The sequence below is a fragment of the Ciconia boyciana genome, chromosome 3 (assembly GCF_034638445.1).
Source record: "Ciconia boyciana chromosome 3, ASM3463844v1, whole genome shotgun sequence".
NCBI classification, from domain to species: Eukaryota; Metazoa; Chordata; class Aves; order Ciconiiformes; family Ciconiidae; genus Ciconia; species Ciconia boyciana.
This window is the reverse complement of record NC_132936.1, coordinates 66,022,639-66,089,327: the sequence shown is the minus strand read 5'-3', so window position 1 is coordinate 66,089,327 and position 66,689 is coordinate 66,022,639. Positions and strand designations below refer to the sequence as shown.

General features: G+C 43.7%; 2 protein-coding genes across 3 annotated transcripts; both read left to right on the top strand.

Annotated features, from left to right (window-relative positions):
- The first annotated feature begins 6,287 nt into the window (after positions 1-6,287).
- On the top strand, positions 6,288-17,473 carry LOC140649164 (p53 apoptosis effector related to PMP-22-like). The gene is made up of 3 exons (XM_072855944.1): positions 6,288-6,647; positions 14,195-14,338; positions 14,991-17,473. The coding sequence occupies exons 1-3, from the start codon at positions 6,437-6,439 to the stop codon at positions 15,224-15,226; spliced, it is 591 nt and encodes a 196-aa protein (XP_072712045.1). The 5' UTR covers positions 6,288-6,436; the 3' UTR covers positions 15,227-17,473.
- Positions 17,474-25,344: 7,871 nt separating this feature from the next.
- Positions 25,345-40,310, top strand: LOC140650051 (p53 apoptosis effector related to PMP-22-like). Of its 2 annotated transcripts, none has more exons than XM_072857926.1 (3): positions 25,345-25,639; positions 39,501-39,644; positions 39,906-40,310. In XM_072857926.1, the coding sequence occupies exons 1-3, from the start codon at positions 25,429-25,431 to the stop codon at positions 40,118-40,120; spliced, it is 570 nt and encodes a 189-aa protein (XP_072714027.1). In that variant the 5' UTR covers positions 25,345-25,428; the 3' UTR covers positions 40,121-40,310. The 2 variants fall into 2 exon arrangements, with proteins under 2 accessions (XP_072714027.1, XP_072714028.1); XM_072857927.1 differs by lacking the exon at positions 25,345-25,639 and adding an exon at positions 34,679-34,796.
- Positions 40,311-66,689: the final 26,379 nt, after the last annotated feature.

Below are 66,689 nucleotides of genomic sequence, written 5' to 3'. Positions count from 1 at the left end.
TGTGGAGCTGTGCAATGAAATGTACCCTGTCTGCTTCTGGATGTGCACATGGAGATTCAATTTATCCCAAAAGCTCCCAGTGCTGCTGCTGGGAACCAAGACATCATTTTACAAGAGCTGCCTGTGCTGAGGCTGGAAAGAACAAAAAATGTGATGGTCTTCTACAGTGCTGTGTGGGCAGGTTTGAGCTGTGCTTGGCTTTACAGAGGGGAAGGAGGAACTGAGACAGGAAATACAGATTAATGCAAGGAAATGCTAATATTGATGGAAAGGAAAGCTGCTGTAAATCTATCCAGCCAAACATCTTTTCCCCAAGATATTTGAATGAAAAACTCTTTCTAGATTTGACCGTTTCCTCAAAAATATTGAGTAAAATGTGCATATATACAAAAATCTCAGTGCTACGAGTGGACAGCAGGAAAGCAGCTCCTGGCTCCCTAAGTGAACTCCAGCCCACGAATGGAAGGCAGTGCCCAGCTCCCACTGGAAGGCATAAAGGCATTATGCTCTACCCTGTGCACGTCTGTGGTGTGGGTGCAGGGACAGGAGCTAACCCCGCAGACTGGGTAACTCCCCATCATCACCGGGGAAGACAACTAGACACGGCGCTTCGCTTCGGCCTCAGTCTACAGCAGCTGAGCGAGAGGAATTCCACTTCGGCTTCCCGGCCTGCAGTCTGGGGGGGGAGTTAAGCACCTCGACGGCCGGCGGCTAGAGGAGCAGGGCTCAGGACGGCCGGCGGCTAGAGGAGCAGGGCTCAGGACGGCCGGCTTCGTGCCCACGGAAGGGCCCCGCCGCGCCCGGCCCCGCCCGCGGCTTCGCGGCGTGCCCCGCCCCCTGCTGGTCGGCGCCTGCCGCCCCCGCACCCCGAAACCCGCAGCGCGGACCCCCAGGCTACTGCCGGGCTACTGCCATGTGAGCGGCGACTGTGGAAGGGAGTACAGCTGCATCACGGGCTCTTTTAAAAATCGTGTGGGAGCAATCTCCGGCCTCACTTAAGCCGAGTTTCAAGTCTGACGCCCCTGCTCAGAACGGCGTGAAAACCTAGCAGTATCCCTGCAGATCAGAGTTACAGTAATTGCGTTTCCAGGTTTGTATCTGACGTGGGACAAAGAGGGTATTTCCCAAAAGACGTCTTCTCTCAACTTATTTGATGGGAATACACAATTCAGAATAAATGCAAGCATGCTGCTCTGCAAGAATTAGTAAGTCTTCTATTCTGAGTAAATAGAACTTTATGTTAAAAGAAGACAAAGCCAAAAACCAGTGAAAACCTCCAGACCCTCGTGCATAAGTACACACTACACCTTGGGTCTTCTTGGAGGGGGGGTTCAAAAGGAAATATTAGCGACTCGAGGAAATAATGTTCCCATGCTGCACCAAGCTCCCATTCCTGCAGGAATAGTTTCAATGTTAGCAAGGCACTAGCTAACTAGTTAGCTAGTTTGTTAGCACTTTGTTACCACTCTTTAACATCATGCACAAAGACGGTCAGTTTGCAGCCTTGGAAAAGGACTTAGGGACAAAAGCAAAATTAATACGGAGGTCAAGGATGACGCAGTTCTTTATTTGATGCTTTCCGTTTTTACATTTTAAAGATGCAAATGAGAGGATGAGGTAAAAGAGGCAAAGTTGCAGCAACAAGTCTGTAGACCTTAATTGTCTGAAGACCCTGGATATTGCATGGGCATGAGCTAAGTGAGCCTGAGGCCTCTGGAGAGCTCTGGGGTAAAATCCCAGCCACCAGGGATTCTGCCATTTCCTTTAACAGAGACGGGATTTCATCCCATGCAACTCCAGGACAATACAGAGGCCTCTGCACAACCTAAGTGTAGAAAACTGGAGTTAGTGAGCTGACATGCACCTTTACGACTATCTGTATGGCAATCATAGGCACCGCGTGCACAGGAGGGGGAGGGCTTTTTACCATCCTTTTATTTCTAAGATTTTAGGTCATCTCAGGCCGATGGAGTCACATAAGGTGTCTCTCGCTGGAATGAGAAAGGGTTAGTCACACCTCTGCGGGCCGTGCTGATGTCCTAGTATTTTCACAAGGCTTTTGAAGCAGGCTCAACAGCACATCAATTGCACAGAGCCAGCTTATTTCAGCTGTGCCAGCCTCAGATGAATCTCTAATGTAAGCTGAGTTCAACCAAGGGCTACTGTCAAGAGCTGGTCAGAAAAATTGCTTTCTTTTAAATTCAGATAATGGCAGCTTTTCAGCACATGTGAGGAAATTGAAGCTTGATCTGGAAATACTGCTGGAGTGGTTGCAGGTTATACCAACTACCTCCCATCCCTATCCTGTTTTATGGGTTGAATGACTACCTTGTTTTGGTGATGCTAATTAGGTATTATGGCTGTGATGCCTGAAGAGAGATTAAGTAGAATTAGGACACTTGGACATGGAGGAAAGTGAGCATAAGACGCTGCTGAAGGACGACACCCATGAATTATAAAATAATTGGATTTACAACAGGTATTCAGTCTGCAGACATCGCTTTTTTCCCTAATGGTTTTATCTGAGAGGTAAACAGGCTAGAAAAAATATATTCAGATTAAATGGAAAAAGGAAAGGAACCCCAGCCCTGAGGGGACCCCCTGCCCTGCCCCATGGCCGCCCGCTGCAGAGCGGAGGGGTGCCCTTGGCACTGTGCTGCCCACCATGTCCCCCACAACATGCACTCTTGGGAACCAGCCTGTGGATTCCCACTGGCCCATTTCAAAGCCGTGCCCGTCTGGGCTGGAGCTGATCCCTGACCTTCACTCAGCGCCGCTTGGTTTTCTGTGATAGCTGGGTGAATGATTGCCAGCAGTGGTAAATGATTTACTCCACGTAAGGCACCATCTACTAGAGGGGCATATCCCAGAAGGGCAGAGAAAAAATATCGCTACACAGCCCCAAAGATTATGAAATTATCTAATTGTTTACATAATAAATAATTAAATGTAAGGATAGTGGTGGCTGAAGATGCTTATGATTCCTTTATTCCACAGTAAAAGAAAAATTTGGGAGAAGGGTCTAGATTTTCATAACAACGACAGAACGTGTAGCTGTGTTCATAGCTGAAGATAACATACTTTTGACAGGGCAGCTTAGTCCAGAATGCCCAGATAGATTCAGGCATTTTTGGTTGTTTAGTAAAGCAACCTCCAGTTTATTTTGTTACGTGTTAGGGCATCTTTTCCTCATGATCATAGGACTACATGTTTTTCATGCGTGTATCATTGCAGCCCCACAGAGCTGACTCCTACCATCTGGTCTCTGTGAAGATGCGGGCTACACAGCCTGGAGGTGAGAAAAACTACATATGCTGCTGGAGCTGCCTATTTTGCTGCAGGAGGCACTGGTTTATTAGTTTGCTAGATTTCCTCACTACTAAATCCAAGCAACACCGGGACTGAAGGCAGATAACTTCATTGACTGTGTTGTAGGCCCTCGGTCACACAGAATGAAATCCTTGCTATACTATCTTTTAACTTCAGCTAGATTTCCCAGTTGTTTAAAGACAGATGCTTAAAAACAAAGGAGAAGATGGCGTTTCTCTCTTCATGGGGTCACTGGGAGCAGCAGGGTAGCCAACGGGAGCTGCTAATGCCAGAGGTGGGCTTGGAGGGGTTCGGTGTGATGTGGCACAGCGAGGCCAGGCTGCCCTCGGTGCTTCTCATCGTGCCCGCCAGCCACTGCAGGGTCCGGGCGCTGAGGCACTCCAGGTGCAAGCACAGCCTTGGGAAACCAATTAATGCAACTAATGAAAATGGCAGCCAGCTCTACGGTCCCATCCGAACTGGGGGAACTCTCTAACTTTTGACCTGTGATGAAGTGAGCACTTTCCCGAGTGGTGCATTCCTACTCTATTTCTTGCAAAATGGATGAAATTTAACCTCCCTTGTCTTCCAACAGCTCTCCCTTTTTGTGCTGAAGAAAATACCTTCTGTGCTTGCTTCTGAGGTGACTTGAGTGCCAATGGTGAGACTGCTGGAAAATCACCTCTTGACACCACCCACATGAAGTTCTGCTATAGTGACAAAGAGAGATGATCATGGTGCCCAATTCTGCCCTTACTTCTCCTTTACGCAAAAATTGTTTGCTGAAGAATGCTTGCAAGTAGTTCAGGCAAAATTTATTTACAGCTCTATTTTATAATGAATTTTGGAATGAAACCTGAACCTGGCATGACCATCAGGAATGAAGGAGGAAGATTATTTTGGTTGTAGTGTGGTACTGAAGATTTGGTTGGATTTGAAAAGGACAAAGTTATGGTAATCAAGGCTTCAAGAATAACACAAAGGTAGATATGATTTGAATTGATATTGCAAGGAAACACTGGCAAGAACTGAAGGGTGGAAGAAGAGTTATGAACAAAAAGTATTCATGTGTAAAAGTATATATAGGTGTGTAGGTATGTATATGTATATGTATATATATATATATATATGTACATATTATTAACCAGTAAATTGATACCTTGTTACAATACAACTTACTATGCGGGAATATGCAGGCCATTAATTTTTCAAAATAGGTGATTTAAAGCTAGATTAGATCTTAAAACCAGCCCTTCATTATTTTGCCAGTCAATATGCACTTGCCAGTAAAAGCCCTTGAGACAGTTAAGTGGCAAGTAGTCCCTCGACACTATTCAAAAATGGAAATTCTTAAAAACATCAACTTAAAACTACCCTTTTTTCAGTTTTTATGAAATGTTACAATAATGCATAGCCATAGCTTTTCATTTGCACTCTTTGAAAAGCCACACGCTATGCAGTAAATATGCAAATAATCTTTTAAAGCTACTTTTCAACAGAAATTGTATATTTTTATTATTATTAGAATTAATACTTCTCATAGTCCTATTTTTCACTCACATTGTATTAACAAGTACATACAGGTACATACTTTCTAGATACATATAGAATCTTTCTAGATTTTTCTGGTGGGAAGTTTGAGGAGGATGTTGAGAGGGCTGGTGAAACTCTACATGGTTTGAGGTAACCTGCCTGAGATATTTGCAACTTGCCTATGGTGATACCATCTTATTGTTCTGGTTTTAGCCTCACAATCCATTCCCTGGCACTTTTCGGCAACTGATAGTCAAATGACATTCACCATCCCTCCTCAGAGGACACCTCCAGTCATTATCTTTTGAAGAATTGGCATTGGGCACAGTGTCAGCATGTTTGATACAGCTGTGACAGAATCCCATTTGATGCAGTCCAATAAGAACTCGTGTGCTGCTATCCTCCATGAAACCCATGTAATGCCCCCTACCCGCTATTCTTTTTCAGCCCTTCAGACCTCAAAGATTCGTCCTCCTACTGACCTCTTTGCTGAGGCCTTGAAGCTGCTTCAAGTCTTGACCAAATGTGTGAGTTATGTGCCCAAAACGCATGCAGCCCTCGTCCTGTGATAGGCACGTGTCTGCTCATATGATGAGAGTTTGCAATGGTGCTGGGATGACGTGATGGGATGTGTGTAGATCTTATTGTGGAGAAGTGTTTCTCCCATGACCAAAATTTTGGGTGTTCATGTGATGGGGAAGCCTTCGTTTTGGTCATCTTGGGGGTGCATTTCCAGACATGGGATGGGGAAAGATCAGGGCATATGGGTCCTGAGTACCACTCCTGGACTGTGTCCAGCACAGCCTGGTTGAAAGCCAGAGCACAATTGCCATCAAGCACTTGTTGGATGGCCACTAGGAAACATACATTTATTTAATGCTGAGCCTGATGTCAGACAAGTGATGGCTTCCTTGTTGATAATGTCACATTCCCATCCTCAAATACCTTTCTTTCTTCTTCTCATTTGCATTAACATTGTCCAAAAACTGGGCAAGAAGTTGACCATTTCAACGGCCAAGCAACTTATTACAAGCTTTTGGTACCTGAAGTGGCTGACATCAGGAGTATTACCAATGCTGGGTAACGCTGGCCCGTCTCCCTAGCGAACAGAGAGGAGAAAGATGAGCTTCCACACCCGGGAGGCGGGCAGGGCTTGCGACACCTAGCCAGAACCCGGAGCTTTTGCTGTGGTTACGTTTCGCGGTGGCGGGGCCACGACGGGGACGCAGGTCCGGGCGCGGGAGGGCGGCAGCCAGCAAGGGGTTAAGCGCCAGGCTGAGGCCGGGGAGGACGAGCGAAGGGACGGGGGTTCGCGGGGCCGGCGGGGCGCCGGGGCAGAGCCAGGAGCGGGGCCCGGCCCGCCCAGCCCCGCGCTCCCTCCTCTCTTCTCCTCTCCCTCCTCTCCGCCGGCCCCACCGGTTGCGGCCGCCGCCAGGCTTAGTCAGAGGAATGTGGGTGGGACTCCCTCCTCCCCCGGCGCCTTAAAATCCCGCTCGGACCGACACGCACGCAGCCTTCCGTCCCGGCGGAGCGTCCCCGCCAGACCCCACCCGCGACGCTCGGGCTCGCTGCGTGCCCCCGCCGGCCGGGCAGGATGGTGGTGTGCGGCCTCGCCTGCTGGAGGTGCAGGTGGCTCCTGCCCCTGCTGCTGGGCCTGGCCATCATCATGGGCATCATCGCCCTGGCGGGCCGGGGCTGGCTGGAGTCGGAGTCCGAGCCCTACGTGCAGCAAGCGTCGCTGTGGGAGAACTGCAGGAGGGGCCAGCAGGACCTCAACTGGAACTGCGAATCCCTCATGGACTACGGTAAGCGGGGACCCCCCTGCCCTCCCTCCCCTCCGAGGGACCCTGGCCCCTGCCACCAGCTGCACCCGGGGGCAGTGGCTGGAAGGCGGTGGGCGCGGAGGGTGCCGATGCCACCATCGGTCTCCCCACCTCTGTTGCGGAGCAGCTGCTTTCTGGGATGGGGTTTCCCTTGCAGAACCAGTAATAATGCTGTTTCAGGGCTTAAACCAGCAAGGAAATACAGGTCCGGCCTGCTTCAGAGCAATCTTTTCTATCGGTACAACACTGAGAAGCCAGAGTGGTGGTGTTTTGTTTTTTTTTTTTTCAGAAAGTTATTTTACAACCAAAGTAGGAGAGCCAACTGGCCACAAGTCCCTTCGGCCCTCCAGTTTGCTTTCTGTCAGTGATCTGCAGGCTGTGGTCCCGGCAGCCTTGCCTGGCACTGGCCAGCTTCCCCCTCCCTGTGCCAGTGGCCTCACTGGTCAGATGGTGAGCGTGGAAACCTTCACACAGGGTGTCCTGTGCAGAGCCACACCTGGATGACAGCAAAACTGCCTTCCCCCTGCCCTCTGGAAGGAGAGAGCACCTTAATTTAACTCTGCCTGGCCAAGGGCACTTGGATATTCAGATGCCTCCTGACCTGCAGCTTTAAATGGCCTGATGTGAGTTTGCAGATAGAAAAAAATGCCCTTTCCTGAATATACCTCTCTATTGCACTAGGGCCTAAATCAGGGGATAATTGTGCCTCTGTTTTAACTTGCTGAGCTGCTTTTATATCTGGCATCGTCGGCATAATATTCTTACCGCACACTCCCAGTTTCTGGGGTTTTGGGGGACTTTTTGGTTTTTGCTAGAACACGTAGGTCTGATTACATCTGCTTTTCCCTCGAACAAAACACTTCTGGACAAATAAGCAGACCCGCCTTAAGATCCTGGACGAGGGTACTTTGGGGACTGGGAAGCTGGAAGGGCGTGTTTCAGCCGGGACTGCTGCCCCGCGCAGATCCCTCGCAGCCCAAGCGCAGTGGACTGACTTCCAGAAACTTTCCATTGCAACACTTGTGTGTAAGCTAAATCTTGAATATATTGCAAGAGCAGTGGCTTCATTTCTCAGCCCGGTGATGACTGCAGGTCTTACTGTAGGTGGAAGAAACCTGGCTAGTGTGACAAAAATATCTGCCTCCCCCATTAGGCAGAGAAGAAAAGCTAGTGCAGAGCTGCTGAAGTTTGCATTGCACAGGGAAGAAGTGCTAATACAGTAGAGCTGCTGAAATTTGCTTTCTCCTGTAGTGACGCTGCTTCTCACGCCCCTGAGTATTGATGGGTGTGTGCTTTGCGTCAGCTTGGAGCGTTGTGGGACAAAAGCAACTTTCTGCTGTTTTTTGTAGTTAATAAGCTGTCAAAGAGGCATAGTATCCTTGACTTCACTTATTTAAGCCTTGGCTTGTTTGACCCAAAATTTATTTAAATCCTTGGCTTATTTAGACCAACTTGACTTTGCCTCTTCTCTAATTTTCATGACATCAATGCCACTGTCTACTCAAATACTATTTACATCTAGAGGCAGGATGTAACCTATGAGTTCAGGTTTGATTTATTTTGTTTCCTTTTTTCTATGCTAATGCAATTAGGCTCAAAATAGGTGAGGGCATTTACAAAGGAAAAAGTGCCTCGCGGGCATTTACAGCACTGCTGCAGGAAAATAAAAGTTAATTAATTGAGGTGCATAACTTGTGTTTTGCATACAATAACTACTATGCTCTAACCATCCTGTGCCTCTCCTGATGAAGCGAAAACTTCAGAGTGGATCCCCATTAACAGAAAGCTCCATTAGACAGTTTCTTAATTGAGCTGTGGCATGCGTACTGAGAAGAGGAAGAGAAAAAGCAGGCGAGTCACTTGTTTTAAATGAGGGGGGAAAAAGGGCAGGAACAGACAAACAAAGATTTGCAAATAGGAACGTCTCCTAAACTGCACTGCTTCTTAAGGCACATTTGCAAATGCCACATGAGAGGGAAGGAGTGGAATGGGAAAAAGAAGAGTAGGATGTCATTTGGTAGGGAGGTGGGGAAGGATTTTCTTTAGAGCTCTCTACTGGTTTGCGTCTAGGAAGTACCTGGCTGGCAGCATCTGTGTATTATCAAAATGTTGCAACGCAGAGCTGCTGTACTGCACTATAATATGACTCAAGATGACTTAGTCCGGACCATTGCAGGATTAAACTGTTGACGGTGTGTTTAAAACATATCAGTAAGCCATCAGATTTGACAAGGATTGTTTGCAATGTGGTTACTTGGAGAAGGTGGTTGTCTTTATAGTGGTGAGGCTGTAAGTTTGGGACCCATATTTGTGGGTGGCTGTGTCCTCCCGGTTCTGAACGGCTGCTCCTAGTGACTTTGCTTTGAATTATCACTGTAAAAGATGGGTGTGTATGTGTGCGGTAAAGGTGATCCCATGGAGGTTAACTCTTTCTTATATTCCTAACAGCCAGTTGGTATTCATTAAGTACCCAACAGCCGACGTAGACAAAGGGAAGCATTCATCCGGATCCTTAGTAAGTGTCAAAAAAAAAAAAGTTGGAACCTAGAAGTAGGAGCCCAGTCTTTGTGAATCATGTTTCGCCGTGGCTGTGCCACTGTACCTGTGTCCCTAGAAGCAAGGACTTTGACACCACAGATTATTGGTGAAGCTGAGAGCATGTGTCAACTTCACTGACGGGCCAGGTAAATAAAGGAGGAATGTTACAGGTACACTTATGTTTTCAGTACGCCTCTTTTTCAGGCATGCTTCTGTCTGATTTACAATGCCAGGATGTATTCAAGACAAACTGACTTAGTTTATAGTGTCAGCCAAGTGCAGGCATTCGGAAAATGCTAATGGAAGAGGTGTGCTTCCATTGCTCAACACTCTGGAAACATTTACTGAAACTCCCCAGTAAAAGATCCCAGCGAGCAGGCGAGGCTGGCATCCCTGCCAGTGGGCTTTGCTGGCCCGCAGGCAGGCACACTTCCACTGCTAGCAACCCGCAGGCATTAAAAGTTGGAAGTATATAGGATTGTGCCTCTCCTGAGCTCCCAGCAAAGCCAAGTGTCTGAAGCCAAGTTTGTACTAGTGGGCTTTTATTTAATAGTTTGGTAGTATAGCAATCATGTTTCCTGCACTCCTAAAACCAAAACAGAGCTGTGATTCCCAGTATTAATTCCCAACCAGCTCTCCTGGCAAACCTTTGATTCTGGGCTGTCCTGTGCTCGTGGTGGGTATGCACATAGCTTTCCTTCACCAGTTGTGCTGCCATGGAATTTTGCATGTTATGTGAGCAAGAACATATTACTGACAGTGCTCTCTTGCTCGCAGTCTGCTACTCCTTTTTTTTTTTTTTCAACAAAAGCATATTTTTTGGGCATTCTATGTTATGAGCTCTCAAGGCCAAACAGGAATAGCTACTGTGATTTCTATACAGAAAAATATTATCACTACAGTGTAAAAATATTATTGCTACAATGTAAAAATGTGTTTCATCTGTGCACATCACGGTAAAAACTTCTACCCTAAGATTCCAGTTATTCACAAGCTAACAAACTAGCTTCTGCCTTTGTAAAGAAGTGAACAAAGATGAGAAAGGCTTGTTACTTCAAATCCTGTAGCAGTTCATCTTCCTGCTAGACTATTTTCCCAGTCCTTTTATTAATTTCTAAAGGGAAATCTATATTTAAATGTCCCATGCTGTAGAGCTTCCATCTCTTCCCTGTTAAGGCTGAGGCACAACCAAATAAAATTAGGAAATACAGCTAACACTAAGGCTCTGTTGCTTCTTTTTTTTTAATTTCATCATATTACTGATACTCATCATTAAATAATTCCAACCCCTCCTAGTTATTTGCATGATAACATTTGCAGCCTAGTTACTTTCCACAGTCATCATTAATCAAGGTATATAATAAAACTCTTCATCCTTCCTGATAATTATAGACCTTCAGCCCCTGAACAGTTTTTTTAATATTCTTTCAACACCACCTAATTGATAAATACTTTTCTGCTGATTAGATGCAAAGAACTCAACTATTCTTTGAGGCAAAGCTGACCTGGGGAATGCTAATACCTCCAACTGTTCTGCTCTTCTATTCTTCTGCTCTCCTATTTATGCAGCCACAAATTACTGTGGCGTTATTGTTTGATTTCATAAACAGATATTGTATTTATGCCTATTTTGAGTAAGAAATAGTCTCTCTGCCAAATGAAGGGACCTGAGAATTTTCTATTTTTATGGAAAACTTAAATTCTGGCTAAACGTCTCATGATTACAAGGTACTTCTGAGCACAAACCAGCTAGAAACTGGGGATGATCTGTCTTTCTCTAAGCATGAGCAGGTCTCTCCAGCTCTTAAGGCAGCAAACAGTGGGAGTGTAAACCCACACCTCTCCCCTCCCGGCAGCCGGAGCCGTAGGCGGAGGATCTTGCAGACGGAGACAGGAGAGCTGGGTGCCTGCAGGAGCTCAGACAGCTCTCAGGAGTCTCTGGGAGGAGAAGGAGCTGGGAAAGCCTGACTTGATAGGTATGGGGATGAGGGGGATCCCGCTTGGAGAAACACCAATTTCAGTCAGAGCCCCGCAGCAGCCCCTCCACTGAAAGCTCTGCCTGTTGGTGGGGGTAGCAACAGTTTGTGTGGGAAAGGAGTGTGCCAGGGCTGCACCCTGTCCTTGGTAAGGGTGCAGCCTCCCACCCCAACCTCTTCCATCAGTCACTTATTAAAAGACTTCCAGTTAATTTTTTGAGATTTCGCTTACATTGTATATGTATACCAGTCCAGAGCTTTTCGCTGCTCTTCCCGTGACTTCCGCTGGTTCTCATGTGGCAGACTGGCCATTCAATGGCTGCTGTCTAGGCCAGCCCAGAGTAGACCCATCCAGCACCGGCCAGCACCTATGATTTAGTCTTATCAGCATCAACCCACTGATAACTGCCACTGGAGAAGATAATCCAGCAGGAGAAGGAGAGGAAGGTACAGGGTCACCAGCACCGAGCTCTGTCACATGTGAACACAAAACCCACTTAATTTCATAATGGTGGTGTCTACTGCTGCCCTGTTTCTGAAGACCTGAAACAAAGCTGGGCTTGATATTAATCTTCCTGACAAGACATCTCCTACAGCTACATCTGTTGTCACTTTCATATCACCAGAGATGAGAAAATAAATCACTGTGAGCGGGGCTGACCTGTATCCAAAAGCTTATTACACTTGTAAAGTAAGCACAGAGGATATGGAAATAGCAGAGAGCACTGGGGGCTTTCTGGCTCGTATCTCCTCCAATCATGTTTGTGTTGCACCAAACCTCAAGGTGTCTAACCTGCAGGTGTATTTGAGTTTGCAACCTAAATTGTATCAGACAGATGCCAGACTTGGCTTCCTACACTGTGCCAGCATATGTAATGCATCTGAAAGGGAATGTACTTTGATAACTAAGTGTTCCTTCTTGATGTTGTGCTTTTTTTTCTTAATAGGGCATTGTGCTTTTTTTTCTTAATAGGGCAAATATGGATAAATAGCATTCCTAGGTCACTTAGCCTGAATCACTTTTCCAGGGCTGGCTGTGTGTAATGGTTAAATATCCCTTTATATTAGTTATCCCTAAATAAATCCTATTGTGGAGATAATATCCAGAATCTGCATTAGGTAAGTCAGAGAATATTTTGTATGAAAAGATTTTATTGGACCACTGATGCAGCTTTAAACTCCAGATGCTCATCAGGTGTCCTCCCTCCCTCCCTCCTCACCCTGCAGCACTCCCTTAGTGAAGGGGTATGAAACACGCACGGCTGGCGGAAGGAGAACTAGTTTGAAAGGTTTTTGCTGTCTTGAGTAGCTCCAAGAAGGGAGAGGGGAAAGAAAACCCTTTTCCTTACCCTTTCTATGCCAGCATGACTGTCTTCAGGTGGCAGCAGTGGTGGTTGGGGGTTTGGGGCCGAGATCTGACTGATGGATGGCTGCTGTATTTCACTTTTGCTATTGGAATAGGGGGGAAAGAAACCAGTTCAGACTGATCTAAGGAAAATAGCTGTAAAACAATGCTTTGCTTTCAGAGAGTAAATTGATGTACATAGTAGAGGTGTCTGAGATAGTCTTACTGCATTCTCTGTCTCAAATTACTAGTTTTTCCCCATTTATGCAACTAGTAGAGTATGAGTTAAGGTGGAGGATTTTAACTCTTTAGGAAAAGGTTTTCTGTCTCGCCATCTTTTTCCTCTTAGTTTTTGCACAGAAAGAACAGAGGCTATGATGAAAGCAGGGTGTCTCCAGAGTCGCTTCAGCTGTGTTGGAACAGACAGCTCTGGCGAAAGATATTTTAAAAAATTTTTTTTTTAAATGTTCTGACCTAGATCTCGCCACTCTTTATTCCTATGTTGGAGGAGGCTCGGGATCTGGCCCTACCTCTATCTGAATGTGTGAAAGTAGAAACCCACGTTATGCAGACGTGGAAAGTGAGCTGTGATGACAGCTGACTGGAAAACAAAGCACTAGCTGGTATGGTTTAGCTCATGAGGGCAGGTGTCCTGCCTCCAGGGCAGGAACACCTTTGCTTGTTGGTGTTTGCATTGGGCTCACCTGAACTTCTGCTTGGTTTCTAAAGAGGACAGGGTCTGGCCGTAAGGAGGGCCTTTTCACAAGGCCGTGTTACTGCAAAAGAGGAATTGCTGGCTTTTTTCTGGGAGGTTTTCTTACCTGTGTTGCCCCGACCCTGGCCTGTGGTGGGTGAGTTCTGGGCGCTGGTGCTGCTCTGCTGGGATAAGGCCACTTGCTTTGTGCCTGAGGCTCTCCAGCCTGCAGTTGCTTGATCCTAAGAATCTGCCCTACCCCGTCCCATCAAATGTCAAAGTAATGATTCAAAGAGGACTCTTCCACTTCACCTCATTCTGCTGTTTCTCCTCCACCTGCTGCATTTTAGCTCTTCCTAATTTTTTCCAGCTGTGAATAGTTATTTATCTTTAAGAGCTTTCTCTTTGTCATCTCTCACTTCAGCTATTCCAAATCTATTTCTTTTTGGTCATGCTAATTTTGGTCCACATGCATTATTCTTGTCATAACAAACAGGCAAGAAGCTATATGCTGACAGCACTATTATTTCCCAGCAGTTATCTTCTGTGGTGGTGCCCTCTTGTCTGCTCTCATGCTTCCCCATGCATGGAAGTGGTTTTGTAAACTTGCGTGTCGAACAGGAACGGTAACGATAAAGTACCTTCTCAGTGGTTGTGTGTCCTATCTGCTCAGGTGTCTGTGGGTCTCTTGCAGATACAGAGTTTGGAGGTGTTATCTCCATTACCATGCTGCACTGTATCCCTCTTTTCAGCAGGACAAGTTAGCGGGAAGGGAGTTCTGTGCTGCTCCACCAACGATGGTGCCTCTCTGCTCTGCAGCTGTGTGCTTTGGAGGCATCCAGTATTGCTTTGACATAGAGCATGCTTCTTACAGTAAAGGATTTCAACAAAAAATGATTAAAGGAAACCAAAGACCTGCAGTGACCTACAGTTCAGTGTACTGCTGTGTGTAACCTCTTTCTGTTTTCTCTTCAAGGATGGGGGAGAGCAGCAGCTGCCACGTACCTCGTTGGCTTTGTGATCCTGGTCATCTGTTTCGCCCTTGCAGTCATTGCGTTCTCGATTGAGATACTCCGCTTCAACTTTGTGCGAGGAATTGGAGGCTTGCTCTTTGTTGTTGGTAAGGCTGGGAACAAAGTCAAGGTTATTTTAGATGTAAAACAGGCATCAGCAGAAAAACATGCTAGATGGAGCCTCTCTTATGAAATAAGCTGTCTTTGTCTGGTTTATGACTCATTTGCATGGGGAACAAGGGAAGGTTGATTTATACTCTGAGAGGATAATGGTTAGGGAAGCTCCAGTGGCCTGTGTCAGTTAGCACTTTCCCAAAAGCAGTGTACAGGGGCAACCAACACCTTTGACCCTGCCACTGTCTTTGACCCTGTCACTTGCTAAGACTTGCTAAGCTGAGAGCCCGGGTGCTTCCCACCTTCCCGAGGGGAGGAGGAGCGATGGGGCTACAAGCGGGAGGTAACTGGCTCTGCGGGGATCACAGTGCCTGGCTGTAGGACAGGTCTGGTCGCGGCATGCAGGTGAGTGCCTTAAGCAACCTGGCAATGTCAGCTGTAGCTGCTGCAGCCAGATAGGCGTGGGGATCTGCCTTGGCCAAGAGTCACGTACCTCTGCAAGAATGCAGATTTGATTGTAGGACTGAAGCTAATCCTTACATATCTTAAAAGGATATGCAGTTAGCTCCAGGTACCTTTTTTTAGTGGGAAGTGTAATATCATTCATTGTCATTTACTCCTGCTTTTCTTTCTTTCTCTCTCTAGCTGCATTCCAGATCATAGGCTTGGTCATCTACCCAGTGAAATTCACAGAAGAAATTCCTCTGACAGGAGATAACATGTTCAGCTGGGCCTATGGCTTTGGTTGGGCCAGCACTGTTGTTGTAATAGGTTGTGCTTTCTTCTTCTGCTGCCTCCCCAACTGGGAAGATGAAGTCCTGGGAAACATCAAGCCTACCTATTACTACTCCTCCCCAGAGAGAGCACCATACTTAAATTGAAAGATTAAATCCAAGTACAATCAACTGTCAAAACAACAGAGGAGCACCTCTGACGTAAATTTGGTGTGATTATAGGAGACTGAAAAAACCCACCTTAGTTCTCCAGAGTATTTCTTACTAGCCCTGGCTATAAATTGGTAAAAACATTGGCATCTTTAAGCAAACAGCTTTTACCTAAAGTATTATTTACCTATTCTTGTGTCGATTCTGTTTGGGTGGTTTACTTGCTCCTTCCCCTCCCAACTAATTGAGTCATCCTTATTTTATTCAAACATTTGCTTATGAATAAAGATGTAGTGTTTCAAGTGTAGAAAGGAAGAGGAGAGATTTTAAACAACCCATTAGAGGGACCTGCAAGTTATTTTGTTTTCACCTCTGACAAAATTGCCTTAAATGGAACTAGAAAAAAACAACCTTCCAAAGAATACTTTTTCTTCCACCAAAGTCAGTCCCAAGGAAGGAACTTCCCTGAGACTATCGCAGTCACCTGCTGCCTAAGAATCTCTTCTCATTCCTGTTACTGGACTATTGTTGACTATTAGCTATTTGAATTAAGGGGAAAATAAAATTAAAATTTATTTTCCACCGATTGGTGCTGTTGGACAGAGACCTCCTCTAAAGCATGGAGCTGGTGTGTATAACAGTGGCTAATATAACACTTACTGGTGTTTTTGTGGCCACTGCAGGACTTGTGATGGAGCCACAGATAATTTAATATACATTGTCACAGAGAGAACCAATAAACCTTCAAATGTTAAACTACATACACTTTTACATGGTATTTGAGGGATGCTGATTCAGAAAATAACGTTTGAGTAGAAACATGTACTGTTCTTTATGTCTACCTTTTTAAAACTGCAGTGTTTTAATTATCAGTTGTGCTTTGGATGGAAATCTTAGCATAAGGTGTTGAAAACCTCCAAAAGTTTTTAAAGTAAAGTACACTGTAGGTACTCCAGAGTTTAGTAAACTTGGGGATGCTTTGAGACTCACTAGGGATAACAGGTAAAAATAGAAAAGCAGTTCTGTGAGCAACTTACGTATGCAAACTTCATACAGACACCCGTCTCAGGGAGTAATCTGGCTGGCTCCTAGCTTGTGTTTCTGGAGCCAGCGATTCCAAATAAGTATTCCAGTGAGGCAGAACCATGTCTCTGTTGGTCGTGGGCCTGCAGCAGCTTACAGCAGATTTAATTATGGTCTATAATCTTTGTCAGAGCTTTCTTCAGATGGGGAGGAAGGAAGATGCTCATTTGCGGAGCTTCTCTTCCACCTATGGGGGAAGTAGCTCTAGCAGAGACAGATTTCTGAGTAGGGTACAGTAGGGTGGAAAGCAAACGCTGCACATTGCTCTGTCACAAGCAGCTGGGGACTTCTTGCTATTGTGAACCCAGTACTTGGGAGAGGGTAAGTGTGTGGGTATATGTGCTCATGCACATGTACAAAATAGAACTTATAAAGCATTAACCAGCATACTGTAAAGCTGAAGTCCTTCAGAACTAAGCTTTTTCAATGCCCAATATATCTTGTATTATATGTTGTATAGGTTTCTGTTTTGTAACACCTTTTTTAATTTGGTAATTCTGTGTATTGCATGTGATCCTGTTTTGGAAAGGCCAGGTGACTTCTGAAGGTCCCTTCCAGGCCTGCATTTTATAATTTTCAGAGTGTAAACATCTGCAGACTTCAGAACTGTGTTACAAGCTCAGTCGTGGTGTATACAATCAACTGTATTTATGATTCTTGCTGAACAAGAGAATCCTGTGACAAATGTGTCTTTTTTTTTTCTTTGTTTTTTTTCTTTTTTCTGTACAGTACTGGCTGGTGGGGAATACTGTGTAGACTTAACCTGTATCATGAGTAATGATAGTACCTACTTTTTAGTACAGCAGAGAATCCCAAATCTGGAAAATCCTTGCACAGCTAAAGCTGAGAAGGAGAAAAGACGTAAGAAAATGGACAACCTTCCTAATGAGAGGGAGAATGGTTTGGTAACAGGGTTTAGCATAACTTAAGTCTTTTGTATGTTTTTTCATAAACATTGTCATAACTTGTCAAAAAAGCACAAATGTAAAAAAACCTTGGCTCTGGATATACTGGGAGGGGTGGAAGCATAACCAGCATGTTACACAATTAAGCTGTTTGGGAGAAAGCTGTTGCAAATAGTCATTAATTACTGTCAAGTGATATTAATGTATGTGGCACTCCTTTCAAATGTGGTGGCGTAATTAAAACTGTTTTAACTGATGGTTGTAGAAACTTGGTGGTGTTTGTGGTTCACAGATTCATTTCATAAACTCAAGCAAATAGCCACTCTTTACTTCTCTTAAGGAGAATATCAGTATCCATGAAGTGTCGGGTTAATAAAATGAAGTTAGTTAAAGACCTTATACGTCCAGGAGGCAACAACTTCATTTTCCAGTCAAATAAGCTTGAGTACACACTGCAAAACATGTGCTTTCATTGGAAGTGCCAGGCATAGAAGACTCTGCTAAGCCAAAACGTCTTAAATGCGTCACAACTTGAGGGGAAACCCTAAACATTTTAAGCACATTATGGTCTACAGGAGGTCTCAGATGTGGGAAGCCTGTTCTTTTTTTTATCAAAACAGTGCCAAATTGCTTTCATATACTGATCAAGAACTTTAAACAGGGAGAAAGACAGGGAGTACCCACCTGCTATTTTCAGTGTAAGACTGCACTTCTCCCGTCATTAGAAACCTTCCCCTTTCTAACCTCCGATTATGCATGGCCCATATGTAGCCCTGTGCTAGTGGCATTCTGTATCCTGAACAACTCTTTCTCCCTCTGTATTTTTACAGAGAGCAAATCTCCTGCTGGCCACCGTGGTCTTAAGCCAGCCTGCGGCTTCTGGTTTCTGGAAAGATAGGTTCACCATTCTCCTGATTTTTTTAGTTGTCCTTTTCCTTAAATGTCTTAGTTTTGAAACTGAATTCTGGCAGCTTGTGTGGGTTTCTTGTAGTTTTTGGGTCGTCGTCCGTGTCCCCCCCACCTTTAATTACTCTTAATTTTAAATATACAATTAGGGAAATATTTTTGTTCCTTTTAGATTTTCCTAAATGCTTTGAAGACAATTGGAGGGTTTGTATAATGTCCATTTTTTTGACATGAAGAACATCTGTACTCTTGTTTACCTACCAGTCTGTATTCAGCTGCAGCCTAATTCTGTGCTCGCTAAAATGCCCTGAACAACTCCAGCGAGGTTGAGGCTGCAGGGTAGCTCATTCTAACTCAACCCTGGAGAGGGGAGAGCAGTTCGGGAGAATCATCTCAGGGGGAGTTAAGAGCAATCAAAAACGTGTATGACTGGGTGCTAGGGAAGGCTAATTGGCCCGAATGGGATGATTAATGCTTAGATCTTATGGATATGGGAAACAGCTGCCACACCCCACTGGGATTTCGTATTTTTAGTTGACGTAACAAGTGACTCAATTTTTAGACAATTCCTTTACAAGGTAGAATTCTTAAGAAGTATTCACCTCACCTTTACGTCCTCCATCTAAGGACCTTTGGACCTAGAATACATACATAAATCAAGACAGCGTAGTAACAGATCATTCAAGATAATTTTTTTGGGGGGGAAGGGTTGTTATGGTGATAAGCACTATAAAAACAAAACCACCCATGTACTAAAAGGAAAGGTTACACACACAGAAAAAGAGTTGCTGAGATCATTGAGCACTTTTGAATTAACGACGAACCGAGCACATACATCAGTGGAAACCAAAATGCTTTGGGAGATTCACAACAGCCGAGAGCTGAGGTACTGGTCCCACAACGCAGAGCAGTGGAGGTTACTGGCAACATGGAACAGCACCCTGAAAAAACAGGGTTTTCAGTGCTAGTAGGTGAAGCTGCACAGATTTTAAAATGAACTTGGGAGATGATACTGACAACCAGAATAAAGTGTAATCAAATGCAGAGGATATGGTTACCAAAAACAGGGATGCTGAGTTTCTGAATGCGATTCCTGTAGCAGGTGTCTGTACAGGAGCAGTGAAATCCATGTGCAGTGAGTTCACAGCACCTGGGATATGTCAGTATTACTGCACGGGTGCAGCAGTTCATATGGGTAGATCCCATTGACCAAGAATGTGTAGATTTTGCTGTGCATGTACAGCGTATTTATAAGATAGGTCCGATGCATCCCTGGCACAGGTCTGCCCTGGTACAGTAAGCAGCCTTTTGTCTGAGGTTTCCTGGCATCCAAAGGTGTGGGCCAAGCTGCTCCAGCTATGGAGCTTGACATTCAGAAATTCCAGGCAAAATGCCAATGCCCTCAAATTTTGCCTCTATAAAATTATATTTAAATTACTTGGGAGTTGTCAGAATAATCCAAAGGGTATTTTTTATTGTGATTTTTGAATACTTAAATTTAATAAGGCTTTATTTATAATAAAGACTGTAGTGGAAAACATGCAGGCATATCTAGAGCTTTGTAAGTATTATAACTATAAATAATATAAATAAATACTAAGGTATGATAAGTAATATGCATTGTATAATATAAATAATAAATATACATGTTTCCATGAATGATATTCCTCATGGGTTCGTCTTTGCAGGATTGGATAATATTTGCTAGAAGAATTGGTATGACTGTTGCTTTTTATTTATTTATGGGATTGTGGGCAACACGTACTATTTTCCACAGAGATCTTTACGAATACAGAATATTTTATAGGTATTAAAAATTGCTAAGCGTCAAGGGGACACATTGGAAATCAGGGTTCACTGAGTTTGAGAGGGCCCAGAAAGATTTGGAGTGAGCACTCACATGAAACTGTGAGCCTAAAAGCCAGCTAACTCCTGTCCTCCAGTGTGCTGCCCTGTGAAATGATCACGGATTAAAGTACGTTGGTTGACTGTCACGGTCTTGAATACACACGGAGGCATATAATTGGGGCAGCTTTCTGTGTTAGCTCTTTCTGTGTTAGCAATCCCAGAGGACAAGAAATAAGCAGAACTTATCGTGAAAAATGAATTTAGATGAATTGTGATACTTGAAAATTAATTTCTGTTCTAATTTGCAATAGAAAGACAAAACAACTTGCAAAAGAAAACTTGGGAAAATCATAATTGGCATTTTGCATCAAGGCAACAGGAAAAGTTGAAAACATTGATAGGAGACCACCATTTTAATTTCAGCCAACTTCCCAAATCAATTCCATATCAAACATTTAAAACCAAAGAGGTCATTTCCATATAACATTACGGTTTCAGCAAAACCCTACTTTTGGCTGGAGAATCTCAAAGTGAAAATTCATGGCTGAAAGTCTTAAAGATATGCTTGGTATGCATGTTTTCTTATCTGTAAATCTCAAAGTGCTTAAGGAAGTAGCTGGTGCTGTTCCCAACTGACCCATAAGGCACAGTAAATGAAAGCCATTTCTTTGACAGAGAAATGTAAGTAGCAAAGGTGTGGCACCTGGGAATTACCTACTAAGGCTGATTTTATTCCTCTCCTAAGGCAGCTGAGCTATATGTTTTACAAGGAGTTACTGTTATGATCCACTACGATGGAAGAACTGTAGTTAGCCTAGCTATGCCACAGAGAAAGTTGTGGGGCCCAAAGCAAGTAGTTTAAGTAAAATTATCCCATATGTAGAACAGAAGATTATCCCATATGCCACTCTAACTGCTTACGCACAATTTCATAAAAACCCTGTATGCTTCATGTGTGTCCACCAGAGAGCTTGCGCTCCTGACAGCCGCCTGCGGAAGTTACAGACCCCCACAATGGTTACAAATGGCCAGAAGCCATCTCAGCTGGCGGCTGCGTGGTGGGTTTACAGGACACCCTTGATTTCAGCTGTTTGCCTGGGGGGGGTAGGCTGAACTCATCACACTTCTGCAGAGCATCGGTAAGAAATAACTGGGGATTAAACCTTGTTCCAGTACAGATCCCACCCTGAAGAAACCATGTCCTTTAGTGAAAACTAGCTGCAAATGAAATCCGCGTTCAGGCACACAGAGACTTCTATGTTTTCCTGATTTTGTGTTTTCCTGATACAGGAAGCCAGTGAGTGCTGCGCGTGGGGCAGGCGTTGGAGGTCCGACTGCAAGCCAGTTCTGGACGGCTCTTGCTAAAAGTCTTAACAAGACCCCATGGAAATTTTCCTGCATGCTCAGCGGCCAGCAAATAGAGGAGGTCTCAAACCTGTGCAGAGCTTTCCCGTGCTGCGCAAGGCAGCTAGAGGAAGGCTTTCCCAGATGTATGGCAGCAGGACCGAGCACCAACCACTCCCAGGTCACCACTAGCGTCACGGATGAGCTTCAGTGTCCAGCCACTGCAGGAAAGTCCCTCAGAAAGTCCCGGTGTGTGGGAAACTACAAGATCTCAACTGGATTCATTTTTTTAGGAGGGTGTTCTTATTTTGCAATGAAGTAAAGTCAGGTCCTGTTCAAAATGCATTTCCAGTATCCTTCTAATTAACGTAAAGGAATTGCAGCTTGGATTACCCTGTGAACACTTCTGGTGTCTAAAGCTATTTTTCTACATGTGCTTATTATGGATGAAATATTAGTCACATTGAGAACATTATTGCCTTGATGCCCAGGTGATGTAGGGTACAGAGAGTGACCAGAAGGTACAATTTAGCCCAAGCAGGATTTGGCTGAGCTGCATCACTGTATAGGCTGTGGTTATAATAATAACTGCAGTGCAATATTCCAGTTGCAAGGCAAGGTGCAGCCCTCTCTGAAGGGAAAAGGTAGATTGGCATTATCAGAAAAAGAAGACCTATGGTTGTAAATTTATCAATAAAGATAATAATAATAGTCATAAGATTTATGATAGCTCATGCAGAAAATGTTTCTCAATTGCTCAGGGTGACTTGCTAGATGTAAGATAGCACACAAGAGAATGGACCATAAAATACTCTTAGCAAAGCTTTTAAAACCAATCTCTGGGGGTTTCTTGTTTATAAGCAATATGATCATCAGAGAATGAAAATGAGCTTGCTGCAAAAGTCATGAACATGCACGACAGCCGGTCAGCCTATGTCAGTCCAGTCATGTATATAGCTCACCTGACCAGTTCAGCAGACTAAAGGTGGATGAAAGTGTGCTGCCAGTCATTTGTTAGCTTATTCCACTAAGAAAACCATTTGTGTCTTGGATGAAAAGGGCGTGTTTTTATTTTTAGCTCTAATGCCGTAGAATTGTTTGTTTTATCAATATCCTACTGCTTACATGATTACTTCAAGTAGCAAGGAAGATTCATTAAGGAATGTTCTCAGATGCAGAAACTGTACTACAGTCTACAGGTTTAACATTGATCATATATCTTCATTTTCGACAGATGATTCTGGTGTTAACCAGGAGGGACTATCAACAGATAGTGGAAAGGAGAAAGCATTTGCTTTCATGTAAACACCCAGCTCATATGCTGCAAAATACAAAGCACATTGTGGGTAAGTCATCACTTCAAATCACAGACTCCTTAACAAAAGTTTTCAATCATTTTTCCCTGTTTGCCATAGGAGTATCAGAATTACACGGGGTACTTCATTTTGTCGCCTTTGAATACATCTACCTCTCTGCTGCTCCAGATGTCACAAATTACCCTTGTATTGAACGTGAAGATTGCTTGTAGTTTTAAGTTACTTCAGGATGACAAAGATGGGCAAGACACAGAAACACCCACGGTGACTGAACACTACTCATCTTTCTTTCACAGCGTGATAAATATGTTCTGTAGTATCATCTCACAAATGCTAACATTTGTGACAATATGCATTCGTCCAAGGGTGAGTTATGACAAAAACTGATGACAAATCCTTCAGTCATAAATGCCTACCTGAAACATGGCTGAGCAGTCAAAAAGCAGAGAAGAGGATTTTATTCTTCAACAAACACTGGCTCTCAAATACCTGACAGTGCCTGCCTTGGTACTGGATTTCAGCTACAAAATTGCTTTAACTTGATTTGGCTATTTTCTCTGAGAATAGAAAAAAACACTGGGTTTTTAGAAAACTGTAACTGTTTGTGAAGGTTTAAAACTTGGCAAGAGACTGGATATAGACAGCTGAGCAAGGGCTACAGTCTACTGTCACATGCATGACTGTTCTCGAAGTAATCTTTTTAAAAAACATTTAATATCCAAATTCAAATCCGTGTTCTCTCAATCTTTTGGAGTTTATTGTGCCCATCTCTACCTCAGCTGTGACAACAGAAAGAACATGTGTAAACAGACCTGGACAGCTTGCAGGTATCAGCATATTGCACTAAGGGTGAGCTTCAAACAGTATTTGTTTTAATTTAAATATTTTTAAAAGTCATGCATAAAAATGATATATCGTAGTGTTATAGAACCGATAAATGGCATTTTAAACATTATATTTAGGTTAAGGATAACTGAATATGGTGATAACACAAATGTGGACTACAAGGGAAGATACATAATATTCTAAGGAAATGGTGGTTCCCTAAAGTGTTCTTTACAAAAAATACCGATCCATTTTTCTTAAGACTATTCCTCATTTCCAACCCAAAACAGCAGTTGAGGTGTCTTCATAGTTGGCTTTTGCTTTCAGCAACATTCAAATTCAAAGGCCAAATCTGTAGAAATGTCTCCTGCTCTCACAGAGGCTCATTGAACGTCCCTGATGGACCTCTCGCAACCGCAGGGATATCGGGCCGTGTCCATACTACAGGGAGCTGCAGGCAGGATGCTTCAGCTAGCCAGAATTGCACCGGCTAAAGAATGAGAGGCCAAGAAGCCACACCGCTGCTAATCTACCACCAGGCTAAAAAGCTATCTCTGATTAGAGATAAGGTGTCACATTAACCCGTTCAAATTTCTGTCGTGACAGAGCTACTACCTCTTCAGGGTGCTGCAGCTCATTGCTGTGGATGCTCCAGTTTGGGTCTATGCAAACACAGTGCCTCTTCAGGCACTCCCCTGTGCAGTGTAATTTCTTTTATTTAGGCCATTAGTGATTTATGAATATTAATTCAGCAAAATGCTGTGGTGTTTGCAGCTCAGTATGGATGTCACGCTTCACCATAAAAGCTGCAGTATAGTACACAATCTCTGCGAGTAAATTAGGTCCGTACTTGGATACTGACCCGCCTGACAAAATCCACCATGGGAGCAAAGGATACTTTGCATCCTCTGTGCTTAACCATGTTTCACAGAAACCGGCTTTGATCTGCAAGGGGTGCAGCTGCTTCCAGATGTAAACACGTCTGGGCCCTACCAAAATACTAGGTTGTGACACGTGTTAGTTCAAAGGGAGAGTGCTACGAGCATGGCTATATCGCTTCCGAGCTGACAGAAAACTCTGCCGCGCACTCGGCTGGGTGGCCTCCCGGGCCACGGCGAGGTGATGGCTGGTCCCTGCCTTGCTCTCACAGCCCATCGCAGGCAGGCGCTGACCGGCCCCGGGCAGTGCACGCACAGCCAGGGCCACACGCAGGGCGTGTTCGTAAGGCACGGTCAAATCAAAGCTCAGCTTTTGTTCTCCCATGAAGGCTATACCCAGACCATACTATATTTTTAATGGTAAACCTTGTTGTTTATTTTCCCCTGCAGCTATGTCTCCAAAGAGGGAGGGAGGGCAGTCACACACTCTTTGTTGTCTTAGCTTTATAGCAGCTAGAGGAATTTTTTTTTTAATTGTAAAAAATAAGGCATAATTTTATTTTTAAATGGAGTCCAAGAAAAGCAGCTTTCAACCTCCAGGTGGCAAGTTTCAGAAGCAACCACCCTGTAATGCAAACAGTTCCCTGGCTTGTCTCCTGTGTTCGCCTGCCATAATGCAAATCCCTTAGGTGACAGAAAGGTGTAAACACAGCTGTGAGATGCTCCTGCTGGTGGGGAGTGGAAAGCGTTAAACGCCGAGGGTAAACAGCACCCGATTTGTTACCTATTCAGCAGGGCAGAGAGGATCCCACAGATAAACCCAGCCTCGAAGCTTCTCCCCAGCTCAACTGGTTATTGCTCAGCGGCAGCTCTTACTCATCTGAATCTAGGTGGAGCTCCCTCCCTCCATGCCTCCCTCCCTCCCTGACGTGTGTCTCCTGATTAAAAAGCTTTTCTCAAACATCTGCACACGCGCTTGCAGGTACCGGCCCTCACTTTCCAGGAGCTTTGCAGAAGCACCCTTTGCTTCGCGTTGCTGAGTCCGTGGCAGAGACGGCCACCCTCGTCCCGCCAGCCTCCCCCTGTCCTGGAAGATGGTGAAGTACGGCCTCGACTACACGCGGTGCAGATGGATCCTACCCCTGCTCCTGGGCATCGGCGTCATCTTCGGTATCATTGCGCTGGCAGGCAGGGGCTGGCTGGAGTCGCAGACCTTGCCCTACGTGCACCAAGCGTCGTTATGGGAGAGCTGCAGGAGGCCTGAGCAGGGTGGGGAATGGACCTGCAAGTCCCTCATGGGTTACGGTAAGCGCCTGCAAGGGTGGTGGGGAGCAGTCCCTGAAGCAGTGGGTCACGTCTCCGAGCTCATCTTCCCTCGGCTCTCCTAACCGTATCACCTAATATCTGGCATTTATGTACGAAATTATGGGCAATAGGGACTGTCACTGAAATACATCAAGGCTTTTGACTAACAGGATGAAGAAGAAAAATGCTCTCACCCTTGTGCAGAAAGAAACCTGGTTGCTTTAGATGGTGGGCTGCACAGTACAAAAAACCCACACATGGTAATGATGTACCAGTGCAGAAAATATTACAGCATTTAAGGTTTTCTTCCTCTCTTAGAAGAAGGTAGTAACCTCTTCTCACCAGTCACTGCTTTCCAAAACTTAACAGCTACTGCTGACCAAATGCCCAAACGGCAAGTTGCGTGGGTAAGCCTGGCGTTAGTGTGATAAGCCAGTCCTGAATGCCAGCAAGAAATGGGGAGGTAAAAAAGTAAGATGGTAGGAAGATATTCCCAGAGAGTGTCAGGCTGCAGAATGCTGCCCTGAAACTGCTCTGGTAGGTAGGTCACGTGAAAGAGCCTCCTTGTGATTATGAAAGAAAGCTTTAAAAGATGAAAGGATTTCTTGTTTGTACTGAGTTTTGGTTAAGTATGCTATTAAATATGTTGACCTAGGTGCAACCTTCAGCTTGAAAAGATGTAAACCATGGAGTCTGGGAGAATAGGCCAAGAGAAGGATCACTCTAGATGTGCCCTGTTTCTTTTTTTTTTCTTTCTTTTTTTTCCCCCTATATATCTGCTATTGGCCGTGGTATGAAACAAGTTATTGTGAGTGATGGGCTGTTAGCCTGAACCAGGAGGAAAGTTCAAGCAATGTTACAATTTATGCTAATCCAAATTAAAAGGAAGAGCATTTTTTCTAAGGGTCAGAATCTCAGATGCTCTTGCTGAAAATGAGTGTAAAAACACTTGCAGAAGCCATCTCAGGGATCATTTATTACAGCTTTTCAAAATTGTTCCCGAAAGTTTATCATCTACAGTCGAACTCTACCTTCTATGCACAAAATTCAGCTGTAACGAGTTAATTGTAGCAGGCCTCTGTGAGTGTAGGGCTCTGAGACAAGACTGGCTCCGTTCAGCATCAGCCCGGTCCTGCCCTCGGAGCTCCTGCGCCAGCTGTGTGGCTGGGCATAGATGAAGCCAGTTTGCTGCTTCTGGTACCTGGCGCTGGGGAGCAGGAGAGAGACCATGATGGTTAGCAAAGGGGTCCTCGGTCCTGAGCTTCCATGAAAAGTGAGCCCTCCTCCTGGTCTCCAGGTTAGTCACTGTCTGTGTCATCAATGTCAGCTTTAACTGGATAGAAGATATTAAGAAGTTTCACCTTGCTTCTCTTGATAATACCAGAGAAGTTTCACCTTGCTTCCAGGTCCTACATGGCTGTTTGGCATTTCACTTCCCTCCTTATCCTGCCTCACTCTTACATGCTTACATTCTGCAGCGGTATGCACAGTTTCCCACTGGACAGTATCTACAGACAAACCAGGGAGGTCATCCTCTATGTTGACTATCCTGCAATGTCTGGGGTTACCATGAATCACATCCACAATAAGTCCGGCACTTCTAACACAGAAATGTTGGACTTAGTACACACATGCAAAATATTCTCCAGTGCATACCTTGGAGAGTCAGCTGGTGCTTCTGAAAGCATTAGAAACGCTGTTCATGTGCTGCATGACTGCGTTCTGCTCTCAATGGGCATGCATCTGTCATTTGGCCTCTTCAAACTTACTAAATACCCAGAAAACCTAAGCAAATCCTCAAAATCCTCCTGGACAAAATTTCCTGGTGGAAAAGGAAGATATGTCTGCCACAATGGAGTCATTTAACCAATGGGAGAATATGTAAAGCCTGTATGTAAAAAATGTGTGCATAGGCCAAGTGACAGTGGATTACACTGCCAGGCTTCTGCCTCTGCAAGATTATGCCATTACAATGTAGATCTCAGCCACTGCAGGGGTGGGTTACCCCTGACTCGTAAGAGGGCTGTAGATCTGACCATTAGGGATGCAAACTCACGTCACTGTCCTGATCCTTTCCAGCCCCTTCCTTCAGACACCTTCTCTGCTGAGGTGGGATGTGTTCAGATCCAACCCTGCCCTCTGGTTTTCCTATCATTCTGTCCTTCCTTGGTTGGTGTGGGGTTGGGATTTTTCTTCTGGGGCTCCTGCCTTTCCCCATGCTGGGTGTGGGTCCCTGATGCTGGTCTTGGATTCCACCCAAAAGACCAGGCCATGAGATGGCATCTCACTTGTGAGCATCCAGGTCCTGTGTTGAGCCTGATTCTACCTGCTTCAGTTCTGAAACATAGGGTTTTAATAATTCTGGGATTACATTTATCCACACTGCTCCAGAAAGCTCATAGAAAACAAGTATTCAGCATCATGTTCTGTGGGACGTTTAACTTTGTATTGTGCCAAGCTAAACACAGTGCTGGATAAACAAAGTGTAATTACACGCCTTCCCGAGCACAGAGACAAAAGACATGATGTAAACAGAAAGGACAGAAGTGTTTTACGTCTTTCCTGAGATGAACTCTCTCTTTTCCCCCTCTATTCCACAGGTCCCATCTCCTTTTCTCTGGGCTTTACTCTCAGCTTCCCTGCCTAATCAGACACAGGCTGGGTAGGTTCTGAAATTCGGTCTTCCTGTGGGCGTGGTTTCACTGACATATGTGATATGCATGTGTACCCCAGCAGCTGCCAGCAAATATTCTCAACATGACTTGGACAATGTTGGATCTTAATCCAACAGCGTTAACAGTAGTGGGTCTTAATCCACTACAGACATCTTCATCCTATCATAATTAAATATAATTGTAACATTATTGCAAGTTGTTCAATATAATGTGCAAATTCAAATCAAGTTCTCCACCTGCAATGTTTGTAATTCCCCTTAAATCTCTGTTGTTTGGCTTAACATACGTATATACACAGGCAGAAGACAAAAAGCCAACATTGTTGAGGTCAGTCAGTTTGGAAGGGAAGAAGGCTGAATGTTTCATTGGATGCACCAGTGGAGTTTGGTGTCCCTGAATAGTTGCTTAAGCTGACAGAATTCAAAACCTCACAGGGAAGACAAGATGCCTGTATCTTTTTTTTTTTTTTTTTTTGGAAAGCCAGGAGAGTAACTCCACCAGTGCAGTTATCTTCTGTGAAAGCAGCTACACACTCTAGGTCTTTTGCAAAGTTTATGAACTCTGTGGAAAGTGAGAATATGAAGAGTTTATACAGTCTGTTATCTTCTTCAAGAGTTCAGATTTTCTGCTTTAACCATATGACACTCATCTAGACTTTATCAGAAGTCTTTTTCTTTTCAAGCATATTTAGCTCAAATAAATAGAGCTTTCTAGGAAAAAATATCTCGTGCTTTAGGACACTTACTAGAAACAAATGGAGTTTAGGATGAGGGACTGAGAAATGCAAACTGTAGCTCTGCAATGTTCTGGCACTTGGAACAAATAAAGCTCTCAAGCTTATAACATGCTTGAACCTTTACAAAGACAGAGACAAAGACTTTTCGGATAGATAATGAGTGCAATGTGGAATGTATCTGTCTGGGACATGGCTGAGCTTGCAAAGAAAATGCAGAGGTTAAATCCCTTCATGAAACCTGGCACAGCACTCCTTTGTTTTTCTTGATTTTTGGCTGTATAACCTCTCTTGAACAAGGTGTGACTCACAGACCTGAGACACTTTTTCAGTGTGTAATTTGTTCCACTGCAGGCTTTGGAGATGTTTAAACATGTGGGGGTTTGGTTGGGAGAAAATAACTGATTTTATTTTATTAGTCCCAACGTGATGCACAATAGGATGAAAACGCTTAGCTACGCTTGTCCCACCTTATGTTCCACCTGGTCCTGCAGCTCTTCCATGTACAGATGCTGCCATCAAAATAACTGCAAGCTTAAGGCTCTAAATTTAGGTTGAAGTGGTTGGCTCATTTGCATGGTGCAAATAGAGATCTTGGGGAAAAAAATCAGGAAAAGGCATTTCCACATCACAATTGGAATCCAGTTCTTCAGTTATTTTCATATCATATATTCAGTTACAGCCTTTTCCTAAGATGTGTGGAGGGTTCAGTGGCTGTGGAGATTAGTGGAGGGATGAATGATTTTGCCATCTGGAAAGTACACCTTCCTCCATCTCGTCTTCCCGGCAAATAATGGGTAACTATGTTCTAGCTCATTCCAGTTTTATATTGGTCTATGAATATTAATGCAGTACTACAAGATAGGATGGCTAGTAACATATGATTATAATGGACAAAAAATTACTTCAAATATGGCAGCAGATGAGTATATCTACAGGATAAGTGAAAGAAGGGAATGTTGCAAAAGGTAATATCCTCTTGAGGAAAGAAACATTCTGCTTTGGTCTCATAGGAACCCCATTGAGGAGTAGATTTTCTTCCCTGTTTTGCCTGTATCAGGCTCTTGGGTCTGGCAAATCTTTTGCTATGATGAAGCACCATTTATTATTCCGGAGGAATAACAAAATGGAAATAATTTGCTAAAAACCCCCAGCTAATGATACAACAGCGAGGTACACAGTGTGGTCGGGAGCAGTCTCTGAGCAGCAAAGGACCTCTCTTGGTATTACACCTACCACTGGCCTTGCACTGGTAGCCCCACAGCTCTCCCTCTGGAAGACTAACTTCTCCAGCAGACCAGTGACTCATCGCACCCGGGGCACAGAACAGACCAGACACCAAGTCTCCCTGTTGCTATGCTGCCTACGTAAAACTGTTTTGCCTTCCCCCATGTTCCCATCAGATCTGACAGCCAGCACCTAATCCCAGGTGTGGGGAAGCCCTCACTTGCCTCAAGCTGAAGCAAGTGCCCTGAGCAGAGTGACATGGGAATATTTCCAGAGGGACGGGCTGGGAGACAGCCCCTCTCAGCAGGGCCTGGGAGGAGAAGCAGGCTGTCCCGGTGGCTCTTTGGCATCTGAGGGTGTCTGCGTGTAGGAATAGAAATGAAGCAAACAAGTAACTGTGCTTTTGGAGCAGGGACCAGCTCAAGTCATGGGGCCTTTATTGCAGATTTTCCCCGAAGTCAAGGTTCTGCACCTAAAGGCTTTCAGAATTTGGTAAAATTCAAGTAGAATTGGAAAAGTGTCCTTGCAGCTGCGAAACAAAGGCTGGGGAGGTTTCTGACCAGTCCAAGGAATCCCATGGGAGAGCCCAGGATGGAGCCCAGCTCTATGCTCTGTGCATTGCCTGGATTACAGGGCAAACCTTGACTCCTTTGACACAGGGTGAACTGAAAACGAAAGCTTCTTGCTCTTGCTGCTGCATCGTAGCATGAAACAGTTATATTTATATACGGTGATTGCCTGTAGCTTTAATGACAGTGTATAGAGAAGCACATCATTTCCTAAGTCATCAGTCACCTAAAAGTGTAACGTTACCTCGGACTAACCAGTGAGAAATGAGATTACAAGATTAGTTCCTTAATAATACAGAATATTCAATCATTATTCAAAACTTAGAATGCTAGAAAATACGCGCTCAATTAAATGTGCATAGTAATGAAAATATCACAACAACAGTATATTTAATGAACTCTGATGCAAGAAAGAAAGAACAAATTTGATTTTTCCCCAGCTTGACGGAGACAATTCATTGTTACTAAAGAGGTATAAGAGAAGGGAATCAAGCCCAGAGCATTTCATTACCATGGCAATTTTCATTCCTCATCTGCAATCGCTAACGTGCTTTCCCTTGTAATTTTAGGGTTTGTCCTTTTATACGTTTAGTGGCAGATTCATTTAATCAGACTCTTTCCTAAATAATAGTTACGCTCTTCAGCAATTAGCTCTACAGAGAGCAATTGCAGATGGCATCCCACTGTTTATTATCCAACCTTCCTTTAATAATTATAGTTAAATTGGGTGGAAAAATAGCAATCGTGTGGAGGGTTCTCATCTCCCCATCAGGAGACATGAACTGCTGGTGTTGAGGACTTTGTGAAGATCCTCAACACTTTGCGTCTTCAGGACCTTAAGTCCTTGAGAGGATACCATTCACTCACACACAAGAGGCCTCTCTGCTGAAAATGTGTGCAAACTTGTGGCTAAACTCTCATTTCTCTTCACCTCACCTCTTCCTCTAGCTTATTGAGGTAATCTGATACAGCAGGGCCATAATAACCTCCCCATAGTCTGAACGGTGATAAGGACTGCAAGATGGAATTGAAATTCCACTGTAGGCTTAAACAGTCAGGTTACTTAAGCAGGAAAGGAGTTATGCAGGAAAAGAAACAAAACTCTCAAAACACTGTTTTTTCACATTTCCATATCACTTCTCCCTGACAGCTTGCATTGTTCTGAGCAACCTTGAACACATTGAGTCAGTGAGTATTGTAATGCCACGTTTCTTCCTTGTCAAGCACCATTACAAAATCTCTCATTAGTCAAAAGTTCCCAGGAACTCACGGTAGTTTGTGGAGTGACGATGGTAACCTATGTCCCAGAGGTTTCTGGCTTCCTTCTGCTGGTACTAAATAACACTTCAGATCACACACAGTCCTGCTGAAGTACTAATCTGCAACTGAATACATCTAATGTCACCTCTTATGTTGAATACGCACACTGTGCCCAAATCAGGCCCCAAATGTAGGAAGTCTCTGTGCAGTCCATTAACGACCCCATCAGCAATAAGCAGCAAGTGATGAAGACTTTCAGGATGCATTGTAAAAGCTATTTCATTCACAAGCAGAGTAAATAGATCTTATGCTGTATTTTATGAGCACAAAGTACCATTTCTGCTTATATGTTTTTCTTTTGCAAATGGTAAAATTTTTCTTCTGACAGAAAATTAGATCCAGATTTACAGCTGCTCTCTAACAGAGGGAAACTCCCTAGTGCAAAAGGTGACTTTCAAAAGGTTTCAAAGCGCAAAAGGTTTCAGAACAAAGTTTGCTCACAGCATGAAAACTGCAGATCAAGAGTGAGAACAATACTTGGTGTATATGGAAGTGAGATGTAAATTCAGTGTTCTTCAACCTCAAAGGGCCCTGGGAATATAAAACTTAAAAAGGGCTTTTTGGAAAGGCTCCACTCTGCTCTTTCAATTAAAAGTCCTAGTTCATAGCCTGTGCCATCAAGGAAATTGATTCTGTTTAATTCACATTAAATATTTTAACCCACCTTTAACTCAGGGGTAGTTAGGGAGCAGGTACATCTTGCTATTCTGATTAACTGAGCTTATGCATATCTACTGATTAATCGACACCTTACCTGTTTTATTTACCTGACCCTCCCAACCCCCATATACACATCCAAGTGTAAGTAATCCTGCTTTAATTTAAAATAAATAGGAAAAAATAGGAGGAAAAAATGTTATAGCATTAAAGTGTATAAGACTGAGCATTAATCCCCAGATGTTCTCAATGTATGCAACTGCTTCTGAAGATAATGTGAGACAGGGGTACTCCCTGACTCTCTCATGAGCAAACCTTTAATTTTGAGGCACTGTGTGCACATTATTTTTAATAGCTAACTTACTCCCTTGGTGCTCCCTTTGATGATGGCTCTACGCCCTCTGCCACTTCTGCCTCCCTAGCACTAAGTAAGCATCAGGGAACAGCCCTCATTAATACAAGATTTGCAGAAGCCAGTTTCTAAGTCAAGCTTGTACATGCCGGGGCTTATGAGATTAAATTGAACCACTCCTTCAAGATCTAACTGCTCCTCCCCTCAAATTCAAGTCGGAATAGCTTCTAAGTTGAATTGCTTACCTCAGTAAGAGAAGAAGTTTGCAGAAGTACATAAAGCTTTGGATGCAGGCTTTGCCTGTATATGTTTGTGAGTGAAGCCAGTGGTGGGGAATTAATAGATTTTTGCTTTAAAGGAGTTAAAGTCCACCAAGCCAAACTGAGCTATCACTTTAGCACTAAGCTATGGTCAAGGCACTGCTTTCTGCTAATATATACTGTGTTGTACTGATAAATCGACTATGCATAAAGGTTCTTTTCCTTACTGTTGTCATTTAAAATCATTATTATGGGGTAATTGTCCTAAAGTCCTAATCCTCTCTCATTTATATGGGACCTGCTACTCATCACCAAGACGTTATCTTACTGTGAACCTAAATAGGTCATTCTCTGCTTCCATGGTCGTCTCTTAAGTAGTGGCAAGCTAAAAGCTGGTTCCTGCTCACATCAAAACAGCTTGCATATTATGAGATAATACTCTGTTATTAATGAGAAATCCATATTAACTGCCAATGAATTCTAAAGAAGTAATGCTAGGCGAAAAATAACGGAGTTACCAAAAGGATGCCAAACAGAAGGACCAAAAATTTTGTATTCCACTCCAAATGATATAAACTCACACAAAAACGCCCATAGACAAACAGCCAGTATTGACCTCCCATGGGAAAGATATTCAGAGAATGCAGTTGTTTTAAGAATGATCCACATGCAATGAAGACAGAAGATCAGAGAATGATACACATCCAATCATGCCTTTGATATTTTTTCCTTGTTTTATTCTGTTCATAAATTATCCATGACTAACGTGATTTTCTTCATTTGTATAGCCTTCCTTTGAAATTATTTTCAGTCGATAGCTTTCAGTCTGCACTTACAGTTTATTCATAAGAAGCTGCTTTTAGTAGTTCCTGATTTATCTTGGCTGTATACAAACACATGCACACTGGTATTTCAATGCCAGCTCATGTGATCAGCAAACACTTGCAGAGATTTCAGCGTTCACTTGTTTTCAAAAAGAGCACAGAAATTTTCCATAGTTGGCATGTTACAGAGTCGTGATTTCCAGAAGACAGGATTTTGCACTGTCCAGCATTGCACAGATAACATGGGGAATCGAGAGTCCTGGCTGACAGTGGCTTGTGTATACACCAACAGCTCGTAACCTTTTGGCTGATAAATTGAGATGTGGGTTAATGAGTCTGATGGGCCACCTTAAGATTCAAGCTAAGGAGAACACATGTTCTGCTGCAGACATGCTCACTTTCACATGGAAACTTTCTTGAGGAGAACAGACCAAAATGAAATGGATAAAACCTGGCCAAAGCAGTTCCTTTTCAAAGTGAAGCATGTGCTCTGCAGCGTTCACCACACCCTGATGAAGAACGTCAGGTTGAGAAACCTAAGTGAGTTCAGCGTTGTTTCCAAAATAATGCTCTTTCCCTTTAATCAGAGAGATGTAAAACAGGTTGAGCTCTGCAAACTCAGCCTAGAAACATTCTCATTACATACAACACAGAGATGAATCACCACCACAGCAGATTTTAGTTCTTGTAAGAATTGCTTTGCAAGACTGGAGCTAGAACTGCACGGTTTGTGTTTCTTTCGCTTGGTGGTATGAAGGATAACAGAGCAAAATATTAGGCTATTACAGTTTCTTCCCCCCTGCCACGTTTCTTTTGAATCAAAACTATCCTTCCTAAAATTGCTGCACAATTCACTGCAGTGGGTAATGTGTTAAAAAGATCAGTCAGCAAGAACCTGTAGATAATTATTGGTGTCTGCGAGCTGGCAATAAACATTTGTTTTTCTTTCCAGTTCTAGTTGTGTATTTAGCTTCAAGCCAGGAGGAAAATTTGGAGATGTATGTTCTTATTGATTAGACCGGGAGAAGTACTTCTGAACTCTCCGGGGTTGCTTTGAGACAATGTCACCCAAAGAGAGAGACTCAGTAGTTCATGTGGTTTGGTGGTACCAGATCAAGAAAAACATGAGAACGTCATTGTGAATGTTTTCCCATGTTTTGAACCGCATATGCCAGAAACACAGAAATTTGTATTTGTCATGGGGGAAGTAGACTTCACATGCTATTTTCAAGGCATGACAGCTCTTTTTTGAAGGCACGAAACACGGCAGGCTAAGGAAAGACTAGATCTGGTGGTTCAATGTTTTGGCTCAACTTACTGCTGAGCAAGGAAGTTTATTTCCTTATGTGTGAAGCACAGGCAGTGTTTACACTTTTGCAAACTGGAAAACACATGAGGGAGTAAAATCAGGAAGGCAGGAAACTGGAGACACTCTTAGTGCTGGATCTCTAATGAAGCCCATCAGCTTCCCTGTGGCTGCAGTCAGCAACAGGATGTTCAGAACATGTTTAGATGGTGCAATACAAGAGGTAGTCATGCTACCTCTAAACTGAGTTAGCTTTAATAGCAGAGTAATAAAGCTGTGTTATTATTGTATACTGTCTGAGCTAATTAGCTGGCTCAGGAGCTACAGCGAGCTCTGTACTGGCATGGGTGGGCTCTTTCTGGTCTCTAAATTAGCTCAGGGGTCTTCACACACAGCAGGGAGTTTTAGAAGGCAGGCACCTATTTTCATTTTCCAGGAGTCACATATTACTGCATTCACTGTGGGTAGTCCAGACTCTCACAAATCATTGCTGATTAACATACGAAACACTCTAAATAGAAGCACTGTCCTTGCTCTGCTTGAGATAGGCATGAAAATGTGGGTTCCTTTTGCCTGTTTGGGGTAGTAAGGTCTTGTTTTAAGACAAAGTTGCTCAGAAAATTGCCAGCTAGGAGGAATTTTCAAAAGCGGACAGAGTGTAGCTTCCCACAAACCCTTTCATAGTGTTCCTTGGCATTCTTTCAGCCGATAGAGGAGCTGAAAAAGGGAGAAATAGGACTGGCACACAAGTGTTAGAGGATCCTGCTGGTCTTCAAGGACATTCTTGTATGAACACACATTTCTTTTCCAACAAGCACATTTTAACTCTTAAACAGCCAAAACATCACGGCCATTTTTGGGGGCTGAGAAAACAGATCTCACAAAAACAAATTGCTGATTATTTTCACAGACTCCGCTTGGTGCCCTGTAACCCACTGCTCCCTCTGTTTCTATTTTTGATTCGATGACAGGTGGACTAGATCCTTTCAGCTTTCGAGTGCCCTCTCTCTAGAGTCAAATGTAGTTTAAGTTGGTGTTGCACCTGTGATGATTCTTTGGCCTGGAGTTCACATTTTTAAGAAAAAGCTTTGCAGTTAGAGCAATTTGTTTATGCTTTTGTTTTATGTTAAAGCAAAAAAACCCCACAACATCAGAAGATAACAAAATATTTGGGACCAGATTAGCCACTCGCTTGTCAGTGTTTTCTGACCAATTTAATTCTTCTAATTTGGGCATTTTTAAGGTAAGTCTTAGTTCTATTGGTAAAGACACTAAGCTACTGTAGTGCTCCTGGCTGGCACAAGGGAAAATAAACATCTCAGATATAGAAACAGCTGCAATTATTTCTACACAAAGTTTTTGCTACCTTTTACCCTAGAAAGGTAAGGTGTTTGCACACTGTGGTCTTAGACTACTGCTACTTTTGTAAAGGACAGAGGAAGTCAGGGTACCGTTCCTCAAAAAAACCCCATAGTGACTCTTCCATGCAATCCTATTGCCTTACTTGGAGCTGCATATTGTTTTTCTGCCAACATTGAGTTAATTTTTTTTCTCTTTTGTAGAAGCGAGAGTCACAAAATTGGCTGTTAGGTGATTAAGCAATGCCTCCTAAAGATGTAAGCACCCTGCAACAAGCATGTCTCTTCTTGCCGTAGAGCCAATGCCTGGCGGGCTGGGCGTGCACCCAATCTGCTTTCATACAGTCACAGCATTTGTAACACTACTTCAGGAAAAACACCTGGGTGAGCCAGGCGGAGGAGGGAGACGGTGGCATGGGCAAGGTGCCACCGCACACCACAGCCCCCAGGCACCATCCCCTGAGTCCCCAGCCCAGGCAATGCTCCCACCCCAGGGGATGGAGCTCTGCCATCAGCTGCTCTTGGGAAGCAAGGCTGAGCTTTGGCAGACCATCTGCTGCCCACAGCAGTGGTGGTGGCAGCGGGTGAGACGAAACCCCCAGGTCTCATGGTGCCTCAGCACTTGCTGGGCGGCCAGCTGCGCTCTGAGTCTGCTCTGGGAAACGAGACCCCTTTGCCCAGGAGTTTTGCACTTAACCACAACCAGGTGTGCACCTAACAAAAAACATCACCTCTAGATGTCCTTGTCATTTCACCTCTCTGCCAGAAGTTATAACTCTTGTATCCAAGAGCAGTGAGGTCACCGCTGCTGAGCAACTTCTCTTATGGCCAAGTGCCCCTTTTTTTGCTGTTTCAGAGGGGTGGCAGAGAGGCTGGGAGCAGAAGCATCCTCAGGAGGGTAAATTGAGCTGTGGCAGTACAAGAAATTCCTCTTCCTGGCTGTTTCCTTTGATACTCTGCCTGAGGTGCTGCCCTCCCTCCTGTGCCTCCACATTGCGTACCCTACCTCCGAGCCTCCTGTAAACTCCCTGAGAGAAGAGATTGGGCTAAAATACTGGGCTAGAAAATGAGATGTAGGCACATCTTTGCTGTCCCTTTCAGTCTTCTCAGGCAGCTGCCTGTTTACAGGAAAAATAATACAGTTGAAAAGCCCTATAAGCAAACTTTTTGGCATAAGGAAGAAAAAGGACATGACATAAAACCGAAAATATAGTGCAATACGTAGAATGGAGCAGGGATCGTAAAGCAGGGAGGGATGGTGAAAAGCGAACAAAAAAGGAAATTGGTTTTGATGGGCTGATGGGAAGAAAAGTAGAGCTGGAAAATCCTGATCCATTTTTCTAGTCTAATGATAGAGCTGGTGTGGGGCCTGGGGGAAGAGAGGTTGAGCACCAAGGTGTCACTCACCAGGGACAGGACGGTGGCTTTCATGCCTACCCGACACTGGCCAGGGGGAAGGTAGGAGGACACTTTGCATTTTATTACTTGAATGCTTGAAGCAAATAAATTGGCAGGTTACTGACTATCAACAGTCTTAACTTACTGAGTTCCAGAGGGAACTTTTACTGAACAGCATGCACTGCATTAAAGTTGAGTTGTAATTATCGTCAGGGTACTTTGGGCTGCGATAATTTTTCGGCACTGTTGCTGTATATATTTGGTTAGAAGCCGACACCTTACAAACGCATAGCGTAGGAGAGGGGGTGACGTCTGTAGATGCCCAGCAGACTTTAACTGCCTACTCCATCTGCATACACAATTTAAAAAGTATCAAAGCAGTCTTTTTACATTCAGAAGAGGAGACACTTTGATCTCTTTGAGCAGTAGCTGCCCCTCAAGACTTAAAATATTGAATAAATAATATTTTTTCCAGTTGTTACACCACAATATGCTTTGCTCTGACATGTTATAACATAAAGTTATATAATTTGAAAATGAAAGTATTAATATCCTGGACAAGCTTTTCAAAATGAAATGGTCTGACTTTGGATCAAAAGCAGAGGTCAAATTTCCCTACAAAACAGATTCCAAATCTTTAGCTCCATTTAGGAGACAGAGCTAAACAAGGCTGAAAAGGCAGAAACCCCTGAATTTTGACATTTATGGACTATTGCCATACCTCTAAATTTGCATGCCAGAGTGGTAGTGCTTGTATAAACACTTTTTTTTAAAGGAAGAATTTAATTAGTTTCAGGGACAGTCTAATTCTCCTCCATGCAAAATGCTGCTGAGGTAATGACATTTGTTGTTGAAGGAGTGTCCATTCTTACATCTTTACAGTAATTTTTATCTCAATTCTTAATTGTTAAATCTAAAGAGGAAGCTTGCACGCAAGCCCCATTGCATTCTGTACAAGAGGTCAAAGCTGGTGGTTTTATGCATTCTGCACTTAGTGAATGATTTTTTGTGGAACTAAAACGCTCACCTATGAGAGCAGAGAAAGCTCCCGTGCTTTCCTTCTTGGGAGCTGACCTTCTTTTCACATTTGTTTAAAATTAGCCTTTCATTATAAACCAGAGAAAAACATTGCAAGGGATTTTTTTTCTGTTCCATTCTAATGTATCTTCCTTCCGATTTCAGCTTGGGGAAGAGCTGCTGCTGCCACATACCTGGTTGGCTTTATACTTCTAGTCATCTGTTTTGCTCTGGCCATCATAGCATTTGCCATTGACACGCTTCGGTTCAACTTCATACGTGGGATTGGAGGCTTGCTTTTTGTTGCTGGTAAGGCAGTATATGAAGTCAAGTTTAGCTTGTGCAGGTGTATCCACACTAGAACTGGTATTTCCCTCCGTTGATTCTATACCCAAGTCTTTGCCTGTCTGCACTTGAGCTCTCTATGAAAAATAATATAAAGTCTGTCACGGCAGTGGATCAGTGTTAAAATCCTCCAACACGTGGGTGGGTTTAGCTACAGGTATTATGGAGGCAAGCAACATGATGGGTGTTAGCTTAAACATTTTTTGTTTTCTCCTCTTTCTTCAGCTGTGTTCTCCATCATGGGGCTGGTCATTTATCCAGTAAAGTTCTCGACTGAAATTCAAATGACGGGTATCAATATGTTCAGCTGGGCCTATGGCTTTGGCTGGACCACCGCCATTATGGAAATATGCTTGGGATTCTTCTTCTGCTGCCTTCCTAACTATGAAGATCAGATCTTGGGTAATGTGAAGCCCACATATTTTTACTCTTCCCCGTAAGCACCAGGAAAAATGCGTTTGTATTCCTGAAATATCTGACAGACCAGCTATGTTTTCCAGAATATCGTCATCAGATGTTAGTAGAAAAGGCTGGAAACTTTTCAAATGCATGTAGAAAAATGGTACTGGCATTCTGCAATAAAGTTATCTACTCTATTTTGGACCTTCATATCTGATGTGGGTTGGTTAGATAAAGTCTAAACATTAAAAAACCTTGAGTTTCCTCATTCATTCCCATGAGTGGGGTGTATGTGGATTCCATTGCATCTTAAAAGCATTCATATTTCTAATCAAATTCAGAAAAGCTTTTTAAACTGCCAATAAACAAAACAACACAGATCATCTTCTTGAAGGAAAGCTGCTCACAAAATCCCATTTTGTATGTATCATCTTTAACCTGAAGATTTTGCATATTTTTCAAGAAGCCAAATACCTTTATCCACTGACTGCCAAAGTAGTAAATTAGTCAGCCAGCACTTCATAGCTTTGTTTCCATTTTTCATTCATTCACTTAAGCCATAGGGACAGGGTAAGAAAAAGACAAGAGAAAGTCCCCTACCAAAGCCAGCATCTTGACTTTAACCATCCACGTGGAATGTAAGTATTTCTTTCTAAATATTTGTAAGAGTAAGCCCTTAAACAGTAAACCCTTAAAAATCCTGACATGCTGTTGCTGAGGCCCACACAGAGTGGGCAGAGGCAGAGAGGATTTCAAGCCACCCTTGCAACCTACAGACCTGGTTTGAAGAGGCTCCTGGTGTGGCTTTCTTCATGGGCATCTGCCTCTTTTATCTGCTGTATCAAAATCTATGGCTTTAAAAAGCTCTGTTATACTGGTCCAGCTCTTTTATCCAGCGTAGAAGTGTCAGGAAGGACTTAAGCAGCGGTATGATTCCCCTGCACCTCAGGAGCTGAGCTGGAGCAGTGTGAGTGTAGGTATCAAACATTTGTTAAAAGACCCCATTTTCATTGGTTTGCTGTTCATAAGTATTTTAAAAGCGGAAAGTGTATACTGTCGTATGTAACTGTAAAATGCATAAATACCCCTTACTATCTCATACTAAGGCTCTCATAGGGAAAATCACATCATAAAACACCTTTCAGTGTCTTATACTGCACAGTGCTGCAAACCTTGACATATTGCAAGCAATGAAGTGTTCTCAAGACTCTGCTGGTTTCTGCCTTGTTAATCCTAACTTCATAATGTTCCATTTCTTCTCTTAAGTGAAAAAATGGATAATTTTGCTATGTGGAAAAAGAAGTCTCATTGAAATCCTTAGCTACAGATGATTATTAGCTTGTAACACATCTGCAATTTTGTAACTATGTGTGCTTTACGGAAAGTGCCCTGCCAAATGTTCTTTACTGCAAAGAATGAGAGGTAGAAAAATTTCTTAGTAAAACCTCTGGGTAGCAAAAATCAATAAAGGCACAGGACTTAACCAGTTTTTTTGAAGCAGTTAAATCCATTCACGTTTATGGAGTGTCTTCTAACTTTGATCAATAAATATGAGAGATGTATCAGGCCAATGGGGAGAGTGTATGCAACAAGGAATAGTTAGACAAGAACTTGCAAATACATTAAGATGTTTCCTAGTTGAAAGGAAATTAAAATTAAATAGAGTTGAGAAAGCAGTTTGTATAAAATGGCTTGCAATTCTTTGTGTAATATTATCTGTTCAGGAAAAAAATTACCATAAATCTTTTCATTATGCTTATTATACCTAATAAATTATGGTATCTATGTATTGTTTCAAAAATGAGTCTTAGCTTTTGTTCTCTACTAAGAGCGCGGAAGTGTGGAAGCCCCCAAAGCCTCCCTCCTCTTCTCAGCACCACCTTGGAGCACCTGGGTACGCTGGCTGGGTTTTCAGAGGGGAGAGTAACTTACAAGTCTAGCATCACAACAGCTTGTATTATTCTTCGGTCCTACTCTGGCTGTCTCCTGAGGCCTTGTTCACAAGCACATGAGAACAGTGGACTTGCTCTGTTTGCTTATGGGCTGTGTGGTGTCGAGTAACTATACGCAGGATTCTGTGCTATAGGGTGCTACAGCTCGTTTTGGCATGGAGGATAACGCACTCATGTTCACTGAATAGGAAGCCAGTGCGGTCCAGCTCGATGTTTTTGCTCCAATGAATGTGGCAATCCCCTGAGGAAGCTAAAGGGAACTTGAGCAACCACTGATTGTATTTACAGTTTCTTTAACATTAGCTGGACACTGACCCAACAGCTGGAGGTGGGGAAAGGGGCACAAAACAAGGTTTAGGAGTGTGACTCCAACCTTGATGAGAGAGCAGAGCATAATTAAAAAGCAAAGAAAATCTCCACTGATCATCCCCCTTCCTCCCTCCTCTGCCTTGCTGCTCTCAGCAGCTTCACCACCTCCTCTCTCTCCTTCTCCTCCTTTTCCTCCTCCTCCTCCCTAAGGGTGACAGAGCAGTGTCAGGGCTGGTGGCTGTGGCTCTGCGGGACGCAGCCCCAGTCCCCATTTCCCGCTGCCACTTTCCCCTTCCTGGGAGAGAGGAGAAGTGAAGCACCTCTTCTGGCCCCAGCACAGCAGCAGGGACCCTAGCCTGGCTCCCTGCCCCAGGCCCCCACAGGGAGAGGCTTCCTCTAAAAAACGGAGGGGGTCGGGTGGGTATCCAACAAGCAGAAGCATCACAGGAGCTGGAGCTCAAGTGCCTGCCTTTAGGGTACTTTGCTTCCAGTCACACCCTGCCTTTGGGTAGTTTGCTTCCAGTCATGCCGGGCCAGTTCACCACAGATCCCTTGAAAAACACATCCTAAACCCTGCGGCAGAAAATCAGTGAGAAAAAGTATAAAACTGTTGTACAGATCCCGGTGCTGTTTCCTGTGACTGCTGAGACAGCGGGAGCAAGGCAAAAGCAGCATGCAAAATGCAATCGATTCTGACAGAAAAGGGCAGTGAATCCAGAAGCCAAGGATGTGTCTCAACTAGACCATTAACCAGCTAGGTTATCAACTAAATTGTTAAATTAGTCTACAGCCAAATCAAGTAGATTATTAACTAACTGAATTGTTAGATTAATTTGAGCTAAGTCAACATCAGAAAGCTTGGATTTTCAAGCAAAAGAGAAATTAGAGGAAGAGAAGACATCCCTTTAGTTCTGCATCTCCGTTCGGCAGGGTTCTTGCTCCAAGTCTTGCCTATGAGAGAAAAGGGCACTTAACTACTAAGAGAAACACAATGAAAGACTTAAAGTTTCATTGTGCCCAATAAAATGCTAAAAAGAGATCAGGAAAGAACACATTTGGCTTTCGAGATTTGGCTTTCGAGAACATTAGGTCTGCTACAACAACAGAAGTAAAGACTTGGCTGCCAAAAGCATTGCTGCTGTTCCCATCAAATTAAGAATTAGGGAAACATCCTCCAACAAAAACATTTCATCTAATTCAACTATACTACTGAAAAGCAAAGGAAAAATTGTGCTGAAAACAAGTGGAAAGTCAAGCAGCTCTACAGGTACAAACTGAAGAAAAAGAAATAATGAAAACTTTTTACTGGTAAGTTAATATGTTCAATTTAATTTCTGGTGTTTCTTCCAGAGCTTGTATAACATGTGGACATCTTGGTCTTTTCACTTTTCTCCGCAAATATGCCCATATTTCACCATACATTTTTCAGGAACCTGCCATTTGGTCTTAAAATACAGCCTGCTTAATCAATAATTCAAATGCAATCTAGTTCACAACTGTATTAAATTTGTGCATATTTTGTTGTATGAACTAATGCTATGACTGAAGTTTTGACCCCATTGACATCACTTGCAAAACATTTATTGATTGTCTCGAGGTGGACGTTTCATCCCTGAAGTGCAAACCCTTTTTTTACATGTGTTCAGAATCAATAGTATCTCTATGGGATACTCCATTGATTTCAGCAGCTCTGTTTACTTCTGTAGGACACTGGTCTGTACAAGGTAAGGAACAAGAGTTACAGCAGACAGGATCATTCCCAGAACAATTCAAATGTGTGTAAGATTAGCAGAATCTGGGTCATAATTAAATTGCTTTTTGTTAGATACACAACATGGTCACAGTAAAGAGATCTTTCTTTTTGACACGTCAGCTGTGCAACAGCTATTACTTTTTATAATTCAGTTTCCTGGAACATTTCCTTGCACATTTCTATATTCAGTGGATTTCTGTGTGCTCTGAAGATGAGTAGATTTAAGAAAAGAATGAAACAATCAAGTTTGTGATAAGGGAGAACAGAATTGGCCCATTTGTACACTCTGTTGGAAAGTGGGAATCAAACCATTTTGCTAGAAGGATAGTGAACTGAACAACCAAATAGTTACTTCTGAGTCATACTGGAAATTCAAAACAGATTGAAAGACTGCTATATAGTTAATAATGGGGAAAGAGAGGCAAAGTCACGAGGATCTTCCTTTATCTTTTTCCTCACTGTCGAAATATTGCTTTTGCTAGAAATTTTGTTTTCAAGAAAAAATTGTTTCTCCAGTGTAGTTGCATAATAGTGTCTAGGCCTAAATTTTATCTGCAAAGTTCTTCAGTGCTAAGTGCCAAAACCTAGAAAAGCACCTGGATAACTTCAAGGTTGCAGAGCATTCTGATGGGGTCATCAGAGATGTTTACATAGATGGTTCCCTAATTGACTTAACACATAGGGCTCATACACCTGTCGACACACACTGGTTAGTTCCACAGATTTCCTGCATATGAAGTGATGTAGTAAAGTTTTTCAATTTTGCTTTTCATTTTTTATGATCAGAGTGAAAATGTGGATGCATCACAGAATTTTGCATGTGACTGCTGGGTGTGAGGAGAATTTACAGGAACAACTTTCAAAATAGTTTTACTGTTTATGATAAATGTGGTGAGAGTAGATCAAACTTCCCTCTCTTGGATAGCTTTCATGATACATCCTTTTACTTGTGCCACTGTTTGCCTAAGCCATCTGTTTTTCTGTAAAAACAGTTTTGTGAAAGCCTACTCTAATGATTGTATCATACTGAAAAGAAATTATATTAGGTATCCATGGAGAACCCATCATAAAGCACTTTAAATAGCCCTTGATTGCTCAAATGCAGTTCACACAGGGAGAGGGATGTTGCCTGTAGGATCTTTCCACAGAATAGTGTAAACCCAAAAGAAGCAGATTCACTCAACTATTGACTGCACACCTGGGTTACACGCCCAGCTCCCCATTTCTTACGAAGTAAATGGTGCCCTAGAGCCTTGTCCTTAGCAAAACGTCAAGCAAATAAGTAAAATGCAAACCAGAAAAACAGTGAAGAAAAAATATCACATAAAGGCATATACATATACACGTACTTTCTGTCACCAATTAGTCTATAGTTGACCTCAAAGTGAGTGAGGATGGACCAAAGTTATGTAAAACACATTTGGGTTTGCAGTGTTATTTCCAGTTTTTAATTCTTTTTTTCTTCCATATGAAAATTTTCTCACCTCACTTCTGTAAAGCATTACTGCTTTTTGGTAAGCTGTCCCAGTTTTACCACACCCTGTCCTGACAAGCACACCCATGCTTGCCATACTCATATCTGAAGCTTATACGGAGTATTAATACAACTAGGCTTTTATCCCTTAACCCTCCCTTTTGCTTCTTAAATAAAAGGGTTTGAAGTAATAAAATCTTGCGGACATTAGGCAAATTACAAGAATAGAAGAGTTTCTCAGGCTGCTTTAGAATTAAAGAAGAAAGAAGAAAGTTGTTTTTTCAAAAGAAGTTTATTCTTTCAAAAGAAGAAAGCAACAAGAACTGAGGTTCAAGAGAAAAATCCAGTCTAGTGCAAAAATGGTATCCCAAAATCTACTTGCAGTCCTGACGGTAAAATGGTTTGGGGTGACTGGCAGCCAAATTACCTTTGCAGCCCTCATACTGAGTGTGTACTCTCTGCTGCCTTGCAGTTTTTCACTAACATCAACAAATCTTCTGGGCACTGGTTTCCGAGTCCTCCAGTACGCAGAAGGAGGAGCTGCCCATTGCCTCTGCCTCCTACAGTGCCCAGGGAAGGGGGTTTAGGGGGAAGCCCAAAGGACTCATTTGGCCCTTGTGCGATATGGCTGGTGCCTTCATGGCAGGACGGGACGGTTACCCACATGAGTGGAAAGTTTCCCTCAGTTTTAGCCTACAGTCCCAAACAAGTTACTAGCAAGTTGAAACTGCCATTTTATTCAGCTGAGAGGTTTGTGTGTGTGGGCAGATGAAGGTTAGAGACTGGGCGACTCACAGTGGTTAGCCCAAGACAGAAAAATATTATTGTAAAATCAAAAACTCACTGTATCAAGATTTACAACCTTCCTTAGGATAGTCCCATGTATAATACACGGAAAAAGGGAGGGAACAGATGCACCTATTTATCTTCATAATTGTTAGGCCTGGTGCTTCGACACCAAGAAATACTCTTTGGATTAATGAAAGGAGGACGAGTACAAAGAGCTGAAACTTTACACTTTGCCCTGAGTCATAGCACAGGGGAGGACCTCCTGAGTCACCGAGTGCTGTCCCTGCCTATCAGAGAAAATTTATAATCTCATTCATTATCTGATCCCAGCTCTGCTTTGCCATCCATTTTCCATAGGAGGCTGATCTGAAATATCATCTGAGAGTCGACCTCTGATTTCCTTCCAACATGTATCACTAGCCAGACGACAAGAATACCTCTCCCCCTGGCACCGCCTATGGCAATACCCAGACCTCACCCTGTGGCAGCATCGCTGCCTCTGAGCTTGCCTCCAGCACAACTTCTTGTTTCAACTGCAAGAACTTGCATTTTGTCTGCTCCATCCCCTTCAACACATCCTTCCCCAAGCAGCACGTTGCCTTCCAAATCTGTGCTCCTGTCCTGACTGCTGCCTCACTTCCCACGACTGCCACTCTGGATAATTACTGACATCCCCAGTAGGGTCCTGGGCACCCTTCAGGTCCCTCCTTTCTCTTGGCCAGCCTAGAGCACAATTATTCTGAGCTGGCCACGCAGCAGCCAGATGGGGAGCACTCCTCACCCCATCCATGTGAGCAGGCTGGAGGGGAGCCTCGCACATCTCTGTGGCAGTGCATGCTTAGACAGCATCTAGGCCAGCATGAGGGAGCATTCAAAAAAAAAAAAAAAAGTGAAGAACGAGGTCAAATCAAATTTCTTCAGTTCTCCATCTGCGCGGTTAGGACAAATAAGGACACAAGAACTGTTTGCTAAAACACTTTTTGCAGTGGTGGACTTGAAATGACATGTTCTGCCTTCACCTCCCAAGCTCCTGAGGGCACTTGGGAACCATGGTGCTCGTAGGAATGAGTCCTCTAAAGGTTCAAAGAAAGCGGGAGGGTTTCTTCTCCACATACATTCCCACCCCCTCCTAGTGATACAATTCAAAGATTGCTCTGGAACCTGCAATGGGAGTGTAACTAACACAAAGCAATCAAACCAATATAGCTCTGAGGATGAAAGATGGCTTCAGGCATCATAGTGGGTTATCACCTCCTATATATAATATTAGTTTACATAGAATATTACACAGATCATATACAGTGCATGTTTTGGGAAAGGATGCTTTGTTCTAATGTATTAAACATTGCTACAGGTGGGGTACTAGCTTGGATTAATATTGCAAATGGGGATTGATATTCAGCAACCTCGCCTGAGCTGTGTTTATTTGTAGCTTACTGTGTAAAAAAATCCAGAAGTTTGGTATTAAGTTTGCCTAAATGATTGATTCTTTAGGGCATTTTTTTTAATTTGGCTCCTTTCATGAACTTCAGCCCAAACCAAAATATTTATTTCAGCTTCCTTTTCCCATATATTTTTTTCCAGATTTTAGAATAATAAAATTTTGAAATGAAATATTTAAACTTTATTTCAAAAGTATGCGGGTACAACATTTTAGTTATTTCATTTTTGTTTTATAGTGCATGAAAGTATTCACAAATGACAACTCTGAGAGTTTAAAATCAAGCTGAGACCTGATTTGCTTTTTAATGAATAATCTATTTGCCCCAGAACTGGCTTGGTTCTGCTGTTGTAAATACAGTACCTGTTTTGCTATTAAAAACAGTAGTAGAGCTAATGTAAAGCTAAAGTCATCTAAAGAGATTCTTTCTTTCAAGTCACCAGCGATAACATACAAACAGCGAGTGAAATGCAGAGAAAGGCACGGCTTTGAAGGTTATCAGATGAGAGATCGCAGAAGACTAAGCCAAGTTACAGATGACTGGGCTTGTACATGGGCTCCTCCTCACTTACTCGCCCGGTTTTGAGAGTCCCTGCCAAGTCAAACACAAACATAAAGACTTGTTGACAGCCTGTGAAAAGCATATTGAAGGCAGGGAGGCACTGCAGAGAAATACCAAATAATTACAGTGCTGCTGCCGTATGCTCCTGCCACTAAAAATGAGATCTGTGCCTCTCTACAGCTCTACAGATGTTTAGTTTCCTTACGTTAGGAAGCTTCATTTAGTCTGCCTTAATAAAATGAAGATGTAGGCTAGCCTAGCGATAAAAAGTGAATGAACTAACGTGCAGGGGCCCTTCAAAAAGGGAGTGCTTGTGTCCGTCTTACACAGCTTTATCATCGTGCTTCCTCCTTTCTTCATGGCTATGATAAGTAATGCTATAGTCCACCTCCTGTAGGCAAAAAATATGAATTGATACTCCTCAAATACCAATTCCCATCAGGCTTTGGGGCTGCCAAAATACTGTATAGATGCAAATAGTAGGCATCTAGAATATCTACTCACATGAAAATTAAGCTCAGCATGAAACAGTCGATCCAGGCAACAGAAAGCCTCTGTTCCAGCTTTAGGGCAGCCAGCGTCTTTCTCCTGTCACAACAGATTAAGAAATACACTGCACAGTCCCAAGGAGCTGAATCAGCAGAAAACTGTGGGCCGAGATGCTGGCAATGAGACATTCGGTATCAGTTCTTGGGCAGAAAATGCCCCTCGGGCTAGGGCTGGGTTCTCCAGACCTCCTGGGCAGAGAGGCAGGAGGCACAGGCGGTGCAGTCATCCAGCCCTTGGTGCTGGGGAGCAGCTCCTCTGCAATCGCTCGAGGGCAGTGAGACAGTTGGCAGAGAAGCCAGCACAGCACCGAAATTAAAGTTACAAGCTGCTTTCCCATAGCAGTGCTGGGACATAGCATGGTGCTTTATAATTATGTTTTAGGAGCCTCCGCCCTCTTGCCCTAATTTCCAATTAACAGTCGTACCCTTCCCAACAGAGGTTGCAAACATCCTGCAAACTGGGGGAGGAGGCCAGGAAGGACCATTCTGCGTAGGTCAGTAGCAGGCGGCAATCTGGAGAACCTACTTTATGTCACCACCAGCAGCTTCTCAGCCCTGTCACCTAATTAATTTTCCTCTGTAGACTCACTGACAGTGTATGTAAAGCCACAGGGAAAAAGGGACAGCGAGTGGAATGGAAATGTGGTGGGAGCATAAGGAGAGGGGAAATTGAGACGAGGGAGCAAGGCAGTGGGATGCAAACTCTGCAATGCTTCAGCCTGGGTGTTATTTCTGTTGTCAGCCAACTGTGACTTGTCTAGAGTGAAATGCTAGCCTAAATGTGCCAGTAAGGGATGTCCTTTTCTCTCGTTTGTTTCCCTAACCATATCTAGTTGGTAGACAGTGTCTTCTCCAGTAGGGCTCCTCTGTTTCCCCCTGCCTCATCCTAGATGACCCAGAAATTGCACAGAGAAACCAATGCTGTACAGTAGTCTCATGATCTTTTGAAAGGTAGAACATCAAAACAGTACAACTAGTAGTATTTTAAAATACTTTCTCGCTTAAGTTTTGTGAACTGTTTCATAGGTTTCATAAACCACTGCAGGTTCATATACAGATTTTTCAGATGTTTGCAACTCCTGATTCAAATTCAAAATGTGCAAGACCCACATTTTCATCTCCAAATGTTTGTCAATAGAAATTTCCTGGTGGCTTTAAATGACCGGTAAACTGCTCTGAATGCCAAATGGCACAGACGAAACCGGGATATTTGATTTGTGATGGATGCCGGCAGCACCTACTTTAATGAGGAAGAAAGGTGTAGGTAACTGCTAAAAAAGGTCTGGTTTACCACATCTGAACAGGTAGTCTTCCCCGATGGGTTATGTTACTTGGTCAGTAGGTTGCAACCATGAAGTAAACATCACTTGCCCATCAGACAGACCCTCCTCTGATGCTCTCTCCTCCTCCTCGTTCACTGCTGGAAGGAGGAAGGTTTCACAACTCTGCAGCCATCCATTCTTTTCATGTGGGTATAAATTAAGGAAAGACCATAACTTCATGAGGGTAATTTAAAGCAACGACTTTGCCCATTGTAATGATAATAATTGAATATTTCTAATAGGATGTTAAAAAGATGTTTCTCCCTTCATCTGCGTAATAAAGAGTTTCCTTTTAACTTTAATAGTCCTTGTCTATCACCTGTGACTAGCAGAATGTATTGTTAGCAACAAATATAATTTATATAATTAGAGATTTATGGGCTTATATTGAACCCTTTACCAACCTGTTTCTGTTTCTATACACTGCAGTTTTCTTGTTTGTTTTTGCAGCTGGTAAGAGCCTGGGTGGCCATTAAAATGGAAACTGAAAAAATTTTCTTACAGAAACCTTTCCTGCTGGAACAAGCAGATTTGGATAAAAAAATCAAAGCAACTTTTATGAACCAGTTTAGTTTAATAAAGACTTTCACCCAAAAATGATTAGAACAGACTGTAACACTTCATTTGCAGACTTAGGCACTTCATTTTGATATTATTTTTATTAATGTGAAACAACAAAAACAGTGTTTGATGAGATATATTTTTTAATCTTATCAAAACAAAAGGACTTTGACCTTATGAAAATAACCTTGGTAAATCCTTAGTTTATGTTTTTAAATAACTTTTCCTTTAGATTTTTTAAATCTATCTCACAATGGGTGGAAATATCAAAATACTAAAACATAAATTGCAGAAAAAAAATTCTTCATTGACCACTGTCGATAAATGGAATTTTTGGGGATGAGTTTTATGAAAGTTTTGATTCTGGTGAAATGACTGGGACCGGTGCTATCAACCAGGAGTTATTTTTCATTAAGGAACTCCTTTACAGGAAAAAAGAAATGTGAATAAATATGGAAAAGAGAAATATTCCTGCAGTTAGATGTAATGAAATGAAAAGGTAGAAGAAATGTCCATTCTGGTGGGAATGGTGAATGTCTCGTCCATTTGAAGAGTGAGTACCAAACCTCAAGCTCTGTAACTGGGGCTTCAGCCTATTTGGCTAGGTCAGATGCTGCCTTAAAGCAAAGCCATGTTCAGACTGACACCCCAGCACTGGCTGCACTGCTCGCCTCGAGCCACTGAGCACCTGGCACATCGGTCTCCTTAGACCTACCTGAAGAAAAATCCTGGGACAAGGCTGCGGGGGAAGCACAGCCGGACCCCGAGACAGAGATGAATAAGAGCTTGCCTCTTTCTTCACGATGGTAGAAGTTGCAACACAACCAGTTTATGACCAACGTGGTTGCTATTGCTGAGGATAATGTGTTGTAAAGTATTGGCTTCTGCTTCAGTCCGAGGTAGCATCCATGACATTTCCTTTGCTCCCTGTGTAGCACAAGATGGATTACAAGCAAAGGGAAGAGTATTAATTGTATAATTAGCAAATGATTTAAGCTGAAATGTTACTGATTTAGTAAGAGCTTTTATTGCAGCACAATCAAGGAGCCACGTCTCAGGTAAAAGCTTTTTGCTCATAGCTTTTCAGCAGTTATTAGTGTTAAAGCTTTTTGCAAGCTACCCTAGACTAAAAGGTTGACTGAGTGATCAGCAGCTGCACTAATTGGAAATCTTTCAGCCATCAGTCCAGGAGGAGGCAGGGCCAAAGGACAAATGCACGTGTTCAAGACAAGAGTCTGCATTCCAGTTCAACGAGTTAATATTAAGCCACTTTTTCATCCACTCTCGTCTGATTACGCTTGAAGTCTTCTGATAGCAGAAATTCAGGACAGCTCATCCTTCCATAACCCAAAGAAGGCTTTCCCAAAGTATCCTAGGGAAAGAAAACTCTGAAGCCACACAGAAATGATTAAAAGGATCAGGGGTTACCTTTTTTTTCCTTTTTTTTCCCAGGAAATGCAGACTGACCTTGACAGGTCAGGTCAGTAAGTGAACTACAGTGGTGTGGAGGAGAAGGAGTCCATACTGAGAGCTTTTTTTAAGGAAAACGTGACAGTGAGGAAGCAGCTCAAGAAGAGCTTGAAATGGCTGCTAATCCTGATGTGAAACACCAGTATTTCAAGTACCGCAGTGGGTTGCTCTCAATGTTGTTTTTCAGTTACATCTTGTTATGCTGCAGCTAGTGATCCATGTGGGAGTACTGTGGGGAAAGATTTTAGCAAGCTGCATGTACAAACTGCGCCTTCAATGTTATAATTTGCTTCAGGGAAGTCATCATCTTTCAGCAGTTTGTTGTGTGTGAGGGTTTGGGAGGAAAGGGAACCTGCAGGGGGTTGAGCTTATCTGTGATTTTAATGAGTGGGAACCTCAATTTTGCCTACACGTGTGGATAGGAGGGATGAACAGAAAAGCATGGCCAATAATCCAGTGAGTGCAGGAAGAGAGCTGTAATCCTCCAGTGCCACTTACCTCCTCTGAGCACCTGTTTCTATGTAAAATAGGGATAACAGCATCTCGCTGAGTTGTTGGGAGGATGAATATTTGAAAGGTACACTGAAACTGCAGATGTTGTTGTATTTAGCTGTCAGTGATTGCTAAAGCTGCAAACAATCCCAGCCTGTTGTTCCTCAGGATGCCAACACAGCCACTCCTCAAAGGCAACACCCAAGGCAACACCACCACCACCCTGATCTGTAAAGAAATTAAGAAGCTGCTTTCCTTTCTCTTACTCCTCTGTGTCCCCAAATCCCAATTTGCTCACGTCATACACCATGGTGACTGAAGCAGGTGAAGCAATACTGCCCTTTGTGTCCTTTCCCATGTTTTAGAGAAAGAGCAACTGTGACAGCACAAAATAACTTCATTACAAGCACATTGAAAATACTCAGAATATTTTCAATAACTTTTGTTGCTGGTTCAGAGGAGCCTGCAAAGTGCTTCGGAGTTGTCTATGTTCTAGCAGAAATCAGCATCACTTTTTTTTGCAGGCCTGGTTGAAAGTTCAAGCTTTGTACGTTAGAGAGGTTGAAGCCTACCCCTCTGTGATCAGCAGCAGTGGTGCTGGTCCTGGGGTTACTGCAGTGCCCCAAGGACACCAGGATAACTCATCATCATTGCATTAGCAGTGCTAGCGTTGTCATTCTCCTCCCGGTTGATGGCATGGCAGTGATTACCTTGGGTGTCTCGGAAGTTGCCGCACGGCAGAAGTCAGTTTGTTCTGGTAACTGAGCAACGTGTTGCTGTTGCATGGGAGGATGATGAATCATGAGGGTGTTGGTTCAGGCTCGGCAGGGTTTGGCCTGGAGAAAGCACCAAACAAAGAAGCCTAACAAATCTTATACAAAGCCAGGAAAACACTAACGTTGTCATTGTCCGGCTCAGGGATTGGCCTGTGCAACAGATAGGAGTGTATGGACAGGAAAAATCCCTGGCTTCACAGCCAGAGGTGCCAGGTAGCAGAGACAGCCTCATCAAGAGACCAGAAAACAAATTATATTTACTCTGATTTTTTGTCCTGTGGGGATTACTCTGTCCTGTCTTAAACAAAAGCAAGGCTCTAATGTTTCTCTGTGTGTGTGTGTGTGAGGGTGAACACAGAGACTAACAGCATCCAGGCAACAGCTTTTGGAAGAACAGCTTTTTGGCTTTAATGGATTTTAGGGCTTCTGGCAGAGTTAGAAACTTTGAAATTTGGTACCAGTTTTAGGAACATATGCAGACTTAAGGAATGGATTCTCTTAATCAATTTTTCTTTTAACTTTGAACAGATTTATGGGAGTTTAATATCCCATAGTGAGCGTTATGCAAATTTTCCTATTCCCTGTTAATAAAACAGGAAATAATGAATGGTGGGGCTGTATCAATTACACGATTTGATAAGACTGGTAGATAAACAAGCAAACCAACCCATGAAATGCAGTTTTTGATGGAGTATGTGTGTAAATCTATAATTTCACTAACGAGAGGCTGTGCAAATAGCAGTACAGTTGGTTTAGGTTGTATGTGAGCTGTGGCACAGATTAGTCTTTACCTTGGAAGGCAAACCTCTTTATCAGGGAGCCTCCAGGTGGGAATGTAAAGCTTGTCCTTTACCCCAGGTATCACGGGGCTGTATCTTGAACCACTAATTTTCTGTTGTTTCTTTTTAAGCATAAATCAACCTCGATTGAGTTTCAGCCCAGACATTTAGAAATCCCTGTTCTAAACTGAGCTTGCTTGAGCCATAAGGATTTTTGTTCATATCAGAAGCTGTCTGATTCTCAAGTCTTCTCAGTTGTCAGTATTAGAAAGATCAATTTTGTGTCATAAAAATGAGATGTGACTAGAGCTCTTGCTTTCCCAGAACCTGGGAAGGCTTTGAGAGTCTTTCAAAGCTGCAGAGAAGGATCTTCTTCTGATTTAATTTCTTACTACTCCCTTTCTTAGCTGTCATTGTCTCCTGCCATAGGTTGTACCTCACTGATCTGCCTGCGGAGCGACTTGTGTTAATGCTCCCTAACTTGTTTCAGGCACAGCCAGTTGGATTATTTCAAACTTTTTTCTACCAAGTCTCTACTTCCCTCTGATTTACATTATTTAGCTTTGTTGATTAAGTGACATGAATTAGAAAATGCTTCTGCAATTGTGGTGTCAACAGAAGAGCTGTGGAAGAAAAACGTAGCTGGGAGTTGCTTTTCCTGCTGTCACTGGCCCCAGAAGAGAGCCCCTGTCCTTGCAATATGAAGTGCATCTCTGAAAGCTTCTCTAGCTGGGCCCAACCATGTTTTCATCAAGGTCTTTGGCAAGCCCTTCTTTAGGAGTACGTGGATGTGATCTATTTTTTCAAATGATACTTAATTCTCTGCCTGCTTTCTTCAAAATCCCACAGACCTCCTTTAGAAATACCCATACAAAGTGACAATATAAAGCACTTGTGTAGCCCAAATGTACAGCTAATTCTCCATTAATGCTTTTTCTGGTTTCAAAGGAAAGATCCATTGCACCCTGGGGAAAAATAAAGATGCAACAGCACATAAAAGGTCAAGATATTTTCAAGTGGACATGTAAGATATCTACAGGAGCTGATATCTTCTGGAGGAGATACAGGAGGAGATATCTTCCGGCTTTCTCAGTACACACAACAGATAACACAAACTAACCAAGCAAAACCAAGACCATTTGTCTATATTAATATTCCAAGTCATACATTGAGTACAACAGAACTGTATTTGGTTTAGGGATTCCATCATTTTAAGAAAAATTCTCCTTTGAAGCAGAGAGTCAAAATTAAAATTATTTTCTACTAGTCCCAGAAAGCAAATGGAGTTAGTTGATTGGCACCATCAGCGGGAAGGACTGATTGAACTGAACTAACCTTTCTCCTTTCTTAAATCAAGAGCTGAAACACGCTAATAAGGCAGGGTTGGGGAAGCTTGCATTGCTGCTTCTTACGCAGTACCTGTTGGTAAATGAAGGCGGGATTGCGTCTTCCACCACAACTGACAGTTGGGTGCATTTCACGTGAAATAAGTGTGAGGAAACTTGAAAATAAGGAAAGTTAAGAACAGACCTTTGAAATGGATCTGAGACAAAAATTTAGACAGCTGCAGTGCAGCCTCCTTTATCCAATATTTTTTCCAATATTTTCAATATTGGAAATTTATCGGAAATTTATCCAATATTGGATATTTCCAATATCCAATATTTTATAGACAGCAGTCTGAGGAAAATCATCTCCTCGTGTGCTCCTCCCGAGAAGGTGACCCCATCCTGAGCAACTTTGGTGTAGACATCGAAGAAAGGTTAACCTATCTATATGTCTATTTCACTTTCTCTTGATTTGTGTATCAATTTCAATAATCTCAGATTTTAAGGCTGTAAGGGACTTGCCACTAGTCTTGCCTCTTGCATGACGCAGCCATAAACATTATTTTTTAATGAATAAAATGTCAATACTGCCAAACTCAGCCTTTATAGTTTATCTGTCAGAAGAGTGAGATCACTTTTCCAACTTTTTAAACGCTTACTTTTTTTAAGGATTAACAGAAAAAAAAAAATCCAAGCAACCCCCCTTTGCCTGTTCTAATCCCCAGATCATTTTAAGGTGGGAAGAAAAAGCTGCTCAAACTTCACAGTTTTTGTGCATATTTTCCGTACTGCTGAGTTGTGGTCAGTGTGAGACTGAGTGCTCACACAGATCTGGGCCTGTATGACCCAAAGCTTTGCTGAGACTGCCTGACCCAGAAAAGCCTGCATGGGCCAAGGATTTCCTCTCCTGGAACAAGCTGGGGGTGACCCTCGGGGGACCAGGGACTGCCAGGAAGGAGGGGTGACTCTCGTTCTGCCGGGAAGGGGCTCGGTCGTTAGCCTCCGGCAGACCTTGAGCACAGAAGGTCTGTAAAATAAAGCAAGAACTGAAAAGGTTTGGTCTCAGTGCCTTGGTTGGGAAAATTTTAACAAGTCACGGACTTGCCCTGTGTTACCCAAAGTCATAAATCAAAAGTGTCTCATGAGTCAAAATGTAAGGCTTTACTGATGCTGACACTGATGCTGACATTTTCTATTGTAATATGAGTATACATTTAATACTCATCCTGCTCTTCAGCAACTGAGGATACCAGGCATAAAGTGGGGGCAAATCAGGCTCTAGATTTTGATAATCCCTTTTGGTCCCTTCCTTTCCCAGTCTTCCCAGATAATGTTTTGTGGAATTATTGAAAAAAGACTTAATATATAATTTTTTTTAAAAAGAAGGGGTTATTAGAAAATAAATAAGTCAAATTATATTGAGAAGCTACTGACTGTAATTACACCACAGTTGCCTACACTCCTTGCATTTTGCACCCTGCCCACTACAGCTGGGTGGGATTAGTCTCCTGGCTTGAATCCCTGAGAGCTGGTGACATTGCTGGATGCCAGCAGAGTCATCTCTACAGTGCTCCCCATCAGCCAGGCCGAGGAAACCTACTTCAACCAGGCTGCCAGGAAGCACAGTAGTGCTAACTCCTGTGTGTTAGCATGCCAATTTTTCTGTATTTGTTGCCCCTGCATCTTCTTGTAAGCCTGTTCGCAGTGGAAGTGAATGGCAAAATCCCCTTTGACTACATTTTATGGAAGGCAGTTCAAGTGCTGGGTTTGTATCTGCTTTTCTAGCCCAATGAACCCATTAAGTGGTTCATTAACACCTCCTCCTCCAGAGATGATGGGATCCTGCCTTCTGCAGTCAAAACTCCATAACTTAACTGAAGTTAAACCTGCAGCCACAGTCTCGGCTCAGGCTGCAGGACAGGAGCTCTTTACTTTGGTTCTTTGCTTTACACCCCATTGAGTTTAACCTTTACCATGCAGATGTCTTAGAGAGAAGATTCATTCTAGTCATATGGCTGGAGTTTTCCATCCACCCCCAAAAACCCCTCAGTCCATCCTGCCATACATATTGCAATTAAGTACAGGACAGTGCACACGAGAGGAAGAATTAACTGCAGCATTCAGAAAGGCTACCAGTACTTATTGGCACCGGTACTGCCTGATATTGGTACAAACAACCTTCATGTGCAAATTTCTTATTAAAGAGGCTTATAAGCAAACCTTCTGCAGCTCTAATAGAGTACATACACACCTATTCCACTTTGTCTAGATTTTTATTTTATGGCAGAAAATAGTCAAAAGGTAGTGTTTAGGAGCAATGCCTTTTCACCAGGAAGACTGTTACAAGTTCAGCTGCAGCTTATCATGCCCTGGAGTTCTTTGAAGTTTATCCTAAACAAATCCAAGTAAACAATAAGTAGCTGTGGATGGGTGTGGGTCTTAATCAGAAGGCACAAGGGATTCATATTTATTAATCCTCTTGTACCAGGCAAGTTTATCTCCCAGGTAGAAAAGTGTTAGGACCTTCAATGGCTCTCTTAAAAATATATCACAAGAATCTCAAGGATCTTACCCTTTTCAAACTGCTCTAGAAAAGGCAATCTGCTTTCTCAGGTTGGCTATGACAGCCAGAATAGTAGCTTCTGAAGTAAACCTTGAGGTATCAATGATCTGCTTTGGGCATTTCACTCAGGTTTTTTTACATCTTGGTTTGCTTGTTCAAACCATAAGAGCAGCTCAAGCCTTTCTGTGTCTGTGGTGAGGAGGGAGGACTTCACTCTTTTAATAGCATTTTGCAAGTAAGAAGTTATTTATTATGTAGGACAAATAATAATTTGTTATGTAAGGCTATAACAACTTGAAAAATTGATCAGTGAGTCCTCCCATGTAAAACTCAGTTGCTGACCACAACTTAGTTTTTGATGTGGTGACTGGTTGAAGTTATACCTTTGTCAGTTGTTTGACTTAGAAAGCAACCTTAGCTTTCTGTATTATTAGTAGCTACATTGACCTCTCTTTATTTCATTTCTAGAGACTTAGTTTTTGTAGTAAGGAGGTTGTAATCCCTGCTAGGGATTAGCTGGCAAACTATAAGCATGTGCCCTCGGTTAGTTTCCTCAGCGGGCAGAGCTGGTTAAACCTTGTGGCTATAAAGGTGTGCTGTTCTTCAGGAGGAAGAGCTGTCAACATCAGTACAGATGGTCTGATGGTCTTAGAGAGCCTTTTAACACCCCCAGCGATTACTAAATTTAGTTGAAAAATCTGGAAAATTTCTTAGAAGTTTCCAGTAGCCAGTCATTATCGAACTTCTCATGTCCCTTTTGGCATTAAATTGAAGCAATGTTGGCTCAAGAATTTGAAGTGAGGGCACAGCATTTCACATGGGTAAGGCTAAAATTCAGTCTCGCAGACATTTGTATGTCTCTTGTTCATTTGTTTATTTTGGAACGGATCTAATTTACCACTTGACATAACAGAATAAAAGATTTATTTGAAAATAAGAGATAAAAGATTGATTTTTAAACAAAGATTTGTAAATGATTCCCATTCTTATTAATTTTTATGACAATTGAGCTCCCAGTTCCCTTCAGATCCTTTGAGAAACCCACCTCCATTGATACTATTTATATAGACCATGTCTATATAAAATAAGGGCCACCTGCACTTTAACTGTCTTGAAAGCTCTAAATATTACATTCACCTGCTCTAATAGAAAGTTTTACCCTTTTCTCATGGACGTATGCCCAAAACAGCTTACACTGAAATTTCAATAAGGGACCTAGAAGACTCAGTGATATGATTAGTTTGAACTTAAGGAGTAAATTTGGTAAATAGTTCAGATTTCATAGCGCTATAAGACAGAATTGATTCCTTGTATGTAAACAAAATCAATTCTTCCCCTGTATAGGAAGGGATGCAGAAAACCTAGTGACAGCGTTGGCTTCCCTGCCTCCTGCAGTAGCAGATGGTTTTCGCTGTCTGTGCCCACATTGCAGGTCCCATGACCTGAGGGTTTTTTGAATGTGAACATGGTGAGCAAGAAGGCTGAAAGTTCCCAGAGGGCTAAAAACTGCAAACAGAGCTATTGTGAGTAATATGTCTAAATTGAGTCTCATGTTGGGCACACTCAAGCCCATGGCAAAACCTCAGCTGATTCAGCCCAGAAGCAGACCACACATACAGAGCTGTGATATATCAACCGACTGTTTAGACAGAGAAATGTATGGAAATCTCCTCATCCATATATTCTCTGACACATTTTCCAGTGTGGGATCCTGCCCAAAAGTGCTAGACCCTCAGATCGAAACCAAAGCTCAGTTTCTCAATTCTGGTTTCAAGTAGTTGACAGTGAATCATTTAATGGACTGGCCAAGTCCTGTCATCATATGCCACGTGGTGGGCATGTGTCCGCGTTGTTTGCAAGGTTCGCACAGGTTTGCAACAGGTGAGAGCATCGTTTCCCTCTTTTGTGTCACATTACAATGACATTAGACAATGTCTATGTCATTACTATGACATTAGACAATGTCTATTAGACAATGTCAATGACAATGTCTGCACATTTAGAGCTATTGAGCTCTTGGGGTAGGGGAAGCTATGGGGCTGTTCAACAACCCACTTTTATTCAGCAGATTAGAGAAGGGAAGGTTCAATTTTCCAAACTTGCTGATGCAGAAGATGCTGCATGTGAGTGTGCAGGGGAGAGTGGTCTGTAAGGGAACAAACACACAAATAGTGATGTGGCCAGACTGGTGCTGCTAATGAGCAGGGTGGCGTTAGGTGCTGGCAGGCTGTCGTGCTCAATAGGAGTGCTGGCTGCACTAATTACCAGAGGAAGAAAAGTGGCTTATGTAATTCAGTGTCGCTAAGGTGAAACAAAGGTAAAAATCAAGAGAAGAGAGCACAATCTGAAGAGACTGAGCTCCCCAGTGCAGCCAAGCTCCTTGCCAGGCACGTGGACGATGAGGTGCTCCCCGTGCTTGCTTCTCAGTGCCTGGTGCTTCTTGACTGCAGTGCAGCACCATCCCAAACCCGCAGCAATGCCTTCAGCAAGAGGTCTCACGATCTTGAAATACGTATTGTTCCGTCCTCAGAAAATCATGAGAAGAGAGGTATAGTCAGCCAGCCAGCCTAGGCCTCAGGAGACGTAAACAAAGAGAAGTTCATTGTTTTGCCTGCCATTCATACCCTGTGTTACCTTGGGAAGTCACTTTGGGTAAATCAGTAAAGGACAGCTATGCTTTTAAGGATGCAAGATAGGAAATGTTTGAAGGCAAGAGCAGTTCTTAAAAATTACCTTAGTTGGAGTGTTAGGTACGCGTCAGAGCTGAGAAATTAATTTTTCTCCATGTGGGATCTCTAATTTAACATCTCCATTAACAGACACCAAGAGCTTCCTAAACTAAGCAGTGGTAATTCTGACACTGAGGCAGCTGGTAACCCCCTTACATTCATTCATTCAGCAAGGAGATGCGCTGCTGGCTCCGAAGGTGGGAAGCTGTGTGGAATGGCCCCTGCTGCCCGGGGTAGCTCAAACCCTGGAGCCTCCACTGCTCCCCTCTGCCAGGTGACACTCACGCTCGCTCCTGAGGTGGGGACATACAGAGGAAAAGGTAAGTAAAAGCGCAAAGCAAGAGATGGAAGGGATCACTGCCCTGAGCTCAGAGATTTTCATGCCTTACCCAGGGGAAGACCTAAGATTCTGCCTTTTCTCAAAGCACTAGTTATACATTTAAGAACTGTTATATAGTCATGAATATGTACATATGTTCATGCTCATGGACAGAGGTGGCTATAATCCAGTTCCCCATGTCTTCTCCCTTCTCTGCCACATGAGCCCGTTCATCACTGGGCTGCAGAACTGTGCTACCTCTGTAAACCGGTGGGATGTGAAGCCATGTCACTCAATGTGAGAGAAGGAGCTATAGCCATGTTTTTATGGGAAGCAGCTAAACCTAGGGCTCCCATGGCCTTGTGACTACTCTACCTGCTGGTGCCTGTCAAAAAGCAAGGCACTCGTGGTATTTACAAACCTTCAAGAATAGACAGCAGCCAAACAGGGGTTTGCTGATCTGAATCTGTGCTCTTCATTCTGACAATGCACCATTTCATTACCTACATCTTTTCGAGATCTCCATCTTTCTGCCCAGTATTGAAGAGTGAGAGGAGAATATTTATGAGCAAACTGCAGGCGTAAATATACTGAAAGGTTGCGAAATTACAGACATTAGAATAATGAGCAAAAATACTTGACATGTAATGCCCTCTGAGTTAGGGATAAAGTAGTTACCTAAATGATTCCTTTCCAACCAATGCAAGACCAACATTAATCATGTCTAACCGTATAATTTTAGCTTGTACAGATACATTCTGGCTCCCGTCCAGGTACTGAAAAGCTTAACCACATGATAAACTGCATTTTGATTATCTGTTGCTTAGGGAATCAGCTTCAGGCCTCCTGAAGACACAAAGGAAACGTGAACGAACACTGCCAGTATCCTGGCAGGCATCATCTTTCTTCTAAAAGCACTTTAAGAACCATGGTAGGGATCTCCATCTCTCTTGGATGCATCCTTTCTCCTGGAGCAGGCGTCCTCTCCAGCTGCTGCCTCTGCCCCAGCCAGCTCTGTGCTAGTCCTGGGGTGAGGAGATGGTACCATTTCTGCCAAGTCCACAACAAAAGCTGTCGATTTGGTAAGAAGAGTCACTGCTCGTGTGCTTGCAGGAGGGGCAGCAAGCTGTTAGAGATCCATGTTTACGGCTGAGTAACAAATTGTTCAGTAGGCAGTGCAGCATTAAGGAGTTAATCAGCAGCAAGGCAGAGATTAATGTCTAATTGTAGCAACTCCAGGCACTTTAATTTGCTTCTCTTGGCCTAGTGACAGAGTGAAACCATCATCTGGAGCTGTGTGAAGCCTGCTCCACCCAAATCGGGGTGGTTTCAACCAGAAAGTGCCTGTCAATCTGCCCGTCCTGCCTCCCTGTGTGCACAGAAAAGCAGAAACCATATACAACTCTCCAACTCCTAAGCTCCTCTGCACCGAGGGAATTACCCGTGATTATACCCTTGATGGAAACTGCCGTCTCCTCAAATTGTTTAGGCACATTCAAGCGCTGAAGAAAAGATAAAGTGGCTGAACAATTTGAGATTAGTTCTGTGCCCTTTTGTTGGAGCCATATTCACAGCACACAGCCTCCCCCCGTGTGGGAGGGAGAACAGGATCAAAGGTATTATTACAAAAAGTTGCAACTCTGCACTGAAATACTGTTTCCTTATCTGGCTTTTCTGTCAGTCACACTCTACTGCCCTAGCTCTGGAGTTAGACCAGACTCAGGGAAAGAACAGGGTGGCCTGCTTCTGGCACTGGGGATTAATTCTGTACCTGCACATCTCTTGGAAAAAGACTTGCAGAAATGTGTTCACTGTAGCAGCTTTCTTTCAAAAAGAATCCAATATCACGACTTTGTACAGTAATTTATTTCTCACTGCTCCACACTGCCCAGGTCCTAATAAAGGAGCTGATTTACAGCATACCACAGCAGGGGACAACTACTGGGAAAGTACCTATATGTTGCATTAGCAGCAACAGCAACAGTGGTTGAACCTGCAGGGGAACTTCCAGTAGGCTGGATGAAAACACCCAGATTGGAATTTGGCAAAAAATCTGATTTCCTTGACTTTAAGAAACATACGATGGATGCTTACACTGCTGTCGTGGCTTAACCCCAGCCAGCAGCTAAGCCCCACACAGTCGCTCGCTCACTCCCCCCTGGTGGGATGGGGGAGAGAATCAGAAGAGTAAAAGTAAGAAAACTCATGGGTTGACATAAAGACAGTTTAATAGGGAAAGCAAAAGCCATGAACGCAAGCAAAGCAAAACAAGGATTTGATTCACTCCTTCCCATCAGCAGGCAGGTGTTCAGCCATCTCCAGGAAAGCAGGGCTCCATCACACGTAATGGTGACTTGGGAAGACAAAATGTCATAAATCCAAGCGTCCCCATCTTCCTTCTTCTTCCCCCAGCTTTCTATGCTGAGCATGACACCATACGGTATGGAATAGCCCTTTGGTCAGTTGGGGTCAGCTGTCCCAGCTGTGTCCCCTCCCAGCTTCTTGTGCCCCCCCAGCCTACTCGCTGGTGGGGTGGGGTGAGGAGCAGAAAAGGCCTTGACTCTGTGCAAGCACTGCTCAGCAGTAAGTAAAACATCCCTGTATTGTCAACACTGTTTCCAGCACAAATCCAAAACATAGCCCCATGCTAGCTACTATGAAGAAAATTAACTCTACCCCAGCCAAAACCAGCACAACTGCATGAAAAACCATGGTCTCCCTAATATGGTAAAATCAGTCATTCACCAAAGTAATTTGAATTACTTTTCCCCATGCAAGGCCTTGTCTGCTTTAGGAGAGTGTCCTTGCCAGCCTTAATTCTGATGATTATGTTTGCTAGAGAAATAATTACTTTGGGCTCCTAGCTCAGAGTCCTCGACATTAGTTCTCATGCAAAAGCACAGAGAATATTTATGAGCAAACTGCAGGCATAAATATACTGAAAGGTTGCGAACTTACGTGCACGCTGGCATGCACACGGTGACCCCAAGCCGTCGCAGTGAGGCACTTAGGTGGTAACCTGCTCTTTGAAGGTGTCACAGAGTGCAGCAAGCACCATTTTCAGCTTTTGCTGAAATATTTACTGAATTCTGAGTGATACCATGGGGAGATTTGCCATGCAAATGACACAGTTTTTTAATGTGAGATAATTACTCTCATTTTGTGCCTGTTTCTTTTTAGGTGATAAAGACAGGGTGCTTCTGTTGAAAGAGTGAGACCCCAGGGACTAAAAAAGTCGTGAGCAACTGCACACAAAAATCAGAAAATGCCTGAGCTGACCAGATGTCTTTGATACTAAACGGTGCCATAGCGGAGAAACGGCAACTTTTTTCCTGTCTCAAGACCTAGGATTTGACTGCTCGCTCTGGCCGGTGCCCGGACAGCCAGCAAACCTTTACTTCCAGACACGAGAAAGCTGCCACCCAGAAAGGAGCAGGGCTGGGCAGGGCCTGGGAGAAAATGCTTCTGTGGCCAAGGGGAAGGAGGGAGGCACAGGCCTGACTCCCTCGGTCCTGCCGGGCGGGAGCCTGGTGCTGGTGGCTCTCCGGATAGCGGAGTTTATCCACCCGTGGAGACGCTGGCAGGCCCCGAGCTCACCCTCGCTCTTTGCACCCACCTAGACCTGGGAGCTCCACCTCGTTCTCTGTGAATAACAAAATAGCTAAACGTTGACTTTCCCCATGGGACTCCATCGGAGGGGAATGGTTACCACTCCCAGAAACTGCCAGCTGTCACCTCCCTGCTTAAACCGCCGCTGCGCTCTGACCCAGGGATTTTTGCCGGTAAGAGGAGCGGGGTGTCTGTCTGTCTGGGCCGTGAGGCGGGAGCAGGGCTTTCCCGCAGGCTCTCAGTGCAGAGCGAAACGCCTTCTCGGGCTGCTGGCCCCCCGCCGGGACCGCCCCCCTCCCCGCGCCCGCGCCCGCGCCCGCGCCCGCGCCCGCCGCGGCGGCGCTGCCCGCGCCCGCCCCCTGGCGGCGTCCGTCGGCGCTGCCGGGCCGCGGCAGCCGGGGAGGCGGAAGGCAGCCGGCACCGGCGCCGGGCCCGGCGCTCCCCGGGGCGAGCAGGGCAGGGCAGGGCCTCGCCAGCCGGGCCCGTCTGGGAAGCAAGGCGAATACAGCGCAACGGCGGACGGACACCTTTGCGCTGTGGGCAGTCACTCGTTGAAGAACTTACCCCAGGCTGGGGATTTCTCATGGCCGTAAGAAGCTCAGCAGAGCTTTTAATTTTTCCATGAAGTGTTGAGCTGCAAGAGGGGACAGGCCAGGAAAGTCCCGTTGCAGAGCCGTGTGGTAGCTGGGGCATCTGGTAGCTGTCCCTGGCCCGGCAGCGGTCAGCCCCCGTGTGCCTGGGGCAGGAGGATCTCCAGTGCCTGCGGTGCAAGGTGCGTGGGTGGAGCAGTCCTCCTCTGTGGCGTCCACAGTGCTCTTGAACGACGGTTGGTAAGCCCAGCTTCACACTCTTCGTCTTCCTAAGAGAAGGAATTAGCAGCAGCCGGGCAACAGCTTAGGCCACCTTCTTGCCTCGCAGCTTGGAAACTGCCTTCTCCAAGTGCAACATGCCATGCAGCTAAAAAAACTCATATGAAACCTGGGACAGGCTCCCAGAAGTACCTTGGATTTAAAGCTAGGTCTTCCCCAGATGGGGACAGACAGATGGATCGGTGACGTCTGTCAAAGAGGAGGAAGGTACCACAGGCTGACTGCATGGGAACGGCTTGGCCTGATCGATGGAAACCCAGCAAGCCCATCCCAGGTGAACCTCGTCCCCAGAGGAGCTGTGGACTGTGACCCTGCCGGCTGCTTTGGGGTGTAGCTTTTTTCGGGTGCTGAGCACACACACACACAGAGCTCTGTAGGGTCAGCTCCCAGCCAGCCCTATAACACCCCAAAGCTCAGTGACACTAAATAGCAGTAAAATAAAAGAACATGCAACAGGAGAGCCTTAAGCCCTTTCTTCTCCATGGAAATCCTGATGCTAACATCACGCTGTATCAGTATTACGTTCTTAGTAGGATCATAGGATGTTCTCAGCACAGTATGATTCGTAACCACCCCTTCACTGGTTTGCTCTTGCTCAGGCATCTCTTGTTGTGCGTGAAGGTTGTGCAAGCAGGATATGCACAACTTTATGCATACACGGCAATAATCTATTGACTAAAACACACAGAAGATAGCTGGGGCTAACGTGCTACTGAAGTGCATTTTGGCATGCAGACATGTGATTCGTCCCTGCTGGCCTGGCAGCTCTCAGTGCCGGGGGAAGCAGCAGCCTCCATCAGTCCTTGGAACAGGCTGATGCTTGGTTTTGTTGAGCCATTTTGACTCTCTGCTTTATTTCTTAGGGGTTTATACTGTTTCACATTGGCATTTGTCGCTTGAGTCCTCTTGTTAGGAACTAATCCTCCCTCAACAACTTTACTCCTGTCTTTGCTTTTACTTCTCTT

What these genes read in the sequence shown, in the direction of transcription:
- LOC140650051 (XM_072857926.1), top strand. Translation starts at nt 25,429, where the DNA reads ATGGTGAAGTACGGCCTCGACTACACGCGGTGCAGATGGATCCTACCC. An exon ending in CAAGTCCCTCATGGGTTACG is followed by an intron (nt 25,640 to 39,500) that starts GTAAGCGCCTGC and finishes TTCCGATTTCAG; the next exon opens with CTTGGGGAAGAGCTGCTGCT. An exon ending in AGGCTTGCTTTTTGTTGCTG is followed by an intron (nt 39,645 to 39,905) that starts GTAAGGCAGTAT and finishes CTCTTTCTTCAG; the next exon opens with CTGTGTTCTCCATCATGGGG.
- LOC140649164 (XM_072855944.1), top strand. Translation starts at nt 6,437, where the DNA reads ATGGTGGTGTGCGGCCTCGCCTGCTGGAGGTGCAGGTGGCTCCTGCCC. An exon ending in CGAATCCCTCATGGACTACG is followed by an intron (nt 6,648 to 14,194) that starts GTAAGCGGGGAC and finishes TTTCTCTTCAAG; the next exon opens with GATGGGGGAGAGCAGCAGCT. An exon ending in AGGCTTGCTCTTTGTTGTTG is followed by an intron (nt 14,339 to 14,990) that starts GTAAGGCTGGGA and finishes TTCTCTCTCTAG; the next exon opens with CTGCATTCCAGATCATAGGC.